Source organism: Strongylocentrotus purpuratus, unplaced genomic scaffold, assembly GCF_000002235.5.
Source record: "Strongylocentrotus purpuratus isolate Spur 01 unplaced genomic scaffold, Spur_5.0 spur5_scaffold_20, whole genome shotgun sequence".
In the NCBI taxonomy this organism is placed as follows: Eukaryota; Metazoa; Echinodermata; class Echinoidea; order Camarodonta; family Strongylocentrotidae; genus Strongylocentrotus; species Strongylocentrotus purpuratus.
Genome location: NW_022145606.1, coordinates 2,678,223 through 2,735,132, shown reverse-complemented (window position 1 = coordinate 2,735,132; position 56,910 = coordinate 2,678,223). Strand labels below are relative to the sequence as shown.

Genomic DNA, 56,910 nt, shown 5'->3' with positions numbered 1-56,910 from the left:
CTTTGTCTACCTAAGGTGATACACCATCATCCGGTTTAAAGCTCATACCTCTAGTATTGAGATATCCTGATAACAAAGCCAATACCTGCCATTTGTAAGTTCATAAATTGACCTCTATGACCTTTGACGTACTTACTGCAAAATCTAATCAGATCATCTCCAAATTCAGGATTGTTTTGAAAGTTATTTCAGATTTATATCACTGAGCCAATTCTTGCAGCTTTTATAATCGTTTTTCTTTTTTTCTCTACAATGTTGCCAAATAACCATGTACACTGTAAATGTGTAAAATGGTGATTGTCTTGCATAATTGATTGAGGTACATGAGAAAGATTGTTTTTAATGCTTCAATTATAGATTTCATTCATTTATCATTTTTATTATGTGCTCAAGTCATTACAAAAATAAAACTGCATTTCATCAATACTTTGTCAGCCTCGTAGAGAAGGCCTATAAAAATGTAATTATTTATTGAATGATGATTTAAAAATAAACATGCATTCATCTTCAATTGGCATTATCTTGTCTGCTTATTTATCAAGTTAACTCCAGTTTAATCTTTTTTCGATCCCCCGAGAGCTGGGTGCTTCAAGATGGGTTTAAACAATCATGTAATACCTCCGTCACACGGTCACACCGATGAAACCTACAGCAGATTATGGCAAGAAATGTCTTTTTTTTTTAAAGAATCATAAGCATAAAGTGGAGCTGGAATTCCCCTCAATTATTCTTGATATAAATAGTATTTCAATTGAAAGACCCTATCTAAAGGAAAGCTGCATGAACATAGAATAAAGATATAAAAGGAAAAATAATGTGTTCCCTTTCAGTATTGCACAAAGGCAAATTAAAACCTCATTTTCCACACCTCTCAAAATTACTGGTCAACAGGGGTCAAATTTGCCACAGTTACGGTTACAACATTACATGTGAACCTGATTGGCCGAGATGAGGCGATGAGCCGTGCAAAGTCACTATTTTTCACCTTTCCCAGGGCTCAATCTTCTCTTTATGTCCATGGTAAGAAATTACAATGTAAAGCAACACCTATGACACAATATCCTAAGAAATACCCCCTCAATAGTCGACCTTTCCAGTCTAAATGTTTTCTCCACATGATATCCAAAGGAATTAATTCTTGGACTGATCCATTGAGTTCAGGTGAGGGTGTGTCAACACCATTTGGTTTGAGGGACGACTGAATGATGTGTGATGCAATCCAAATGGGGACCGGAGAACTGGAGAAGAGAAATCTTGTGACGACCTGTGTGGAATGAGATGAGGAAGAAACGATGATGTGAAAGCGATAACTCATTAATCTATATTTGCCAGTCTTTGCCCAGGAGAAGTAAATGGGTACCCAGTAAGAAGACATTTCTTGAATGCTTTAGCGCCTTTTAATGGCAACTCGGCTACAGCTGGGGTAATAAGATGATGATTTGTAGAGTATATCATATTCATATAGTACCTTTGCTATAAAAAGTCCATACTATTATTAATTTATTGTTACTTTCAACTAATAAAAAAAAACACTCGTTTTCAGAAAATGGCCCTTTTTTATACTGACCTGCACATGCATACAACAGACTCCAAAGACGAGAAGCACAAGAAGGTGAACCAAATAAACAAATACACCAGAACTGTAGAAGCCCTCTGATTGGCTGATTGGGTCATCTGTTTTCTTAACGTCTTTTCTGATTGGCTGGAGTAACCCGAGCACTTTCACATGATCCCACTTCAAGCTGCAGTAATCCTGCACACCGTAGAGACAGAGGATGATTACGGGCAAGGCCAGAAAGAAATTTGGAAGTTGTTTGAACTCATAGTAGTTCAGCAATCCTACGTTCCAATGTTCTGCCTGCACCTCGGAGTAAGGGATCACAAACGACTTGCTACACCAGAGCGGGACATCATCTGTTGTTTGCAAGACACTTGTTCTATTATTAGCTCTTTTGAATAAGATCTCCATACCATGTTCTAAAATCTTTTGAAAGGAGATCACCTTTTCTTTGTTACAGATGCGCAAGTAGCAGTAGATCTGATACAAGGCGCAGGGAAAGAGAATGATGGCTGCCGAATAAAACGTTCTTGTCACACCAACGACGATGATTCTGCAGACTTTCTTCAAGGTGGAGAGGTTGATTGGTGAACGCATTTTAGCAAAGACAAAGATTGAAAGTTGGACAGTGTGGTATGCGACAAAGCCGATGGAAACTATCCCATTAGATCTTGCACATGTACCTAATCCAAATGCGATTGTGGATATCAGGTAGCGTCTTTTCTCCAAGAACAGCATCCCGCTTAAGCTAAGCAACAAAAATGAGGCTTCGGTGTACATTGCAGTCATGAAGATACTTGCAGGGTTGAAGCAGTAAAGGATCCAGGCTATATCTGCTATCCGTTGGTCCTTGCATACCCTCTTGGTTAACTCGTACAGCACAACCGCAGCCAGGGTGAACATGAGCACGTTCAGGAGCCATCCTGCGACCAGAAGGACGCTCCGGAGCTGCATCACCATCTGAAGAGGGGAGAAGAGCGTGTCTGCAAGCGCTCGGACGAGACCGGGGTAAAGCGGGAAGAACGCCATCATGCGGTCCGTGGTGTAGCCATGTTCAGCGATGTGAAGGAAGTGCGCCCCATCCCACTTGCAGAAGCCACCGAGGAGTAGGTCAATGCAGAGGTCACCAAACCCTGGGTTCTGCATAGGATCTTGATGGAAGGCATCGGCGTGGTGATCAGGTATCAGGTTATTCAACAGGATCTAAGTAGTGAAAAGGAAAAAAAACAATCAAGTATGGACTATTCTTATTCATTTCAACTGAATCAAAATTAAGAACATGTAGACTATGTCTAAATGTTTGAAAAACTGTAACACTCATTTTTCGATCATAAAACTAGTCATCCCTGACAGCTTCAGTCTAGATCGCTCAAGCAAAACATAGAGAGTCAATGCTAATGCGTATTGACATCTAGCACTGCATACTTGCTGTGAGACAGGTATTATTAGACCTATACACAAATATGCACACCACACAATATTGCATAGACTGCACACAATCATGCCGATGCGGCTGTAGTGTAAGCAAAGTTTGACAGTAGACTTGCAATTTGAATTTTTCAATTATTCTTTTTAACATCAGTAAGTTGAAAAATGTATTTTACTGCTATTTAGGTGTCATCAATTGTCACTAAAGTACCGATTTTGAGTTTTGTACAGTGGTGTTTGAAATGTTGAGAATCAAAAGCACAGCTTTTACTACACAGCCAGGATAGTGATGCTCCTATCTACAGGTATGCATGACACTCACCAGGAATAATCTTGTTGCACACCAATAGTTAAATTAAATTTCTTTGTAGACTTCTAGACCTTTTGGACTGCTGCAGATCCCTGCATTTTTCAGTGATGATTAGGTTATCATGGTAATATTAATAAGATAATAACATAAACTAATAAGAACTCCAAACATGACAATTTCAATCAAGAAATTGGGCCGTATGCATAAAAAGTAGCAATTGCTTGCAAGCAATTGCTTCAAGCACAAGCAATTGCTTGTCAAGCAAAAGATCAAGCTCAAGCAATTGCTTAAATCTGTATGCATAACATTTTGCTTGTGCTCAAACCTTTTGCTTGCCTCCAGCAAGCAATTGCTTACGATCTCAACAATAGCGACGTCACGCCGGTGCGAACATCATTCATGGGAGAACAAAGGCGGGTTTCGCATACTAGTAGTGTATTCAAATGTCATGCGTGTGGGGTAGCCTTTCCTGACACCGTTGTCAGACATCCTCCCCGTTTTTCATCATGTTCAGGTATGAACCTGTGTGCTAACCACTCAACGTTCTCCTTGTCGAAACGGAATAGTTTCCGATAGGTCTCGGGAGCAATTTCTTCTCGATTTATTCTACTCCTGTACAACTTTGGTTTTTCTCTAACGAGCATAAACATGATGCTTAACCGCGAACGTCCCGATTAAGCAAGAGCTCAAGCTGCTATGACGGAGCTTGAAAAAACGTAAGCAATTTAGATCTAAGTTATATATTAAGAACAAGCAAAAGGTTCGTTTTATGCATACGTTTTTAAGCAATTGCTTGATCTTTAAGCAATTGCTTGCGGACATCAAGCAATTGCTTGTGCTTGCTAGCAAAAGCATTTGCTTGCAAGCAATTGCTTATGTTTATGCATACGGATTCAAGTAAAAGGCTAGCACAAGCAATTGCTACTTTTTATGCATACGGCCCACTGTCTAGACTAGATCTAGGACAACACAAAAATGAACGAATGGGGCAACACATTATAATTATTGACAGTATATCGTACAATACAATAGCCAAAAAATATAAATTGCTGCATTTTTGTTTTAATGTAATAATAGAAAATGCATTACCTGCAAAAAAGTCACGACAAGTCTCGATATAATGGCATATTTTGCTATCATAGTTTTACGCGAATTTCCCATGGGCGTCGCCATCTTGAAAACATCTTTCCTCAGTCATAGTTTTATTATTTTAATGTTTAGAAATTTATTGTTCAAATTTTTTATACATATACATGCATTTTTGTCTTTTAAAAAAATTGAACAAAATTAAAAAATTGAAAATCATTAATTTATTGTTTCAAATTTGCTAAAAACATCTATATTAAATAATAAATTAGTGCATGAATTAGTCGCTCCTCAGATCGTTTGCTAAAGGGGTGAACATTGTCCTTGTTTAGTTCTCTTTCGAATAAATTGCCAATTTGAGGACCGTTTAGATTTGAATGACTTTGAACAGCTAGACGGTTCTATAAAATAATATTGAGGGTTAATAATTGGGCGTGCTATATGTGGAAGGTTTGTTAATTTTTAAATCCACTGTTATAGAGGGTCTTTGAAAAAAATGGGGGTCTATATATTTATATAGCAGAGCGCCCCCCCCCCATAAAGAATATATAACAAAATAAGTTAATAAATTAATTAATTAAGAAATACGCTACTTCGAAAGTCTTCTATTACACATATTTCGTATATACACCTGCGTATGTTATTGTCATTTAATTACTGTAAATACATGTGAGGGGGGCCGGGTGGACTTGAATGCATGCGATTAATTTAGACCCGTATTACTTGAAAATTGTAGGAGGGGTATTAAACACTTTTCTTTTTAAGTAACGGCTTAATGATAAAGATGAAGTATGAAATTGATCGGATATTACTTGATAAGGGACACTTTTATGGTAGGATCATGGCTGGGTATTTTTTCTTGATTTTCAGCCTTTCAAAAGTGAGGTATCTAATTGGTGAACCCCCAATTTCGTCTGGCGATGGATACAATGATGATGATGATGATGATGAAGATGATCTCTTCTTGTATAGCGCCTCTGATAGGCGCTCATGCCCTTACAAAAAAGTTGTATAGAATTCTATAGAACGCTTTATAGAGTTCTATAGAGTTCTATAGAACTCTATAGAACTCTATAACATTCCAGATTCTCTATAGAACTTTTAAGAATTCTCTATAGAAAGCGGTTTCCTCAATAGAATTCTATAGAATAAGTTTTCTATAGATTTAAATTTCTATAGAAAAGTTAATTCTCTATAGAATTTTTAAGGTTGTCTATAGAAATCAGTTTCCTCTATAGAATTCTATAGAATAAGTTTTCTATAGATTTAAATTTCTATAGAAAAGTTAATTCTCTATAGAATATTTTAGGTTGTCTATAGAAATCAGTTTCCTCTATAGAATTCTATAGAATAAGTTTTCTATAGATTGAAATTTCTATAGAAAAGTTAATTCTCTATAGAATTGTTAAGGTTGTCTATAGAAATGAGTTTTCTCTATAGAATTCTATAGAATAAGTTTTCTATAGATTGAAATTTCTATAGAAAAGTTAATTCTCTATAGAATTTTTAAGGATGTCTATAGAAATCAGTTTTCTCTATAGAATTCTATAGAATAAGTTTCCTATAGATCTAAATTTCTATAGAATTCTATAGAATTTTTTTTCTATATGAAGATATGTATCTCATGCATATTCATGATAATTTGCATGTTTTCACAGAAAATGTAATTATCATGATCTGTCAAGCAAATGTGACAATTAACATCAATTTTGTGATTTATATTTTCTTAGACAATTATTGACAAATATAATATATATGTACGATTTTTTTAAACATGTAACTTAAGACGTAAAATAGATATATTAATATATGTAATTTACTAACCAGTAAAAACATGTATAATTTTGTATATGTATGTAAGATCTCCGCACTACTTAATTAACAATATATACTCAACTGTATTTTGCTTCAAATGATCATTGTGATGGAGCAATTGCAGGAGTCTATATAAATATGGTTTAGTCGGTGGCCAGATGTCATGCAATATTGATTATTAATTATCAATTGATTGCTGGTCGCTACTGAATAATAAACTGGTTTTCAACTGGTAAATAATGGTCTACAGAATTATTTACAACAAAACTTCTATAGAATTCTATAAAAAATATCTATAGAATTTCTATAGGCCATTCTATAGAATGTTTTATAGAGATTCTATAGATGTCCGTTATAGATTTCTATAAAATTTGTATAGAAAAGTGGCCCACTTTTCTATAGAATCTCTATAAAACATTTCTTTAGAATTGCTATAGAATAAAATGGTCTATAGAATTCTTTATAAAAAAATTCTATAGAATTCTATAAAACAAATTCTATAGAATTTCTAAAGGCCATTCTATAGAATGTTTTATAGAGATTCTATAGAGGTCCGTTATAGATTTCTATAGAATTCTTATAGAAAAGTGGCCCACTTTTCTATAGAATTTCTATAAAACATTTCTATAGAATTGCGTATAGAAATTCTATAGAATTTTTTTTATAGAATTCTATAGAACTTTTTTGTAAGGGTGGTGTTGGCTTGAATCGAACATTTTGCCAGATGTAAGAAAGAAAACAATAAGTAAACAAAAAACAGAAAAGAAATGCCAAAAAAGTAAACAATTAAGTAGCAAAATAAAATAATTGAGATAAATCTTAGCTTATTAGAGTATACAGCTATAAAGCCGATTTGAAGGCGGTATAATTGAGTTTTAAGATATAATTGACGGAGATAGGTTAATCCAGTCCTTACTGCTCTGCAAATATACTACATCTACTTGGACAAAAACAATTTTACGCCCCTGAAAATAATCTAATTTGCTTCTTTCTTCTTTTTTGTTGTCGTGTGCGTGTGTGTGCAGGCCCCCCCCCCCCCCCCCGCAAAAAAAAGAGAGAGAGAGAGAGAGAGGAGGAGGAAAAGAAGGGAAAGGGAAAGGGAAAGAGGAGACGAGAAAGAAAGAAGAGGAAGAAGAAAAGAAAAGGGGGAAGAAGGAGATCGGCAGGCACGTAGTCACGGGGGGGGGGGGGGGGCACGTGCCCCCGAAAATTTCCAAGATCGGTTGAACTTTTTTAGACCCCTCCCCAGGACGTCGATCGATTACATGTGTGCCCCCCCCCCAAAAAAAACACACCAAACTCTGGCTACGGCCCTGGAAATCGATCGGGGGCTTGCCTTCCAGGCTGTTGCCCCCCCCCCCATCAACAAATAAGAGAGGATGAAGGGAAAGGGAAAGAGGGATCCGCCCCCTCGATCCAACCAGCGGTCCTAAGGTGGGCCCCTGAATGCTTATCTGACCGTCATGAAATGCCTAAGACTCCTGAGCTTTTGCCGCCCCTAGACCCCCACGCCTATTTATGCTACGCTCTACCTGATCTTAAATAATTTACCCTCACCCACTCACTTTTAAAATTATTCAGCGGAGCCTGCATGTAAGAGTTGGGTGATGCAGATTTTTTTCTTTCTGCCCCTCCCCCAAACATTTTTGCTCATTTCGCCACTGCTGGTCACCATTACGTAAGTTGGCTCGCATAATTTCAAATGTGCCCCCCTCCCCCTATCCTGGATCAGCGCGTGTGTGTGTGTGTGTGTGTTATTTTCTGCTTTGGGGGGGGGGGTCTTTTTTTAAATAAGAATAATATAAAAATAAGTATATTTGTGATTTTTAGTTTACTAATTCTATATGTTTATTTAATGCCTGTTAACAAAATCATCTCATGCAGCCACCCCCTTTTGCAAGCCTGAATCCTTCACAGATAATAATAAGTTTTGGCCAAGTCTATAATGAGTGGGGATTTTATACAACCATTAAAAAGTAATAATTGTAGCCTATATAAAGGAAAAAATGAGGTGAAATGAGGTAAGAATCCTGATGCGGGACTTTTTGGTGACCCAATGACTATGCGGAGCAAGCATCGTCCACGAGCCGCCTAGAGGCGAGACGTTTGTTTGTTTGTTTGTTTGTGGTTGCTTTTTTTTTTTGGGGGGGGGGCTATTTTGAACCCCCAGAAGTGATATTTTCTGGCAGCATCTACACTATATCTAGGGCCTAGTAATTGTGTGCGGGTCTGGCCACATGGCGTTTTTCTATGCACATTACATTTTCACTTGGCAGCCCTACGTAGATCCACCCCTGTGCCGTGGCGTAACGGAGCATAATTATGTTTGGAGGGCATAATAAAAATCCGCATCACCAACCCATGTTACATGCATGCCCCGCGGAACGTTTTTCAAAGTGTTGGGGGAGGGTGGGCTAAGGTATTTGCGATTAGGTAGAGCGAAGCAAGTGAAGCGTACATTGGCGTGGGGTCCAGGGGCGGGGCCTCGAAAATTTGAAAATTGCTCCTCCCCCTCCCCCCCCCCCTCCCCTTGAGCACCATGCAGGGGAGGGGGCCGGTACGTCTCTTTTTTTATACAAATAAAGGTAAAATTAACGTGTTGTTACCGTCCCCTCTTGCCTTGAGTGAGGTCCAGGAGGCGTAGCGCCCAGTAGCTCAGAGGTTTTAGACATTAAATTACGGTCAGATGAGCCTCCAGGGGCCCGTCTTAGGGGCCTTGGTGGGGTCCTACAGCAATTTTGTAAATCACTGGTATCGAATTAATTAGAAATAAACCACGTTTGAATTTTATTTGGGGGTCAACTGCCCCCTCCATCAGTACGCCAGTGCATGCATGTGTTTGATTAGTAAACACAACTTTTGTCTGAAGCATTTTATTTCAGTGCAATATGTTGATTAAGGGGGGGGGGGGGGTACGACGGTACGTGAACCCAATTTGTTATTGTTTTTTTAATTTCATTATAAAACGTATCTTTGCAAAGTAATAGGTTATAAGACCCCCGTTCATTATGCACAGTCTTTAGAACAGTTAAGTAGAATACTGGTTAAGTCTTTGACAGTGAATGCCAAAAATAGAAGGAAATAAAAGTCGTCCAAAAAAAAAAAAGAGTGATAAATATGAAACCGACATGTGGTGCAGCTGAAGAAGCGAAGTGTAGATGTATTTGTGAAAATAGTATAGTTAAGACCTTATGTAGGATTCAAACAAATGTATACAATGGTTGATTACTATTTTAGTTAGATGGGGTGACGTTCCACTTTCCCGCGTCTTAGTTCACCCCGAGTTTCCTCGTCTTTTTAGTTGAAATGAAGTCGTAAAAAAATAAAAGAGGCGATGAAATCATTAAATTGGCAACAGTGATCGGTCGACATGGGCTGAATTATATGTGTCTTACTTCAATCTTGCTCATTTCTTTATTATTGTTGTACTCGGAAGGATGCTGCATTTAGCGTCCTTATTGTTCCGGAAACTTGGCTCTTTCTTGGAAGAATTCACCCAGCAGCAAAGGATAATGGCTGAAATTAAAGACCTACCGTTTCAATTTCCAGAGCTAGCCCATATTGATCACAAGAAATCGTGTCCTAGATACAATGCAGGTCAGTATTTTCAGAGGACAAAACAAGAGAGAGCGAGAGTCGAGGCAAGCGAAAGCGTGTGACTGTGAGTCGAGGGAAGCTAGGGAGGAAAGCCCAACCTTGGCGGGCTGCGCCCAGCCTGCCACCGTGCACCGCTGGCATGGCACGGCGCGGCTCGGCCCTATCGCGTGACGCGATACGGGATATGCGGGGCCAGGGACAGGTCACTATTTAGGGTTAATCTAACGTTACTAGATGTAGTACGAGTTCCCAGTCTTGAAACTTGGCCCGGATGCATTTTTCATTGACTTTGTACAGAGACTTTTCACGTTATGAGTAGTGTAAATCACACAAAAATAAAATTTAGAAGAGTTAATGAAATACAACAAGAAATGTGTAGGTTAGTACATAATGAAGACACAAAGAGTGGTCAAATCGGCTGAATTTGCCGTTTTATACACCAAAAATGACATATTACTTACATTTTGCGTCCCAAGGTTTTCCCATTCCTCAGTGGCGCGCTGAACCGTCGCAAATATGCCTTTACTTATTACGCGCTGCGCTGGTGCAAGCCCAGCGGGCGGCAGTCCGCACACACGTACGCGGTACGTGCGTGAAGACTTAGCCTTCGCTACAGACACTTGCTAAATGTACGCGCACGGACGCACGGACAAGGCAGGGTGGATCACTGACCTCTATTATGTGGACGTACCGTACCATCGCCCATTCCCGCGCCCGTGTTAAAAAACTGAAGCGGGTGCGCACTCGCGGTGGCCATTGGAGTGCCGTATCACTTTTAGAAGTGAAACATGGCCGCGAGAGTACTTCTATACGCCGTGCGCTCATTCAGAAGTGCAACATGGCGGCCGCACAGCGTCACTTCTGTTAGCCAATGAAATGTCCGGTGTAACGTTAGAGGTCGGTGGGGTGGATTGATATTAGGCCCCAACTGTTATACCTACTGGTTTAGTGCTGTGGGTCTATTTGAAAATAAAAATAAAATAAAAGAATTTTTGGAATCTAGATCGAGATTTAAATGGGGTCTAGACTAAACAAATTGGAAGACAAAAAACTTGCCTTTGCCCAGAAGTATTTTTTCATTCTACTTTGTCATTTAATTGCCTGTAATTTAAATATTTTAACATTTTTCTTTATATCTCTCACTTTTCCTTCTTTTACCTTCTTCTTTTTTCTATCCTCAGGTGTCAGAGGTACGGTGTCAAAAAATAATTAAGCATCCCATAATGCAAGTTGTTTGTAAAGTCATGCCTAACTATAAATGAACTATACATATGATCAATTCTGAATGACTTTTACTTTTGAAAACACTGTAATCTCACTGATGAACACTAGTTCTATAGGCCTATATACAAGTAAAGACAATCATCCCAACTATCTCGCCCCCTGGTGGAGCATATCTGCATGCAAGAAACCAAAGGCTTTGACCTTGCAGGTAGAAGCTGCCTGCAGACACAAAACCCCATAGTGCTCCATTTGCCAAAAATATTTTTGGTGGACAGCAGTGTAATTATGGCATTGAATTTCAATCATAGCTACCCGACCCAAATGTATGCATGCATAAAGTTGCAGGTTTAATGTGTATGATTAATTCTTAAAGAATTTCATATTTGGAAGCATTGTAATATCTCACCAGTTTAATGATAATTAACTATATTTACAGTCTTTTTCTTCTTGTTTAGGCCTGTACACCAAGGGTTTTCACATTGCAGGTAGAAGCTACCTGCAAGAACTAACTGCAAACTGAGACTCACCAATATAGATATTGTTGGCTGTCAACTGCTTTAAAGTCTGCTGGACTCCACACATCTAGATGCCTGGGCAATGATAGGCTGCTCACAACTTCACAATGTTGCATACAAATTCTTTGAATTGTTTTCAAGAATAACTTTTTTTTCCAGACTCTTTCCACAATGCTTGTCATAACCAATTTGCGAATAATGCAAATTTCTAAGAATATAACACTAGCAATTACAGGTCTTTACATAGTTTTACCGTTATAATCGTTTTTACTTTTGGGCCTTTCAAGTTACACATAGCAGATATCACCGAGATGAATGTCAGTAAAGAATTCTGCAATCGTCATGTAGAACAATTCATTGTTGCCTTGATAGGAGACCTCAAACTCCCCATCCTTCAAGTTGATTACTGTTGCATTGTACCATTGCTCCTTTTCATCTTTCTCCCACTTCTGCGCGAATTCTCTATTAATAATTTGTCCTGGGTCTTTCACATCTGTCAGAAAGTTCTTGTCTGTAGGTTCCGGAATACTCAGGAGAATGTTCTTCAACTCATCAACAGAGCACTTACTTAGGGCATGTTTCCCAATATCTTGTCCAAGTATTTTGGTCCTAAATTGAATCTGTGCCTTCAGCATCCCTGTAGCTCTGGTCTTGGACATGCCATTGACTTTGGTTTCACATTCATCCCGATGTTCAATCACCCCGTCTTGCAAGATACTCTCAATAAGTTCTTCTACTTTGTTTCTGGCCTTCTCTGCTTTTTCAGTTAGCTTCTGCTGTTTTTCCCGGACTCGTCTTTTCACCTTCTCTCTGTATGTCACCTTATTCTCCATTTCTCTCTTGCGTTCTTTTGCACCTGCCTTAATGTTATTGCGAATTAGCTCCTTCCTACTTCCCTGTGGCTTGTTTTGGAGCCAGTGCCGTGTGGCATTGGCCTTGAACATTACTTTTGACTCTATTTTACCTATGCCAATATTGGGTGCATGATGTAGGTGCGAGTCCAATTGCGCAAAGTTACGCTCTCCACTTATATTACTGTTGCAGCATGATGCAGCTTGTTCCTTCAAGACCTCTGAAGACTCCCAAAACTGTCCACCGGCAGCTGGGACCCGAGTTGACGTCTGATCACATCTAAGATTGATGTCAGAATAGCCTTGAGTGGCCCGACCATATCGTCCTCAAATGGTTGAGACAAAAGTGCAGTTAGGACCTCATCTTTAACAGGTGGAGTACCAAATACGGTGCAGTTGTCCCGAAGCATGGACTGCGGCTCCTCCGACCATTTGGTGAGCATATTGGCAGCACTCTCATACAAATTATTCATCTCGAGGATGTTGCCTCCTTCACTGACCACCTCCATCCAGGGTCTGGCTACCAATGCACCAACAAGGCCAAGGCATCGAAGATGGCGGATGTTGTCAATGTTCCATGCATTTACAAATGCCCTGTGCAAGTCATTTGTCGGCTTGTTGACCAATCTGAAATAATCTACAATGGCCTCCCCAATTAGATGCAACCTCCCAGCCGAATAAAACAAAATGTTGAATCTGTTGCCCACCCATCTGGGGATCTGTTGAGGAAATCCTTTCTCTTTCAAAAAAGACCGCAACTCGGTGCTATCTCCACAGCTGTCACTCGTGAAAAGCTTGCTCGCAACTCGAATGAATGCTTGCGCATTACACTCGCCGCCTTTATTGAAAGGCATTTTGCAAGTGCGTTCTTTGTTGACATCTAGTCGTTTCAATGCCTTGTTGGCATCGCGTGCGAATGAATCCAGCGGATGCATGCTACATCGAAACTTGTTCACCTTGATATTTCTCTGCTCCTCCAGTTGTCTGTCGACGGCATCATTCGTTGAGCAACGATCCGTCATGGTATTAGTTACCTCATTTAGGACATGAGGGGACACAGCATCACAAACTCCCTTGATTGACTCAACATATTCCGCTGCTGTCCCTCCAACCTGTTGGGCGAACCCTATCATGAATGTATTGTATTGTATTGTAATGTATTGGGTTGCAATGCAGGTATTATATTTGAAATTTGAAACAGCCAGAAATTTGCTAATATTAACATACTTGGTTTTCAAAAGATAGGGGGGAGGGATGCACACCTGACCCGTCCCGCCCCTCCCACCCCCCTATATCCGCTACAGCAACATCATTTTTTATTTCAAACTTAAATTAATAATGTAAATAAATTGATAATTTGTAATGTGAAACAGAAACTAAAGTTCTGGGAGAGGTGAAAAATAAATTTGTAAGCTTCCAAATTCTTTTCAGTTCAGTTCACGCCGAATCAATTTACACTATATATACACTTGTTCTTGTAACTAATCTACCTTTCCCATTTGCTTGTAATTACATATTAAGAACTTGCATGTATCCTTAATAAAGCTCAGTAAAAAGGCTGTAATTGCGAAGAATTCAATCACCTTATCAAACCCAAATTACTATTGATAGCAAATTCTTAATATGCTGGTTGGCGCCAACTTAGTAATTGGACACAAAACAAACCTGCAGGTAAAATGAAGCCTCTCGTATGGCGGTATTAAATTGCTTTCCATCTTTGGTTGATACAGGAGCCTTCAATTCAGCGATTTCATTCTCTAGCACAGCTATCTTATCTATCATATAGATGGAGTCTTCATCCGGGCGAGTAGTACGAGGCTTTCGTGGAACACTTGACCGTTGCTTCCTCAATCTCAGGTATTTTTCCGGTACCTTTCAGCTTTCTTTTTAGCGCTGTCATTGGCCTTTGAAAGTTTTGTTACCTTAGAGCTTGCCATCTTGAATTCATTTTTGAAATGATCGCATCTTGCACTGGTCCTGAAAACTTTCCTGTTAAGGTCTTTAGTCCTTTTGTTGGTGTTGATGATGGCATGGAGATCTTTAACTCGCCGTCTCGCAGCGGTCAGTTTGTTCTGAAGATCTGCAATAGATCTTTCATGTCTCTCCTTGATTTGCTTGACCTTGGCATCATGGCTGACTGCTTCATTGTCAATTACCTGACGGAGGCGGTTGCAGTTTCCACATCCAGACTCGCGCTGACTTGGACTGCTTGCAGCCGTGCCAGGGATGGAAAATTTGTTTTCGAGGAACTGTTCAAGGTTCTCTCTTGCACCGGGTCTTTTGAAATGTTTCTTGAAAGTTGTGTATTTCGCATACAAACGTTCCAGTTTACGCAACAGAGTTCTCTCGTTGGCACCCCATATTCTTGCTATGGGTGAAATTAGACCACGCTCCTTAGTATAGATCTCGAGCATAAACCCATTTACGATATGGACGATGGATATGTTCTCGAGAATTGTGTCTGGGGCCAGACCTGCCCGTGCTATAAAGCCACTGGCAGCCATTTCCTGTGAAATAAAAAATACATTTTTTATTCATGCAAACCTATGTGTATTTGCATATTATTGTTAGTGAAATCATATTTCAAACCAAGAGACCCAGTTTAAAAAAAAAGGAAGATAAATAAAAAATAAAATTTGATCACAAATAAACACACAAGGACAAGAACTCATAACAAAGTACAGATTACAAACATTTAACACTCAAACCACGAGTTATATCTTTTGTATCTTTCTTGAGTTTTTATCTTGGTCTTGAGTTTTTATCTTGGACTTGAGGATCTTGAGAGTCACCCAGACACAGTGAAAAAAATACACGGGGGCTCAGGGCGAATTTGCCCCCGAAATGCCCAAAAGAGCCCCCAAAAATCAGAAAGAGCCCCCGTAAATTTGCATAGAGTTCAATGCAAAACAAATTTTAGAGTGTTATTTTTATGCAAGCAAGCTTGAAAAGTAGCCCCTGAAAAATAAATATTAATTTTTTCCTGCGCAGACAGGAGCACAAACCACCATGACACGGCCACAAAGGCAGCTGAGGTGTTCTACAGCCATGTGTCTGCCGGGTAATGCGACAAATGCTCTGATGAAATTATCTCTGTATTTAATTTTGTAAGAGCTATGAATAGGGAATCGATCATAGCTAATAGCTAAAGTAATTGTCACCAGAGCATTTGTCGTAAAACCGTCTGCAGGTAGTTCAGATCTTAGTTGTGCATCAAAAGGTCTTGGCATAAAAATTGTGTTGAAGTTCCTAGGAGGAAAATAAAAGAAACGTCATGAAAGTTTATTTGTGGGATATGTCATGTTGAACATCTCTCAAACTAATTAACCGAGTCTACCAGTCCATTTAAAAAAATTTTTTTTTTAGGGGGGTAGTCAACACTTTGAAATTTAAATTTTGAAATAGGCCTACTGATCTGAAATAAAATTCTAAGTTTCAAACATATTTTGGCCCATTGTAAAACGAGGAAGACAAAGTAGGGCCTATAGAAAATTGAGCTGGTTACCCAGGACGTAGGCCTATTGCAGGTTGACATTCATAAGGGGGAAAAATATAGGTACAAACAAAAGTATTCTAAAAAGGAAATGAAAATTGATTACAAGAGAAAAGAAAAATAAAAGACATGTATACGCCTACATGTCAAAATAAAAGTGTACAAAAAATAAAACTTTTACGGCAATCACTGGGATTTGAAAATCAAATAAGTCTTTAGACATTTATTTCAGAATAATTCAAGTACCCATACATGTACAGTTGTTTGACACCGTAGAACAAATAGAACATTCATACATGGGGGGGGGGGGGGGGGGGACACACCCTGAAATCTCAAGAGTTTAATACTTGTCCTTCATCCATTCACTTTTTTTTTTCAGTCATTATTAGGCGTAACTTTAAGTTAGATCTCCTCATGCATGGAATTTGTTATTTTCATGACGAAATGAAATAGGTTTACAACCAACTCCATTATTATGCTAGCACTAGAATATGCTCTGCGCGAGCGTATGTGTGTGCATTGAAATTTATTTAATCAGGTTGATTAAAAAAAAAGGGGGGGGGGGAAAGGCAGGGACAATTTATTTTGATAAGCAGATATTAACAGAAAAATATTGTTAGGGGTGACATGACTGGCGTATAAATGAGCCAATATTTTGGGGGGACTGCGCTATATCTACAGAAATTTGTAAGATTTATTTATTTGAATTTTTTTTAGGGGGGCAGCTGTCCACCCCCCACCAGACAAGTTGTACGCCAATTTTGTCTTTGTGTCAAGAGAGGCGTGACCTGAAGCCGAGAGTCAATAAAAATGATCATGAAACTTGAATAAAAGATGGGCTGAAACCTGAGCTAATTCCTGTAATAAAGAGAAAAGGATGTGATTGTGGATACACCCCCCCCCCCCCCCACACCGATATATATTTCACTGTACTCACTCAGGTCTCTCTCAGTCACTGACTCACACTCACACACAGCCCAGGCCAAAATTGACTTTTTTAATTTATTTTCTTAATCAGTATGCATATATAAAAATTAACAACAAACCTCTGATAATAATAAAAAATAATGTTCCTCGTCACATTCAAACGCCCACCAGATTAATAAAATTAAGTATTGAAGACCAACGAGTATGAAAAGACTAGTATCCATATACACGCACTGTGCAATTGCAATGGCGGTCGTACAACACATAAACTCAATAGCGTCTCCGCGGCAGCAACCGCAGAAATCTTTCGCGCGAAACTGCCGGGGATCACATTTTGGCTGAAATTTGCCCTACTTGGTGCACTCATACTGATATGTGGGCGTACCTGGGCTCGGTAAAACTTTCTTCCAAAAAATCCGAAAACAGTTCAATTTTGAAAAAAACAAACTTTGGAGACTGCCAAATTCTGCGCAATATGGATCTAGGATACATACTGACAAAGTTCACTCCGAAAATAGCGAAAACATCGACTTACCGAGGTGAAAAGTCTACAAACTAACGGCGTTATGGAGGTAGGTAGCAGACACCATCGCAATGATCAGAATCCGTAACTACTTTCATATAATTTATGTTAATTTATTTCTACAGGACCCGTTCACTTCAGGAAAGAATAATATCAATCCACCCCTTGTCGAAAGCATATGCAACGGGCGAGCTGCCAAAGCTTGAGCACACCGTATGTACAAAACGATGTACGTGCGCAAGGGCCCCCTCTAGTGCCGAATGACGTCCTCTATTATGAGCGATAAATCCTTGGGAAGGCGGACAACTTACAAAAGCTGACAGTGGACTTTATTTTGCGGAATCTGTTTTTTGGCATTGCCAGGGCGCGCTAGGTGGCGCTAGGGGAACCCGAAACCCGCAGAGCGCGGATGAAAAAACAGAAGATCCTTATTTTCTTGGGACACAATTCGTCCGCGTTTACGAGGATATGCTCGATTGTGCGAACGATCTCTGTACAATGTCAATGTAAAAATCCGTTTTTCGCATCGCCAACCCGCGGATCGGAAACAAGAATCGCCCACAAATATGTGGACGATCCTTAGTTATATTGGCGGACGCTTCTGTCCGCGTTCACGAAAAGGGATCCTCGTTTATGCGGATGATCCTTATCTCTTCAAACAGCGTCCCTTGGTACTTGGTTGTTTACCATTCATTTATTTATTTCCTAATTGTTAATATATAATTTTTACTTATTTATTTATTTATTTGACAGTGGTTGACAGAGAGGAGGAGAATGGCTCCATTAGTATGGAGGAGCTAGACTGTCTCCAGCTGGAGCTAGAGACGATGCTAGCGGCCGTCACGAGGAGGATCCGTCAGATCCAGCAGGAGGTGCAGAGCATGGCAGATCTTCAGGAGATCAAGAAAGAAAAAAAGGAGCCAAACCTGTAAGAAAAGAAAATTAATGTTTTGTTTATCCAGAGTAGGCAGTCTAGGCACATTTATAGTATCCTCCCTGAAGGCCCTGCACACCGCTTTACAAAGTCATATTATTGCCCAGTGATCATCTTGAAACGGCACTCTGCTCCAAGATGAGGTTTTTAAAGGGCATAGCATACATTGTGGAAATATTGACTGATTTAGGTTAAAACAATTGCCCTGAGGTGATCTTGAAACTGTCCTTTGCCCACAGACCATAGTCAAAAGTCATTATACAATTTCAAGATCATTGAGTGCGGTAGTTTTAAAAGTCACATGTGCCTGAGAGGCAAAACCAGAACTGAACCACTCTAACCCTCTTGTCTCTCCTCTTGGAATGCCAAGTGATTTTTTTTTCTTCAATTTTTTGTATTTTTCCAAAAAGGATTCAGTTTGATTTGAATGAATTTTTACTTGCCTCATAGGAGAAAAAAGAGGAGACTTCAACCACAAGTGCGCCCCCATCTGGCAAGCGAGGGAGAATCGATGAGAAGCCAGAGAAACCAGAGAAGCCTCCGAAGAAGATGAAGGAATCGAGCGGGAAGGGGGGCAACACCAGCACCCCGGGGGTCGGATCTAACAGACCTAAAGCCAAGAGTATGAGTATACATGTGAGTATACAGCTAAGCAGGGGAGGGAAATGGAAAGGGGGAGGGGGGGTTCTTGCACCCCTTTTGGAGGATCTCATATCTACTTACAGTTGATACTCTAAGCAAATAAATGCCCCTTAATTCGTTACCTACGGCAAGTATATGTTATTTTTAAGTTTTTCAATTACTTAGAATATCACAAAAAATTCTGTCTACTCGAAATCCTCATTTGAAATGTCGAAAATATCCGCCTCTCTTTGCATAGAAAATCAGTCACGGCGCTGGTCTACTATTTATGATCTCACGTCCGGGAAAGAGTATATTCACGTACCCGGATGTTCCATAGCAAACATGTGCAGAGTGACACGATTTTCTGCTTATTTTTGTTTCAAAGGCTGAAAAGTCTAATAAATCATAATTCTATGTACAATTCTTTACCTTCCCCTAGTACTTCATAGTATTAATATCGATTCCCCTTTTAAAAATTATGACATACATGTATACATGCTAACGATGTGCTATTAGTCGATATTTTCACCATGTAATTTTTGTTTTGGTGTTGAAATCGGCCCAGGCACGGAGTGAACAGTACGTAGCTGTCTACCCATGCACAGTTCATTACCATACACTACGGCGATCTCCCGATGGTTTCTTCTTCCTTTTTCCCATGTCTTTCGCCTTCCTTGGCCCTGAAGATCCTTCATCTACCAATTCTGACACCGGTAGTCAGGAGCAAGTCTTTGTTAGTTGTTTTTCTTAGCTGGCAACGTCGCTTTCATTATCTTGCAATTGCTGATAAACATATAACTAGCGCACGTACGTTCCATCACAAGCAAGCAGCGCCTAGAGCAGCGGCTTGGTCTTACCTCCCGATTCTGCTCGCTTCACGAATGTTCATGCAAGAGCCGCATCACTCGCCAAAATATTATAGAGCAAGCGCGCTTGCATGATCTCGTTCAAGTTTTATATTTTACAACATAAAATGTTTAACTGGTACTGTATCCTTTTTTGAGGCAGTCACACAGATCTATGATAAGTACTATCATAGTTCTAGACCTATTCGTTTTACAAAACTGCTCCTGTACCTTATCTGATGACAATATAATGCATCCGCCTATTCATACGTGCACGATTTAACTTTAATTCCTAAGCAGTAAACTCGTCTTAAATCTCTACCAAATAGGTGAATATGAGGATATAAAAAGAAATCAGCGACTGGAAAATGTTGCTTCGTTATTCTTCATTCAAATGAAAACAGAAAATCCATCAAATAAACTCCTTAACAAAAACAAATCTAAGCCCTGACAGGATAGCATTTACGTAGGGATATCACTGCCATTCACTCTCACTGAGCCCATGAGTCCCGTTCGTGACGTCACGGATAGAGGCCCGACTCTACGTGCACTAGCTTCCGGGTTTCAGACTTAGATATTTTGGTAGAGTTACTCGAATAAATTCATTATTCTAAACTTGTTATGTCGGGTGGACACCATTTGGTGTTATTATGGGGGTTAAAAGTAAATTATCTCAGTATTTGGGATTGTCTTAGAGTATCAACTTTAAGGCCCAGGTAGGCAGGTAGGGTAAGAATGGGTTTTTATAGACCTTGAGCAAGGAGTAAGCAATGATACTTACTGTAGAATATTTATTTTCTGCCAACCCCACCAATGTGCTATTTCCCCCCTCTTTCTCTTGGAACCAGCAAAAAATACAGGAATACGAATTCACTGATGATCCGCTCTCTGACGTAGCACCCCCTCGCTTGCCCCGCAACGACACCATCGATCGTTTCTGGGCGTCGGTGGAGCCCTACTGCGCTGACATCACCAATGAAGATCTGAAGATGCTCGATGAGCTCATCAAAAGTGGCGAAGAGGAGACAGAATTCTTCAAGGTGCCGTCTCTAGGGAAGCACTACTCGGTCCGATGGGCGCATGAGGACTTACTGGAGGAGCAGAGAGAAGGTACTTATCATGAACAATATTAAAGCCCCACTGTACTACTTGTAGCTACTTGATCCCTCTATATAGAAAACAATGCCTAATCGGTCACCATTGGTCCCCCATGATCCTCTTTTCTTATGTTAATTGAGAGCTGAGTTGATGAGGTAACCACCTGTCATTGACCACCCTGGGTGGTCTAATTTCTTCTAGCCAAACTAGAACAGACGGCCTTTAAAGGAAAATCCAACCTTGATAGCCATCTACTCTAGAAGAAAGCAGAAAAATCAGAGAAGCAGACTGGTGAAAGTTTGAATGAAATCGGACAAAAATTAGAACTAGTCATTCAAGAATGACATAAATATCAATTAACACAATAAAAACAAATATTCTACAGTGTATGTATACAGTTCATACAACCTGAGTCTCTAAACATCATTGGGTACGCTTGATATACATCATTTGGAGCCTATTATGGAGACTTAAATCTTGAAATGTCCTAAAGAGTTCAATGCATGTAAATGTAGACTGGTGATCAAATCTCTGTTGTTTTTACTGTGTAGGTGGAAGGATAACAGACAAGAAGAAGGGACCTTCACCAAACACCAAAGAAGCTAAAGCCATGCTGAAGAAAGCAGACAGGTTTGTAACAATTAAGTCTCATTTAGATATGACACGGTTATCCTTCCTCCCCCCCCCCCCCCCCCAAAAAAAAAAATGGAGATTGTACAGTTATTCCTGTGTTGTAACCCATTAGTGGTATTTCCACCAAGTCTGGTGTCAGCGAATTATGAGCTTCTGTACCTGGAAACCGAGGACCCTCTCCCTTTAAGGAAATACAGTAAAACCTGTCTTAGTGGCCATCTCTCTAGGAAGGCAACCTGTCAATCATTGCCATGCATTTTGTCTCCCTCTAACCCTACAGTCTACAGTGGTCACTTTTATGTTTCATTTTGGTTGCCTTAAAGGCAGTATTTAAAAATGTTTCCAGTTTTACAAATGAAAGATGCATGGCCCTACATGTTATCAGTGTCTGTGATTTGGTATTATTTAGAAGCCCTATAAAAATTGCGCCTGATCATGAAGTGCCTCAAAAAATAAAAATCTTTGAGTGACCGGTCTTACAAAGCTCATTTTCCCCAATAGACTCATATGTTATGAAAACGCTGGGAAAACGATTTGTGAAATTTTGAATTCCAATCTTAGATATCTTGATAATCAGACAGGCGATCTGCTTGTAAACGCCATGAGATTCCTGACTGCAGCATGAGCTAAATCCAGCGTTTTGTTTAGAATCTAAGGCAAAGATCCCAAATACCTTTAATAGACAGGTTTGACTGTGATATGTTAATTGTTTGTATTATCTATGTGGTTACAGACCTGATGACGACTGCTGTCCGTTTGGAACCCTGACCCAACGTCTCATCTCAGCGCTGGTAGAAGAGAATATCATGTGCCCTCTGGAAGAAGAGTTCCTCATGGATTCATCTAAGGTCAGTTATATCCCTCTCATTATCTAGAGGTGCCAAGGTTAAGTCGCCAGACTGTCGATCACGAGGTCCGCGGTTCGAGACCCGCTGCGGCACTAATGTCCTTTGGCAAGACATTGATCTACATTTGCCACACTCAACCCAGGTGATGTAAATGGGTACCTGGCAGGAATTAATTCTTTGAAATGCTAGAGTGCCGTAATGGAAGCACAGCTAAAGCCGGGGTAATAATCTCCAAGTTTGGAAGCGCTTAGTGATTGTAATAAGCGCTATATCAAAACTGAGTATTATTGTTATTATTGTTATTATTATTATTTGCCACACCACCCAGGTGAGGTAAATGGTACATACCTGGTAGGAATTAATTCCTAGAAATGCTAGAGTGCCATAACAGTTCTATCCCTTTCATTAAAATGTCCAGACATGAAAGAATTGATTTATTCTGTAAGGCTTGGGAGTTATCAAAATGATTTTCCCTCTCATAATCACTCCACTATAATTTCTTTCTCTCTCCCATACTCTCTTTCTCACATTCTCTCTCTCTCTCTCTCTCTCTCTCTCTCTCTCTTTCTCTCTTTGTCTCTCTCTCTCTCTCACTCACCTCTTCATCATTATCTACATTTGCCACACTCGACCCAGGTGAGGTAAAATGGTTACCTGGTAGGAACTAATTCCCTGAAATGCTAGAGTACCATAAAAGAAATGCCCACCTCCCTGATTTTGTTTCTTTGATATGTCACTCCACACAAATTTTAATGTCTCCCTGATTTTTTGAAAGATTATTTCGATTTTGCTGTCTGCAATTGATATAAACCTCTCTGATTTCTGAATGAATCCTCCCTGAAAACTGGTTGACATATCTGCCATAATGGCAGCCACGCTCAAGCTGGGGTAATAGTTGTGGAGCACCAGGAGTGTCAAGTTTGACAGACATGAGCGCTATACAAAATCCCACTTTTGTTATTATCATTAAAATGTCCAGACATAAAAGGAACAGGGAACGTTACGGGCCAAGTTCAGAATCTGAAGGAGAAAAACGGGATGTGAAAATAAAAAAAATCTAGGAGTAAAACAAATAATGGAGCACCAGAGTTTTGACTGATCCAAATCAATCGCAAGTACTTCAATCAATCACAATTTTCCAGTCTCCTATCTCTTATGTACATAGTTGCGATTGATATTAATTTCAAATAAGTTGCGACTGACATCAACTCTTTGTAAGACGGGGCCCTGGAGTGTACCGGACATGAGCACTTCACAAGATTTATCTCTTAATATTTCATTTCTTTTCCCTCTTTTTTCAGGAAGAGAACGGAACAATAACCGATGGAAACACAGCAACCTCTCCTAAGAATGGAAACAGACCCTTCACAGTACCACACACCAAGGCACTAGAGGCAAGGATCAAGGAGGAACTACTTGCACAAGGTACGGAAGAAAAATAATGGCATTGTCTTATGTAATTTCGAGCTGGAGTCGAGAAATTTCGTTTTGGGGACACCTTAGCCGTATACAGTTGACAAGTAAATCATTACCAGGTTTTGAAGGTTTTTAATATAATAATAATAATAATAATAACTTTTACTTATAAAGCGCTTTTCATAAGACACTTATATCAAAGCGCTTTACAATATTGATACAATTAAAACTAGACAGAGTAATGACAAGAGAACAAATATGAAGTGAAATTATGAAACATAAGATAACAACGTAAGGTAACAATTTAAGAACTAGGTTGGATATGCATATTAAGTTTGTGATTTGTCCCAATTTGTTGTTGTTGTTGAGAATGTGTATATGAAAGCTCACATCTAAAAGTATTCAACAAAGGCACTAATATATCCAGTCCACCTGTCATTCTTGAGTTACGAAAAACACTCAAAACATCAAAATGTACAAAGGGTTATGATCAATTTAGCTGTAAACTGTAGGTGGTGTGCAGGTTTAAACCCATGACCTACTCATCGCCAGTCAAGTGTTAACAAATTTTGTAATTATTTCCGTTTACAGAAGGGAGTTGTGTAATTATTTTGTTTAAAGGCCCACTGTACTACTTGCACCTACTTGCTCCTTTTATATAGAAAACAATGCCTAAGTGGTAACCATTGGTCCCCCATGATCCTCTTTTTCTAATGTTAATTGAGAGCTGATTTGATGAGATGTCCACCTTTCAGTGACCTTCCTGGGTGGTCTAATCCCCCTGGCCAAACTAGTACAGACGGGTTTAAAAGATTGTGTAATTATTTTGGTTTACAGAATGAGCTGTGTAATTATATTTTGGTTTACATCCTATCCACAGGACTGCTGGACGTGGACGACCCCATGATCATGGGTGAGGAGGACGAGGTCTTGCTGGAGCTTCAGAAGCGACAGGAGGAACTGAAGGCCCTCTATGCTCACAACCGCACCCAGAAACAGCGCCTGGTCAAGCTCGCCAAGGAGGAGATCAAACGACAGGAACTGAGACAGAAACTACGGGCAGCTGATAATGAGGTAAGCTGGGCTTTTCATGTATACAGTCTAACCAGGGGGTGTTTCACAGAGACTAAGATCGACTTTAAGTTGGACTTAACTATGACAGACTACTCATGCCACTGGTAGCTCTCATTATTGGTTTCACAATTATGATCGTTTAGATAATATTTTTTCCTTCAATGATGAACTATCAAAAAGGTGAATTCTGTAGATTTGTGACCACGATTTGTACGTTTCTTGAGAAACCAATGCCAATAAATGGTGAGAGTAAACAGTGGCATGAACGGCCTGCCATAGTTTAGTCCGAATTAAGTTGATCTTAGTCTTTGTGAAACAATCCCCTGTCTTAGCTGATTTTTCTCGTACAGTCAAAAGGTGTCTTAGAGGTCACTTCTAATGATATTAATGACCACTATATAGCCTTCATATCCCTTACACAGTAATGCTCTTGTCACTTGGACATTATTACCCTGGTTATAGCTGAGCTGCCAAAGTAACTAGCCCTCAAGCATATCAGATACCCATTAACACCTGGGTGGAGAGTGGCAAATAATGTCTTGCCAAGGGACGTTAGTGTCCAGGTTGGATTTGAACCCTGTACCTTGTGATCTATACTAGACCACAGCACCTCTACCTGTCTATAAAGACCAGCCGTATAATAGTGGCCATGTATTTTGTCTCTATCAGAAAAAAATGTGCGTTGTGTAACTTGTCTAGAAAGGCTACCTACCTAAAGTGGCCATTTTCTCTGTTTTCCTTGAATGTCTTCAATACAAAGGTTTAACTGTATCTGGCTTTACGCCCCCTCCAGAGCACTGCTATATATTGATGTTGTATAAACATGTTGACGTCAAGAAAAAAGAAATAACCAACTATGAAGCAAACAAGTGATATATCAGGACCTGAGAGAAACAAACAAGCATCTGATAATGTCTATAGTACTTTAGCACATCCATTGGATAAGGGAGCTCCATTTGTCCCTAATTGAAAGGCAAAAAAAAGATTAACAAAGGAGAGATGAAAGGGAGTATATTCCCTCTCCCAATATTTGGCTTTATTAATTTGCATTCCCGCCAACAGTCATTACCATCCCTCACCGCCGAGACCTACACTACACCGCCAAATTTGTACGATAACATATTTTCCCCCATTCTTCCCGCAGTGCATAGACTACTACCGTCGCATCATGGCCGCCAAGCAGAAGAAAAGATCACCGACCAAGAAAGAGCGAGACGCGGCTGCCAAAGCCCTACGAGACCGGGAAACCATCATCAAACAACTGGATACCCTTTGAACTCTTCGTTGTTGGAGCCAGGGCTTGACAATAACAGAAACCTGGGTCACCTGACCCCTCAAATCCTTAAAGCTTATCTGTACTAGTTGACAGGAAGGATTAGACTGCCCTGCAAGGTCACTGGACAGGTGGTTATCTCATCAACTCAGCTCTCAATTAACATAAGAAAAAGAGAATCATGGGGGACCATTGGTCACTGATTAGGCATTGTTTGTTATTTAGAAGGCGCAAGTAGGTACAAGTAGTACAGCGAGGCTTTAAGTTGGTGCTGCGGTATACTGCGTTGCGTCCGAATGAGAACCTTAGCAGATGTAACTGAAAGTGGACGAAGGGGACATACTCACCTGGCAGATTGCCTAATGTAAACATTGTGATTTTAGGCATACATGAATGTGTATTATGTTCAAATATTGCCACTATAGATGTGGATTTGTACAGGGTAGAAAATACTGTTAAAGATATAAAAATGCTGAGTTTGTGGTGTGAAGAAAGAAAACATGTGTGTAGGAAGAAGCACTGGCTCTAGACATAAAAGGAGAGGCTCGTCAGGTTTCATGAGCTGAAGCCCGCTGACACCAGACGTGGTGGAAAACTGGAAAAACCATTAATGGGTGTACAAGTCTGAACACAGCAGACCTGTGGTCTTACCAAGAAATACCTCCTGGTCTCTCAGAGAGTCTTTGGGTGGGGAAAATGTAGTGACTTTAACATATTGGTATAACTTGTATGTAGGGCATTCAAAACATTATTTGTGAGTGACCAGCATTTGTTTTAATGGCATGCCTGCATGCTAACGCCCTTCTGCACGCCAAACAACAAAGGTGATTTTGTATGGGCTGTGACAAGATTTGTTTGATATGAAGCTCTCAGATCGAGTATGTTAGGTGCATGAAATCATGAAATACTTTGGAAAAACATTTATGCGCCCTAAATGTACACATGCTTAACATGCTGACATGAACTTGTATGACCTTAAATTATTTATGTACTAGCTGGCTGTCTTGAGTCAGGGTATTGGTAGCATCCGCATTGTACTTCATTCTAATATTCAGAAGTGTAATGAAAATAAAGATTTTTGTCAATGTATATTCAACTCGGTAACAAACAATGCAGTAAATTAACTGCATACATATTTGTATTCAATGGACAGTAATACATGACATGCATGTACAGTGTAATTTGAAACCGCAATCAAGATGTATTGGTGTTTTGTACAAAATTTTCATAAAATGGAAGAAAAAATGAAAAATACAGTACAGCCGAGAAGTGTAGAGAATGGTAATAAATCATTGCTTGCTTCAGAGATATTGTGTCAATGTATTTTGTTCTTGTCTTATGTTTTACTTTTCTTGATTCTTTGTTTTTGCCGATTGTGACTGCCGATTGTGACTGGTTTCCTCTTGATAATAGGGATTTTTAGATTTGCGTGGACTGATACATGTGATGTCCATTCAAGGCAGTGCATTAAAAGGACGTCGACCGTAGCAATCCACATTGTCTTCGTGCAAATCTAAAAGTCCTTAATGTCTGAATAGTGGACATCCCAGAAGAAGCTCTTGGGAGGGTCCCTGTAAAATACTTCCTCTCCATATTGGTATTCCTTTATCCCTCTTGCTCTCTCCCCCCTCTCTGTCTCTCTCACTTCCTCTTGCTCTCCCTTTCCCTCCCTCGGTCTGTCTCTCTCACTCCCTCTTGCTCTCTCTTTCCCTCCCTCGGTCTGTCTCTCTCTATCACCTTCCCCGTTTCCCTCTCTCTTTCTCTCCCCTCCCTCAGTCTCCCTCTATCCTCCCTCTCTCACTTCCTCTCTTCCCCTCCCTCAGTCTGTGTCTCCCTCTCAGTCTCTCTCTCCCCCTCCCTCAGTCTCTCTCACACCCTCTTGCTACCCCCCCCCCCCCCCCCCTCCATCTCTTTCCCCCTCTCCCACTCCATCTTTTTCTGTCTTTCTCTTGACTTCATTATTCTTTGTCATCTCAATTTTCCTGTGTCTGCCCTGCCAATCAGTCGCTTTCTATCCCCCTCCCCCTCCCCCTCCCCCCTCCCACACTCCATTGTCATTCACTGCATACCTACTAACTCGCCTCTCGTTCCTTTCCTAGTTTTGTTGAAAACATGTTTTTAACTTTACCAGCCGTCATTCATTCGGCAGATATTATTGATAACATGCTTAATAAAACAGGGCCCTGGCTCCAGAGTCCAAACATGATTTAAACCTGCTTTAGCGACCACCTGTATAGAAAGACCACATTTGTTGTTTCTCATTGAAACCTATAGTAAAGGAACCTGTACAATATAAAGACCACCTGCCTATAAAGACCACTTTTTAATGTAAAATACATTAGAGACAGATGAGCAATAACATACAAATTACTTCATTTTATTTACATTTTTACAAGAAGTAATGACATTCATTACAAATAAAGACTTGGCAGATACATGTACTAGTACAGTTAGCAATTGAGATATTTATACCCCTTGTAAAATTGATGGTATGTGTTTTTTCATAACTCAAGAATGAACAGTGGACTGGTTGAATGAGTGCCTTTGTTGAATGGACCGTGGAAATTACCTTGTTATATCAGGATAAAACACAACAGAATATAAAGAGCTGGGACCAGCAAAATCACCTTGTTATATCAGATACCTCATTACATCAAAGCTATTTATAATGAGGTTCCATTGTACAATTAGATGTAAACTTTAAGGCCAGACTGCACTAGTTTGGCCAGGAGGGATTAGACCTCTCTGCAAGGTCACTGACAGGTGGTTATTTTTTATCAAATCAGCTCTCATTTAACAATAAGAAATGGGGGACCAATGGTCACCGATTAGGCATTGATTGCTATATAGAGGGCGCAATTAGCTAGTGAAGTGGGGCTTTAACATGTCACATTCTCAATTGACATTAATCGTGACAAAGACATTTTCATATACTTACAAAACAAATTTATAAAACCTGGTAGGCCTAAGGGTGTGAATAATTTCATAACTGTAGTGTATGTCCATAATAGAATAATAAACCTGGCACATGTATGTAAGTCAAATTTCTTCATGAATTTATTTTGAAATTATGACAACTAGCTAGAAATTTAGAGTAGGAAATGGGTAATTTGGGGAAATGTTTAGGAATTTGGAAAAGGGTTATGCTCTTCAGTTTTGGATTTGAAACCAGGGTTTTTAGTTTTTGGAAAGAGCAAGAAAACAAATTTTGTATTTTCAAGACAAATGCAAACATGTAATGTGTAGGAACAAATTTTCCTAAAATAAAATACTCTTTGTGAATGTTTATTCATGAGGTGAACAAATGGATTTGTATTTAAACTTAAAGCATGTTTGGTAACTGCTTTTAAAAGGGTCACAGTTAGTGCAACTGTGCAAAACGTTCTTGAATTACCTTGTTTTATCAAGTAAAAAAAAAAAGAATACACAAATTTGTTATTACAATGTTCTTCATAAAGAGGCTTCACCGACAGAAAAGGCAAAATATTCACTTTACGTTAAAGGGAGTGGATCGCCAGTTTCCATGTGCAGAAGGCCATAATTCGCTGACACCAGACTTGGTGGAAATACCATTAATGGGGGTATAATTTTGCACACAGCAAACCCATAGTCCAGTCAAGAATTACCCCCAATCTCTGGGAGAGCTCGAGAGTCTTCGGCAAATCAAAGCATTACATAAGGTCCAATGGTCATAAAACTCAAGGCTAACCCTGGTGATTGACAACACCTGTTATTGGGTAAACACCCGAACGGTGTCGATTTCCCCATGAGAGCCGACTACTCAGTGACTTTAACAAAATCTCCTCAATTACTACATACAACTCGGATCAGCAGCTATATGATACAACATTTCACATCAAAGAAGGCGGTGTGGCTCTCATAACTTTCTTCAAGCGTGAGAGTTCAAGTCCCGCACTAAGCAGACAAAAATGGAAAAATGATTGTTGCCACATTGTGTGTAACAGCACCCCTCCTCTATGCAGGCTTGGGTTCAGGGGAAAACACTCTGTTCTTCACACTAGAACGTTGACTGTAGGCCCTGTGTGTAGGAGACTCAAAGGAGAGTCGCACCCTATGTTCTTCAATAAGCTACACTTCTCGCAAAGAGTAGGGTGAACACCCGGTGTTTATTGCACCTGCGTACAAAACTGGTAATCATTCTACAGATCATCGTGATATGCTGCATATATCCCCCCTTTGAGGAATAACAGAAGAAGTTCTCTCTAGGTACAAAGGTCTTGAGTTCACCTCACTTCCCAGTCTTTGCTTTCTTAGCTGGTTTCCCCTGTTCGATAATGTCAACATCGACGTTAGCGACGACCAAGTACGTCTGCTCGCCTCCAACGTTGCGTAGCTTGAACGATGATCCCTCGGGGAGGGGTTTGTTCTGATCTGAATGCTGGAAGATCACCATCAGTGAGTTCTTCTTGCCTTCCAACATTCCAAGCGGAACGTTTCGTTTCCTCGTTATGACGCAGTCCTTCTCTGGATGATTGAGGACCGGACCCGACGGCTTCGGCTTTGCAGCTGTTTTGCTCCCTTCGACGTAGACAATGTCCGATGCGTCTTCGCTCTTCTCCTTCGAGCCCTTTTTTGAAGAGATTTCTTTCTGCTCTTGAGAAACATCTTTCATTTTACTACGAGTTCTCTGACTTCTCCGTTGCTCTGAGGGACTCGACTCATCTGTCTCTGCCTTATCATGGCTCGCGTCCGCCTCAGGGTCTTTGGACACGATGCGTCCGTTGGCTATCTCTTCCTTGTGCACTGTGCGGTAATGAGTGTGAAGCTGAGGAACCGTTCGTGATCTTGAGCCGCAGCGGGTGCAAGCAAAGAAGACCTCGCAAGGCACAGAAGAGGGCGCTTTCTTCTCCTTCTGGGTACGGGTGGTTGGAGCCATTCTGCTATGGTATCTGTAACGAGTCTGGTGATGGTTGAGGTGCGGTAGATTTTCCTGCCCTTGGCTTTGCTTGTCATCAGTCCCTGAAAAATACAGATAATGGAAAACAAGTTCATCATCATCATCATTTATCTGTTCATGATACGAGGAGAAACTAGAGGTACATGTATGATGTAGATCTAATCTTCGCGGTCACTAGCTTCTTGAGTTCATCTCACTTCACCATCAAATGAATAGTTCTACACAATATCTTTGAAAACTTTGACATCTTTGATACAAAATGAATAAGGAAAATTTATTTGCATGCTGTAGCCTTTACTTGCCAGTTACTTAAACAAGATTGTAAGAGCTAGATCTAGGCTACAGCTACATTATAGATCTAGATCTAGACCTATAGATCTAGGCCTATAATATACAAAAGTCAAAACAAAACCAGTAAAAGTGCCAGTAATTTTTAACTTAGTTTAACAATAATTGGTTCATCGAATCTACCACATGTTGTTAATGATGTTATTGTTAGTGTTGTGTACCTTAAATCCTCAGATTTTGGTTCTCTAATCATAATATCTGTAGACAAGCAAGAGAGAGTAATTGCAACGATAAAATTAGAAGTCCAGCATCATTGCAGCATGAATACACACTGCACTTTCACATTGAAAATTGTTGTGTTATTAGTACAGCAGCTCAGAGGCTAACAATTAAAGTTAGACTTCTCACAGTCATATTGTTATCAAAATTGATCAATTTTTGTTCAAAATAATTCTTTTTATATCAAATATTTAGAAAATCTGATATTTAAAATTGTTTCTATATAATTCACATCAGCTCTATTGTCTTTTTAAAATTAAAATTCTTTAAAATTGTCAAAGTTTCATAATTAATACCGACTCACGACTGTATCAAGAAACTACATTTCAAGATGGCAGCTTCCATGGTGAATGAAGTTTTAGCTTCAGGACGTTACCACGATGTTTTATCCATTCTTAAAGGCCTTCGTAATGGTGCAGTGTGAGTAATGCGATTTCAACACATTCTTGTTAATTTTTTATCGTGTTATTGGGCTCCGTATTAAGCATATATTACCCAAAATAACGTGTTCTTTTGAAAGGTGCATTAATTGTAGTCCCATATGACAGGATTCACGTAAGTCATTTTTGAAAGACGAACACCGAATTTGGCAGACTTCCGATTTCGGTAGTCTTTGTGTCATTGATCTCGAAATTCGAATTAGGAGGTCGTTGATATCAAAGTCTTATTTTGGGGCGTTTGTCCAGCTATGAGTATGAGGCTATTGTTTGTGTTAAGGATGAACCTAAAATTACATGGTTGTACTTGTCGACGTGTTTGTGCATTGTGATCGACACAATCGCAACTTTTTTCTTATAGACTCTAGACTAGTTATAGATCTATAGGATTCTGAAACTTTCATTAATCTGTTTCTGTTATTCGTATTTTTTCTTCCATTTTAAAAACTAACCTGATGTTACTGTATAGCTGCATGTAATTCCTTTTTACTTCTTTGTATACCGGTATTTTCTTTTCTCTTAACTTTTGATTAATTGTTTTATTTGTTTCCTGATGTGCTTTACAGATTGTACGCATGTGAGGAGATTTGTAAGAATTTTTTTTTTCTTCTTTTTTTCCCCACAGATATGGAGTCAAGATCCGTGCCCCCCATGCGCTGGTGATGACCTTTTTGTTCGGTTCTGGAAGGTAATGAGTTAAAACATCAAACAATAATTCATGAAAACAAAACCTTTTAGACTTGCTTCTTCAAATCAAAGAGATTGAGTTGAAATTTGTAGTGTCTAGAGACTTGACCAACTCTGAAAAGGTTACTGGCCGGCAGCTTGGCAGTAGGACCATGCATGCTGGCGGTGACCCTAATCCGTTTATGGTCATAATGGGCAATAAATGTTATGCTAGGCTTGGACAATGTTTACATGTGTCTACACCTGTCATGTATATATCACTCTCAATGTTATATGTAGAGAGCAGCCTGTTTGTAAGGCAGTCTGGATTGAACATCAATAACGTGAAGACATACCTTTCTCTCTCTAAAACTAGCATTACTTTGTGTGACTTGAATGCGTGAATGCTACAAAATTAAAATGAAAAGTTTTTGAATTGTCAATGTTATGTATTTCATAGCTCAATCATGGGTATTTTATCTCATATATTATGGTATACTGTTTATCCTAAATTACTGTTAGTACCTTCGTTTTATTTTTAAACAAAACAATTAATATAAGTAGTAGAATTAGTAGTAGGATTAGTAGTACAGTAGTAGTAGTAGTAGTAGTAGTAGTAGTAGTAGTATTATCAGTACAACATCAACATCATCATAATCATCATAACAAGTTGTGACTATTATTTATTATAATTTTCATTATTTCATTGTGTTACTACAAGGTCAGATTAAAATTGAAACTTATCCTTGATCTTCTTTTATTCTCCAAATGATTCTACTCCTAGTTTACGTAACAAGCTACGTGTCATCTTCAAAGCCACCTACACTCATTCCAAGAACCTTGCATCGTTTGTCTTCCTCTATAAAACAATACTCGTCATCATGAGATGGTTAGAAGGGAAACAAGAGGGAGCGCACTCACTTCTAGCGGGGTTCATCGGAGGGTATATCGTATTTGGAGAGAACAACAAAGTCAATAGCCAGGTACTTTGTCTTTGTCTGTCTGTGTATCTATCTGTCCATCTGTTTGTCTTTTTTCTGTCTCTTTCTTCCCCCTCTCTCTCTCTTTCTCTCTCTCTCTCTCTCTCTTCTTCTTTATGTCTCTTTCCCTCTTTCTTTCTCTCAATAGCCAGGTACTTTGTATTTCTGTCTGTCCATCTGTTTGTCCTTTTTTCTGTCTCTTTTTTCCCCCCTCTCTCTCTCTTTCTCTCTCTCTCTCTCTCTTCTTCTTTATGTCTCTTTCCCTCTTTCTTTCTCTCAATAGCCAGGTACTTTGTATTTCTGTCTGTCCATCTGTTTGTCCTTTTTTCTGTCTCTTTCTCACCCCCCCCCCCAAATGCTCTCTCTCTGTCCCTCTATCTCTCTCTTTCCCTCTTTCTTTCTCTCAATAGCAAGGTACTTTATATGTATGTGTATCTGTCTGTCCATGTGTTCTCCTCTTTTCTGTCTGTCTGTCTGTCTCTCTCTCTCTCTCTCTCTCTTATCTATCTGTCTGTCTGTCTCTTTTCTATCTCTCTCTCTCTTTATGTCACTCTTGTGTTCATTTTTTAAGGTCTGCAATAGCCACTTCTCTCTACCACCTCTCTCGCTCTTTATGCTTTCTCCCTCTATCCCCCTCTCCTACTTCCCCTCTCTCTCCCTTTCCCTCTCCATCTATCAATCTCCTTATCATCTTATCTCCTTCTCTATTTATCCTTTGACCCCATCTAGATCAACATGTACCTGCTCTCCAGGATACTGTTTGGTGCTGCCCGGATGGCTCGTGACAAGGGCCTCATCCCTGACCCCAAGGTCGACGTCTTCCCCCTGTTTGCTGCCCTCGTGTGGGCGATCGTCATGTGGCAGTTCGAGACCAACCAGTCCGTCCTACAGCAGTCGCTTCAGAACTCCATGACTTACCTTTATCATGATTCCAATGTCTGGCATGGTATATCAGACTTCCTGTGGAGAAACAAACCCGGACAGATCTGAACAAATTATGATAATCGTTAGAAGCTACCCTGAACTCCTTGCCTTTGATTGGCTATGGGCAGATTTGTCATTGATAATACATTTTATGAAGCAGGGCCCTGGGGGGTGTTTCACAAAGATTTCAAGTTGAACTTAACTCTAAGTTGGACTTAAATATTATGGAGAGCCATTTGTAGCCTTATAATGAAATATATTCAAAAGCAAAAATTTAAGTATTTTAGACTTTTCATAAATTCCACATCATGAACATGAAATCTCCCATGATAATAGAAAATATGAATGATTTGAATCAACATGTTATGCCTTTTAAAATAACTTCTACAAAATATTTGTATGAATGCTAATGGCTTTCCATAATTGTTAAGTCTAACTTAAAGATAAGTTCAACTTAGGATCTTTGTGAAACACCCCACAGATCTTGCAGGTGGCAAATATGGACAGTGCTTTTAATGACGGATGCTCAAAAAAGGAAACAGTAATATATAATAATGGTAATAATAGTTTTATGTAATCATTTTGTTTACCAAGGAAGCCCTATCAGCTTCTGCATTTATTATTAAACCAACAATTGTCAGGTGCCCATTTACACCTGGGTAGAGGGTGGCAAAAGTAGATTAATGTCTTGTCAAAGGATGGTAGTCCTGGGCTAGGCTGGGATTTGAACCCTCAATCCCGGATTGGGTGTCCACTATGACTGGTGATGATTTAACAAGTTGAGTGGGAAACATTTTCATTTGCCTGTATTTAATATAATGAACTTGTCACTTAAGATAAAGTTGAGTTCTGGTCATGTAATTGCATTGTGAAAGAAACATTGTGGAATCGAGCAAAAAACATTGATCATCTAGCATATAAGTACTGCAAGGTTCTGGAATCATCAAAATGATAAGAAATTTGACCCAGTCTTGGCAAAGCTACAAGCACTGTACACAGAAAGATGTGTATGGGACTACACAAACATGTGGCATAAAAATCTGTCCCAATTTTTATAATGTAACATGCCATATTTAGAATATTAAGGCCATGTTTTCAGCTATATCTCTGATTTTCTTCCACACTTGCATAATAACAATGATAATGTTCACAAATTATTGTTTACCTCTTCCCAGAACTCAACTTTCTCTTTAACTCTTCATATCCACACAAGTAGTCTTCCTGTGACACATTGAATTTGTCATGAGATAGATATACCAAAGATTATATAACTGCGATGTATTTCCAGTGGAAGATTAATCGCTTCTGGTGTTAAAAGGGTTTTCATGGAGCTAATCAAAACTGGACATGGGTCATTTTGCAAAGCCACTGTGATTGTGCACAAAGTAATCAGTCCATCAACTGTTGCCTATTGTTGTGTGCATAGATGCACATATGGCAAACAAGCAACTATGCAGAGAGACGAAGAAAGCAAACATAGAGTTAAACTCAATCATTGCAGATTAATAAATTAATTAATTAATGAGCTTGCCTGGGAGTGTCTGTAAGATCACTGCCTGATGTCAAGTTTGATCCAACTTTGATAGTTTGATTGATTGTTACACTTTAATAAAGTAGTTCAATCTAACATTATGCCTTGTGATTAGGATTTAGTTTAGCTGACTGCTAACAAAACCAAGTATATGCTTTTAAAATGATTTAATTAATTTTTAGTTATTTACACCTCAGGAAGCAATTATTTTTTACTTTTTTACTTTTTTACTTGTATGAAATATAATTGTCCCCCTTTTCTATTATAAATAATCTTTAAGTTGACCAGGGTTTAGTAACAATTATTAGAACAGGGTAAAGGTGTATTTAAATTAGTATAAGTACTTGGACAAAAAAAGAATGTTAATCAGACATGTACATACCAATTATACCTTAAATTTCCATTCAAATGTTTTCAATTTGGATTACAACAAAATAATGTTTTTTAGACTGAAAAATTAGTCTATGTCTGGTCCACATGATTGATCAACTCACTTGCCCTCTTCTCTTTTTCCCTCTCTCTCTCTCCCTTTCTCCCATTTAGCAGTACCATTTCTCCTTTGTATGTCCTTTTTTATTCTCCTTTCATGTTTTCTTTCTTCTCTCTTTCTCTCTCTTTCGTAATTTCTCACTTGCGCTTTTTCCTTATCTCCCCTTCTCTCTCTCACTCTTGTGTGGTACCCTTTTCTCTTTCTTTATTATGTATGTCATTTTTTTCTCAGTTTCCCCCTCCAAATTTTCTTCCTTTTCTCTTCCACAAGAAAAACAAAATCTGTTTTGACTTTGTACATAATCAACTTTGATTCGATATTTAATTATGAAAAGGAAATGTGTATCATAGATTATAAATATATTTCTATCACTGAATACTTATTGAATAAAACATAACAAAAACAAAATAAATATAATTTGTGTTTATTACATTCCTGTTACTCTGACAAGATGTTTGTCTCATTGGAAAGTTTTCCTTTTTAAAATATTTTCTTTGAAAATGTTGATGCTGTGACAATGGTATAAACAGAATAACATCATTCTTACTGCGACACAGGTAATGGTCCAATAAACAGAATGAACAACAAAAATCCTCCTCAAAAAAAGTTCTGCAATTCAATTTTGATAATAATAATAATAATAATAACATTTATAGGGCGCTTTATACAGATGTTTCTAAGCGCACAGGTGGTACTGTCTAACTTATCATTGATCATTGATATCTCTCATGTTACTATACAGTGCTAGTCCAAAAAAAGTTTACACCTAGAAAATTGCTAATTATTTTAAAAATCATCTATGAGCAGTAAATTATTGTACGTCTTTTGAAAGAGTGTTTTTTCCAGAATCAATTAGTATCATTTTGTGTGGAATGTGTTCATGCTTGGATGAACAGGAGGCATTATTGCCTATGTGATGTTTGAATAAAACAATTGGGACTGGGTATTAATTCGGTCTTTACAGATCTAAATAATATCCCTAACAAAATTAATCATGCCACACATATCAAATATCGAATATAAAATATCAACAAACATTTGTGGGTGTGTGTGTGACTTTGCTTCTGCAAAAAGCATATGCAATTTTTATTTGATCCATTCAATTCATTCTCTCAATCCGCCAATCCCAACATAAAACATACTGTAGGCATCACTTTGGCGCAAGTCTATTTTTGCACCCTCGCAAACAATGCCTCCTGTTTATCCAAGCGTGATCACATACCACACAAAAATTATACCAATTGATTTGGGATAAAATCTCTTTCATAAGATGTATAATAATTTACTGTTCATAAATGATTTTTTTAATAATTAGCAATTTTCTGGGTGTAAACTTTTGTTTGACTCACACAGTATTATCATATTTCATTGAAAAGCCTGTGTATTTCCCTTTCCAAGGATGCCTCATTTGTAACAATTATGTAATCATGGAATGTGAATACACCTGAATACGGGGCCAAGTCAAAAGTAAAATGCTGCATGCATTATTATTGTCAACAGTTATTTGTTTGGATGATGGTTATGTTTTGAAAGATGTTGAGGCGGTCACTGGTATCAAGAATACTCAAAAATGAATTGCAGAACTTTGCTTGAGGAGTTTACATAACACATAAACTTTCAGCCTGAAGCGTTAACATGAATATTTGTTCCAATCTGACTTCATAATCATATTTAATATACCTCTATTCCCCCCCCCCCCCCAAGCCAAACATTCATGCTTGTATTAAAGTGGGAGAGGGTTTTTATGAAGGAAGAATAAAGAACATTTAACTCTGCATAAGTCAGAAGTCGCGCAATACTAGACATAACATAACACTACATACATGTATACATGAACATAACAATGTATTTGAACATATAGTGTACGAGCATAAATTTCTTGTTTTCTAAGTTGGTTGAAAATGTACAAGTAGAACCTCCATCTATTGGTATGGGCCACCTCCCAACATAATATGTACACACAACAGTCTTCAAACGATCACTTGCGCAATTACGTTTTGGGTACTCTCGTAGATAAAAGCTACCGTATCTAATCTACAAAGTGTAGGTGTTGACGATGTAGGATAGTAGTTCTAGCGTAGGGTTGATAATACCGTCCAGTACAGGCCAGTAAATCACGAATACTCGCGCGTTTGCAAGTACGTGACGTGACGTGACGTGACTGTGACTCTTTGTCATACTTCACCCTACATTGCACCACTTTAAATTATTCTACAAGTGCTTGTTATTGAGACTAGCTGAGACCTGTTACATACATGTACATGTATTTACCCTTATTTCAGTTTACATGACATGATTGTACTCTTGGTTATCGTCAGTTCGTTGGTGGGTGGGGGAGGATCTATTGCCGGATGCTAACCACCCCTCCCCCCCCCCCCACACACACACACACTTTATGATACATGTACAGTCAAACCTGCTTTAGTGACCACCTGTATACAAAGACCACCTGTCTACAAGGACCACATTTTTTGCTTCCCTTGAAAATGGTTTCTCATTGAAACATGTACTTAAGGAACCTGTCTACAAAGACCACCTGTCTTCAAAGGCCACTTTTTGTGTTTCCCTTGGGCGGTCGCTATAGACAGGTTTGACTGTAGTTCTAAATTTAGTTGCTCTAATTGAATTATAGCGAATTGTACTGCATTGGAAATAGAATCAATCTGTCTTGATTCGTCTGTTATTATGGCTCTTTATGCTCATAGTTGATTCCTAGCAAATCTGGATTTAACAGATAATGCAAAAACATCACTAAAAAGTAGACACTGCACAGCTACAGGTTAACAAGAGAATTGTTTACACAAATACACAGAAAAAAATCTGAATTTCATCAACATTTACATGTATAATATGAATATGAATATGAATTGTATATGAAAATATACAAATTTATGATATGTACATGTACATTATCTGTTTTAGAAGAAAAAAAAGGGAACTTCGAATTACTTTATACACTATATTCAGCACAGAGAATATAGCTTTCACTCTGGCATTTTAGGCAGGGTACATTACCAACATCGCTACAACTTCTGTATTAAATGTATTCCTAATACCGCCATCTTTTGGTGAAGGCGTACGTAGGGCGATTTCCGGTTCCTATACCCAAGCATCAGACACATGCTTCATGCAGTTGGTGATGCATTGTGGGACCGGGCTGTCAACACATTGGGACATTGTGAGCAGCAGATGGCAAGATACGTAAATTTGAAGTAGTGTCCGTAGAAAAACCTGTCTTTAAATTACACATTATATGTTGAGCTACATCTTGGATTTAAATCACTTAATCTGCTTGTATTAGTTGGATAATCACTTTATTGCACAAAAATAACTTAAAATAAACTACTAACATTAATAATACTGAAAATAAAGAATGCTGCTCTCCCAATATATTGTTTAATTGTAAATGCTAGTGTCTTCTTTGTTAGCAATGATATGTAACTCTCACTTCATCCCCCCCCCCCCCCTCTTTCTTTCCCATTCCCTAGTAGTTTAAAAACCAGGAAGTTTCAGAAATTGTTAAGGACGGCCCTTTTCAATTTTCACGGCAAGAAACTGTCGCAACTGACCCCCCCCCCCCCCTCTCTCTTTCCCATTCCCTAGTAGTTTAAAAACCAGGAAGTTTCAGAAATTGTTAAGGACGGCCCTTTTCAATTTTCACGGCAAGAAACTGTCGCAACTGACCCTATTGCAAATACGATGTTCGACAGTAGATGGCGAGCTTTCTCCCACACTGCGCAGGTCAGCACATGCGCAGATACCATACTGGGGGAAGACGATGAGACAAGGTTTCTTTAAGCTTCCAAAGAGAAGGATACAAGTTCGAAGAGATGAGTCTTTAACCAAAAAATATATAAACTACAGAAAATACACACACTCCTAATATGGCACAGAATTAAATGGGGTAAGGTACCAACATAAATGTACAACATACATGTACATGTAAAGTACAAGTACACTATTAGCTAGATGTTTTGGCATCACCTTACAGCAGGTGTGACCTATCAAGTGCTGTATATACATGTATATCCATGGTTAGAATGTTCTTGCATGGTTGTCCTGTACATGTGAAAGATCACCTTACAGCAGGTGTGACCTATCAAGTGTTGTACACATGTATATCCATGGTTAGAATGTTCTTGCATGGTTGTCCTGTACATGTGTAAGATCACCTGACATCATTGTCCCATGTATCCATGATTCGAAGGCTGATCTTGCCATGGATAATGCAGAAAGATAGCACATAGAAGAATGTACACTATACATGTATACTCTCTTTGAGATCTCTAGAAAACATCCATATCCATTGTGTTGTATATCTATGGTTAGAAGATTGTTCTCACATACACATCATACTTGACCTATTTCGGTATCTTCAGCAAGTGTACCTATCCATTGTCTTATATATCTATGGTTACATCACGAACCATGTGGTATGATGTCCCGTACATGTGAGAGATCGTATTTGACCTGTTTCAGGATCTTCAGCAAGTGTACCTATCCATTGTCTTTTATATCCATGGTCACATCACGAACCATGTGGTATGATGTCCCGTACATGTGAGAGATCGTACATGACCTGTTTCAGGATCTTCAGCAAGTGTACCTATCCATTGTCTTTTGTATCCATGGTCACATCACGGAGCATTTGGAATGATATCCCGTACATGTGAGAGATCGTACATGACCTGTTTAAGGATCTTCAGCAAGTGTACCTATCCATTGTCTTTTATATCCATGGTCACATCACGAACCATGTGGTATGATGTCCCGTACATGTGAGAGATCGTATTTGACCTGTTTCAGGATCTTCAGCAAGTGTACCTATCCATTGTCTTTTATATCCATGGTCACATCACGAACCATGTGGTATGATGTCCCGTACATGTGAGAGATCGTACATGACCTGTTTCAGGATCTTCAGCAAGTGTACCTATCCATTGTCTTTTGTATCCATGGTCACATCACGGGGCATGCGGTATGATGTCCCATACATGTGAGAGATCGTACTTGATCTATATCAGGATCTTCAGCAAGTGTACCTATCCATTGTCTTATATATCCATGGTTACATCACGCAGCGTGTGGTATGATATCCCGTACATGTGAGAGATCGTTCTTGACCTATTTCAGGATCTTCAGCAAGTGTACCTATCCATTGTCTTATATATCCATGGTTACATCACGGAGCGTGTGGAATGATGTCCCGTACATGTGAGAGATCGTACTTGACCTGTTTTGGAATCTCAAGTTCATCCACGTCGTCCTTGTTTTGGAGAAGCTGCCGGACGACCTGCAATGACCTCTCATACAAGCTGAACACTGCGAAAGAGAGAGAGAGAGAGAGAGGAAATATGGAAATGGAGTTTGTGTGTTAGACAGAAAAAAAATATATATCAGGTGTGCCAATAGTACGAAATTCTACCAATTTCCACTAAGAACATACTCAACAAACTCAAATTCCTGTGAATTCAGTTGATCATGACTACCAGTATGGGAAGATACATACATGTAGTTCAAGTTGTTCCCAATCATTCTTTGTTTAAAGTAAACTAGTTTAAAGAGGTAAAAAGAGATCAGTCGTAAAGGAGTTTCATTGTTTTTTTAATCCCTTGGCATAGACATTTACAATGAATAATGCAGTTGCTCTTAACATTATCAAAATAAAGTTTTATCCCAAAAAGTCTGAAAAAAACGAAATATGACTCGGGTCGATGCACAAAGATCAGGGCCCTGTTGCATAATACTTACCACTGATGGTAACTTCACCGTCAATGCCAACTACCATGGTAACAGGACCTAACAGCCAATCAAAATCAAGGTTTCCATGGTACAGTTAGTTACCATTGATGGCAAATTTACCATCGATGGTAAGTTTTGTGCAATGGGGCCCAGATGTCAGATAGTCTTCATCCCAGCATATTGAGAGAGATAGTTGTGACACACGCATCTACATGCACACGAGATGGTTCATAGGTTAAAACATGGAGCTCAAAATAGTTCCCTCCCATTGAGTCCCATGTACATTCCCTATGGAAAGGAACCAACAAGGAGCATCATGAAATGACTGACCAATCAGACGCAACTTCCAGTGACGCAACTACCTCTCTCCAATGGCTACGGTACTTACTTGGTACTCGTATCTTGACGATGGGAGCCCTGTAGCCTCTCCTACCGTCCCAGGGCTCAGGCATGTAGACTAGCTTCCCGACGCCGTGATCAACGAACTCCAGCATGTCAGCGGTTAACTTGTCACGGGCTATCCAAGGGTGGCCCTCATACGTATGCATGTTCAGCTGCTGGCCCTGGGCCAGGCCATTCTGGGAAAGAAAAAAATTAGGTAGGAGAGTCGGAGTCTATTGGTTTAAAGACCCACTGCACTACTTGTAGCTACTTGCTCCCGCTATATACAAAACAATGCCTAAGCTGTGCCCGTTGGTCCCCTATGATCCTCTTTTTCTTAAGTTAATTGAGAGCTGAATTGATGAGACAACCACCTGTCAGTGACCAAGCTGGGTTGTCTAATCCCTCCTGGCTTAACTAGTGCAGACGGGCTTTAAGTACTTGACTTGAAATTCAAAGGTTGTGGTTCGATCCCCGACATGGCACGAATGTCCTTTGGCAAGGTATTAATCTACATTTGCCACTCACTGCCCAAGAGAGAAATTGGGACCTAGGATGACGAAAGCATTTGTGATAGTAATTGCCATATGCCCTCACGGTGACCATATGGTAGGAAACTAGGAATACTCCACAAGAAGTAGAGATGGTGCACATTGTGCGTGAATGAATCCCATGAACAGGGTCATAATATCTGTGAAGCGCTTAAAGGCGATACTCCGTATTAAGTGCTAATTAATTCCAGATTATTATTATTATCATTAAGATCGACCTGTGAGTGTGAGCATGCGTTAGATTCGACAGAAATAACCGTCTGATATGGGTCATTTCTTTAATAAAACTGACATTTGTTGACATTCCCTATGTATAGAGGCGGTCAGATGCAATCTCAGCGGAACAACCGTCGATATCAGAGACTGAAGCTTTCGGTCTAGCGTTAGATACACAATTAAGGGTTATCAGACAGTTGAGGCCTGAGGGAGACGTTTTGTGCCATACAATGTAGATATACATGTTCAGTTGCTTGCCCAGGGCTAAACCATTTAGGAAAGGACAACTAATATCTACATTCTAGTGATCGAGCATACAATTACGTTATTCGTGTTGCATTTACGTTACAAACCTCGTAATTGCTGGTACCGGTACTTTGTAAAATGTTGCCACTTTCTGTTTGTGATTGTTAATACTTATATATATTCTTTTACAATGTATCTATTATTGTACCTTTTAAGATTGTAAATGAATCTGTTATTGGGCCCTCTAGCCAGTAATGATTTGTTTTCATCAATAGACTGCTTGAAATAATGTTTTTATTTTTGTTGCATTTACATTAAAACCTCGTAAATGCTGGTACTTTGTAAAATGTTGCCACTGTTGTTGTAATCCCTAATCTCTCGATCCTGCTGTTCTTACCTCAGTGAACGACTGTCTCTGCCCGTTGAAGTTCATCCATACCACATCAACCACTCGATCCGTGCTGTTCTTGAAAGACACAAAAGCTTTTATGTTTGATGCTCCTGATTTCAAAGGATTGGGAATCCTGTTCCTATCGTCTATGTTATGGTCCCCCATCGTCCTATCGTCAGATCTCTGCTCGATTTTAGAATCAGTCACACATCACTCTTGATCAGCATATTGGAAAGAAAGAAAAATTTTGCAAGCTTTCAAGATACTCGTGAATTGATATTAATATGTTGTATTCAAGAAAGTATCGACACAGGCTGCCATGCAACTTTGGGGAACTGCTTCAAGAGGGAACTGCTTCGAGGGAGATCGTACATGTATACAATTCTTTGGGGCTCAACGGGGGGAGAGGTGTTGAGAAAAAAAATTGCCCTCTCCCCCAACCCCGTTGAGCAAAATGATTGCATACAATAAGGAACGCTGGTTACATTTTACACGTTTGGCGGGAGGTTTTTTCATAAGTCTCCCGCTACGAGCTGGCGGGACGGCGGGGGAATGGGCGTGGTGGCATGAGACTCCCTCCAAATGCGGGAGGGTTGACAGCCCTGTAGACATGATAGAATGCACCAAATTTGTATGGACATTTTCATTCACAAATGTATGTAGACCTCTATTTCCATTTTCTGAATACATTTCATAAATCATGCTCTTGACTGGAGTGTGGGGATCTAGATCTAGAAAAAGTCTAGACTAGACACTAGATCTAGAAGTCTATTGTCAGTATTTTTTCAGTAGCCTACTGCCTAGATCTATAATATAAAGTTCAGCTCAATATTTTATGTATTTCTACAAATGCTAGTTCCCTCCTCCTCTCCTCCCCCTCCTCCTATTTCTTATTAACCTTCTCTTGAGTCATAACTCTTCTTGTTCCCCTCCTCCTTCTTTTATTCTCCTCCTCCTCCTTTCCCACTTTCAGCCCATCTCATTCTCAAATCAGATGGCATCTGTTTGTTTCTCAGTAAAATCGAATTTAATTCGCTGAGATAATTCCTCCAAGAGTCCAAGCATGCTGAGCAGACATACTGCTGTATTTTGTTAAGAGAAAAAAAATTAAGTTTTGAAATAAAGAGTTAAACTAAGCCAGTAAGCGCGGCCAAGACTCACTCAGCTCAGCTCACTGTTACCCTGGCGTGGCGTGACTGTGTGACTCTGTAAGCTGCTAGCTGTGCAGACATACATGTAGCCATAGGCTGATGTTGGATCCATTTTTAGCCTCTTTTCCGACTAATATATAGAATCTATGACCACTGTCTGGTGTAAATCTCTATCTAAATTTTCTTGACGATGTCGACCATGCTAACCCTCATAATATTCAGGCAAATTCAGATCTGTACTCGAGTCTCGAATGATCATATATTCTAGAATCTACATAGAGTTGACCGGATCGTATGCAATTTAATCAGTGCACGTAGGGCTAGCTTTATCATGCACGCACTGTACTGCACTGCTGCACTGCAGCGTGCACTGAGCTAGCTAGCTACAGACGGCCAAATGAACTTGAAAACAACAACAATGTGTTGCAAATGATCAATAGAGGGCGCATGATCAAAACGCGTGAGCTAAAATATATTGAGAGCCGCAAAAGAATAATCCGCATAATGTAGTACGGAGCTCCAAAGGGGACATAAAACGATGTGAGAAATTAATTTTTATCTCGAAGCTACGACTTAGTATCTCGAAGCTACGACTTAATATCTCGTGGCCACGACTTAGTATCTCGAAGCTACGACTTAGTATCTCGAAGCTACGACTTAGTATCTCGAAGCTACGACTTAGTATCTCGTGGCCACGAATTAGTATCTCGAAGCTACGACTTAGTATCTCGTGGTCACGACTTAGTATCTCGAAGCTACGACTTAGTATCTCGTGGCCACGACTTAGTATCTCGTGGCCACGACTTACTATCTCGTGGCCACGAGATAATTAAGTTGACACATGTGCGCATCATCAGGCGCGTACACAGGGGGGGTGTTTGGGGGGTTAAACCCCCCCTTTGGTAATTTTTTGTGTGTAGACCCCCCCCCTAAATTTCTCTAACCCCCCCCCCCCCCCCCCCCCCCCCTTTTGGATTTTTTTATTTATTTTTTTTAATTTTTTTTATTTAAAAAAAAAAAAAAAAAAAAAAAAAATTCCCATGGTTGACTTAAAAAAGCTGACCTTACCCCCCCCCCCCCCAACGGAGCAAAATGTCAAATTTTCAAATTTCGAGACCAAAAAAAAAAAAAAATGTGTCCTCTTAGCGCCCCCCCCCCCCCCCCCCCCCCCGCAAAAAGAGAGAGAGAAAGAAGGAAAGAAGGGAAAGGGGAAAAGGAGAGAAAGGGAAAGAAAGAAGAGGAAGAAGAAATGAAAATGGGGAAAAGAAGGTCGGGGAACCGAAAGGGCCTTGCCTCGATCCCCCATCAAAAAAATAAGAGAGAAGTCAAATAATGAGGTGTCAAAATTTGCTCATCTGATCGTAATAAAATTGCCTAAAACCCCGGAGCTCCTGGGGGCTCCGCCCCCTGGACCCCAAACCAATTTGGGATCTGCCAGTGTCGCAAATATCAAAATATGCTCATCTGACGGTAATTAAATGCCTATACCCTCTGAGATTCCAACCCTTGACCCGGCCCCGCCGTCCCCCCCCCCTAGATCCACGCCAATTTATGCTACGCTCTACCTTTTCGTAAATACCACCCCCAGGCGGAGATCCAGGATTTCTTATGGGGGCCTAAATTTTAAATAATGCGAGCCAAATATTGGTACGTAATGGTGACCAGCTAGCTAGCATTGGCGTAATGAGCAAACAAGTTTTTTTTTTTTTTTTGGGGGGGGGGGGGCAGACAAAAAAAAAATCTGCATCACCTCCCCCTCCCCCCCCCCCCCCCACTTCTTACATCCATGCCCCGCTGAACGTTTTTCAAAGTGGGTGGGGTGAGGCTAAAGTATTTACAATCAGGTAGAGCGTAGCGAAATGGGCGTGGGGTCAAGGGGCAGAGCCACCCAAAGCTCAGGGGGTATGGGCATATTATGGTCAAATGAGCATATTTTGATACATTATTCATGACACTGGCAGGTCACTAATGGGCGTGGCGTCCAGAGGGGCTGAGCCCCCAGAAGCTCAGGGGTTTTACAGGCGCGGATCCAGGATTTTCCAAAAGGGGGGGGGGGGCCGGAATTTTTTTCTTCAACTCAACATACCAATACTGACAAGGTCATATTAGAAGCACCATACCAGTACCTACAAGCAGGGGCGTCGCTAGACCTTTTTCAGTGGAGGGGGGGGGGGGGGGTGTAGAGGCCACCGATTACCGAAAAAAAGAAGCCACCAATTACCAACAAAATATATTAATGCCAAAGTCCAAATGTCTACAAATTTAACCCTATAAACCCGTGGCCAGGAGTTTAATTATTTTTCAGTTCCCCCTCCCGCGCTTTGACAATTCATTACATTATTAAAGAAAGAAGACGATTCGTTGTACCGTTCTGGACTCTTAATCCTTGTCTGAATTAATTTTCCCCCTCCCTCTTAATCCTTGTCTGCATTCAGGTCCCCCTCCTGCGCGAAGCGCGTAAGCTTTGACGTTTCTTCACATGTACCGTGTTTACACAGTGATCCGTCTCGAGGGTTGAAGCCTCCTTTTTTCTGCTGTGTAAACACGATCACATTTGCGCGCTTTAGAGGCTTCAACCCCCTCGCGGCTTCAACCCGGCTTCAATCCTCGAGGCGGATCACTGTGTAAACACGGTAATAATTACTCTTAATCCTTGTCTGAATTCAGTCTCCCCCCCCCCCCCGCCCGCGCGAAGCGCAGAAGATTTGACCTTTCATTAATAATTATTAGAGACAGAAGGCGATTTGTTGTACCATTCTCGACTCTAATTACTTGACCGAATTCAGTTTTCACCCTTCCGTGCCACCTCCCGCGTTTTGACATTTCATAGTTAAATTAAATTATTAGAGAAAGAAGATGATTCGTTGTTCCATTCTCGGCTCTTAATCCTTGTCTGAATTCAGTCCTCCCCCCCCCCCTCCCGCGGAAGCTTAACGTTTCATTAAATTATTAGAGTAAGTAGACGAATTGTTGCATCGTTCTCGACTCTTATAAGCTTAATCCTTGTCTGAATTGAGTTCCCCCCCCCCGTCCATGCGAAGCGCGGAAGCTTTGACGGTTCATTAAATTATTAGAGAAAGAAGACGATTCGTTGTACCGTTCTCGACTTGTCAGAATTTAAAAAAATGTTTCTTTGTCTGCTCCATTTTCTTCCTATGTCCTCTTACTGCCCCTACCGCCCCTGGCTACGCGCCTGCTTTAAAGGGAAAATGAAACAATCATGATTGTGATAGCACACAATTAGGTTAGTAGAATGAAAAGGAAAAAAAAGAGATTTATTACTGTACACCAACCATGGATAAATCACGGCCTGGAGCGTCATATCATAGTTTTGTGTGATTGGGCGAGGGGGCGTAGCGACCAAGCGAGATTTTGCAATGTTGAATGCTGAAATTATGCATTCTAGAAAATCCCTAAGCCCCATATGTACGTTCTTTCTGCTATATTTCTTTCTAGCTATATGTTTAAATTTACCGGGGGACGTGTCCCCCTAACGGGCCCCCTCGCCGCCCCTGTCCATGATTACTACCAACATGAGTTCAAATACAAGCACAAGCGAGTTGGTATGAGCTGAAGCCAAATGAAGGGCAAAATAAGAGTTGTGAAGCGGCTCCTTTACCGTTAATTTAAAATTTGTCTGTTTAGTATAATTATAGCTTCTATTTAAAAGACATCCAACATTTTGTGCCCTTTTCAAATTTCTCACTAAAGAGTGATGACCTTTGTAGCGCAGGGGATGTTTTTAACGTTTAACTTTAAATCCACGGCTCGAGATTTTATGCGACCGGCCCCCTTTTTTCAATAACGTTTCCCAAACCCTCTGGAATGACCCCAAATCTCCCGATTACAGTTTTTTTTCCCTTATTTGTCGTTACTGTCACTTTCTATTTCCTTGTCTTCCCCCTTTCTCACCCGACTTTTCTCTCCCCCACCCACTCAGTGTTATCTATAGGGTACGCACAGGGGTGGATATAGGGGGGGGGTTCGGCGGTTTAACCCCCCCCCCTTGGGTGGCCAAGTGGAAAAAAAGAAGGGGAAACAAGAAGAAGAAAAAGAAGAAAAAAAAGGGAAAAAAGTAAAACAGTAAAACGGCGCGATTTTTGGAAAATCCTGGGTCCGCCACTGGATCAACCCCGCCCCTCTCCCCTTGGCAAAAAGCTAGGTCTGCCCCTGACGCGCATGCACGTCCCCTCTCTTTGAAAGCACCCCTCTATCTCCGGTGTGTCAGTACGGGCCGGATTTTTGTGTATTACGGGCCGGACTTCATTGCGTGAGTGGAAGGGAGGGGGTTTCTTCTTTTTCTTTTCTCCTTTTTCTCTTTGTTTCTTTTCTCTTCTCTTTTCTCTTCTCCTTTTTTTCCTCTTCTCCTTTCTTTTTTTCTCTTTTTTTTCTCTTCTTTCCTTCCCTTGTTTTTGCGCCGCCAATAGGGCGGGCCGCGGCCGTTTCGGCCCCTTTCTGGATCCGCTACTGGTTTTAGGCATTAAATTGCCGTCAGATGAGCATATTTTGATACCTTATTTGTGCCACTGGCAGGACACTAATTGGCGTGAGGTCCAGTGGCCGCAGCCTCCGGAAGCTCAGGGGTTTTAGGCATTAAATTACGGTCAGATGAGCATATTTTTATGCTCGAGGCCCTCGAGTCCCGCCGTTCCGCGGGCCCTGACATGTAGGCCTCTAAATAAGCATATTTCTTGCCTGACTGTAAGTTTAGGAATCTGTCATTTTCCAACAAACTCATAAACAAGTATAATTTACTAAAAAGTGAGGAAAAAGTGAGGAAAATTATGTAATTTCAGCAACATTTGTAAATCACCGGTATTTAGCGGTAATTGGGGTGGGGGCAACTGCCCCCTTGTTGGCAATAAAAATCGCAACTGATCTCCCCTCTTTCCCTTTCCCCTTCAATTCCTTCCCTCTCTTTTAGGCTTGATAGGAGAGGGAAGGCAAAGGCCTTTCGCCCCCCCCCCGATCCACACGTTAATCGCAACAGATCTCCCCTTCTTTTCTTCTTCCTCTTTTTAGTTCCCTTTTAGCTCTCCTCTTTCCCTTTCCCTTCCTTCTCTCTTTTTTGGGGGCGGAGGCGGGGGAGGGGGAGAGACAAGGGCCTTTTGCTCCCCCCCTCCCCCCGATTCACAACTTGTTGGCGGGGAAATTGCAACTGATATCCCCCTTCTTTTCTTTTCTATTTCCTCTTAATTTCCTTCCCTTTATCTCTTCGTTTCCTGTTTTCTTTTCCTTCCTTCTGTCTTATTTGTTTTGATGGGGGAGACAAGGCCCTTTCGCCCCCCCCCCCATCTCCTTCTTTCCCCCCTTTTCTTTTCTTCTTCCTCTTCTTTCTTTCCCTTTCTCTCCTTTTTCCCTTTCACTTCTTTCCTTCTTTCTCTCTCTCTCTCTCTCTCTCTCTCTTTTGTTGTTGGGGGGGGGGGGGGGGTCGCTCGGCCCCCTGGATCCGCGCCTGCCCACCCCCCCCCCCCCACCTACTTATAGAAACGTTCATCAGGGCCTGCATGTGCACTACCTCCAGCTAGCTAGCTAGCTCCAAACAAGAATGTACGTACTAGCCGCTGATTATGATGCGCACATGTGTCAACTTATCTCGTGGCTGCACGAGATAATAAGTCGTGGCCTCGAGATAATAATTCGTAGCTTCGAGATACTAAGTCGTAGCTTCGAGATACTAAGTCGTAGCTTCGAGATACAAAGTCGTAGCTTCGAGATACTAAGTCGTAGCTTCGAGATACTAAGTCGTGGCCACGAGATACTAAGTCGTGGCCACGAGATACTAAGTCGTAGCTTCGAGATACTAAGTCGTAGCTTCGAGATAAAAAATAATTTCTCACATCGTTTTATGTCCCCTTAGGGGCTCCGTAATATTGTATACCATTATACTTGTTATTTTATTATTTTATATATATATATATATATATTGTAACATAACTAGCCCAGTATAGTAAGACGTAGAGGGCGTTATAGTTAATTGTGAAATATATATGTGTACATCGTGAGATGTCAGTCAGTTAGCGTTTAGCTGTCGTAGGGACAGGTTCTATATAGTTGTGATCTGTGAGTCAATGTTGAGCTGTCGTTGCGACAGGTACAAGAAACTATATAAAGTTACCCAAACTGCCAACACTCTGTAAGTGTTATTTCTTTAGTCCTGTCAGATATTCAGTGATTTCGGGAGTAAGTGGATGACAGCTAATCCACGTTTTTCTTACGCGATATACTTTTGTGAGAGCCCACTGAGAGAGATAATTGATTGTCAAGAGCGTGCATGGACCGGGTTTTGACAGACTGCAAGGCAGAACGCTACCCCGACAGAGCCCGGTTACGCCACAATATATCTGGGCAGAGGCGGTGGAGCCGGGAGTGCAGGGGGGGGGGGGTGGGGGGCACAGTGCCCCTCCATTTTTACAAGTATCCCTAAAGTGCCCTTTTTTACACTGTTAGAACAAGTATTACAATTTTTTAATCAAGTTGGTTAAAATTTTAATCAACCACGGATTACCAGGTGAATCACACAATTGTTGGTTAAACTTTAACCAACAGCCTGTTGATTAAAATTTAACCTGTGGTTGATTAACATTTTTAATCAATTATTGGTTAAAAAAATTGCTCAATGTTGGTTAAAATGGTGTTGATTAAACTTTAACCATTTGTTGATTAAAACTTTAATCTTTTGTTGGTTATTTATGATTTGTTCGGGGCTGATTCACATGTTGTTGGTTAAATTTACATGGGTCGTTGGTTAAAATTGTAACCATTGTAGGTTAATTCTTTTTTGATTCACACGATGTTGGTTAAACTTTAGTGGGTTGTTGGTTACAGTTATAACCACTGTTGGTTAAACTTACGGGGGTTTGGAGGTCTTATCCTCGTGTTTGCAGGTAAGAAATTGTTTAATATGATTATCATCAATGCTAAGATTGGAAGGAAGAAGTGAAATAAGGTTCTTGCTCAAATTAAAAACGCTTTGTGTCCCGGCCCGTATGTAAGTGTATAGGATGACCTACCCAAATTGCATGCATGAAGACGTTTCACTTTATGATGACATCTTATTATATATAAAATTGTTTTAAAAAATTAGATACAATTAGATTTAGAAAATGAGATTATTATTCATGCATGCAATTTGGGTAGGTGATCCGTAATAGGCCTACACTTCTCCTTCTTTAATTGGGTCTGCCTCCTTCACGGTTGAAGATTCTTGCAGATTGATGAGTGTGTGTGTGTGTGTGTGTGCTTACGTTAGCCAGGTGCAGTGCAAGTAAAATGTTACTTATTGGTTGAGCTACGTACAGCCTAGGGGACACAAATCGTTTTTGATTTGAGCAAGAACCTTATTTCACTTACAATCTTAGAATTGATGATGATAATATTAAAATAATTTCTTACCTGAAAACACGGAGATAAGACCGTCCAAACCCCTATTTCTCAGGTCCTCGCGACAACCTCCATTGTTAATTTTGTCGCACGCGTAAACTGCATGTACTTTGCATGTACTTTATTTGTATGTCGAGCGATCGCTAGCTACGCGCTTCGATATCGTTCCGTTGGGTCACGTGACCAGTACTTTAATCAACATTGATTAAACTTTAACCGGAAGGGGGCTATCATTACTGTCGGAATTTTGTTTTTAATCCATGATGGGTTACAATTTTTGCAAACGACTTGGACTTAACCAACATAGGTTAAAAGGAATAATTTTGATCAACACTGTTTTTAACCAACGCAAGATTAAAAGTAAATTTTAATCAACACTACATTTTTAACCATGGTTGAGCGTTTTTTAATCAACAATTTTTTAACCCGCAGGTTTTTAATACTTGTTTTAACAGTGTACATAGAAAAACGTGCCTCCTTTTACTTCAGATAAATGCCCCTAATTGGGTGCCCACATTCTTTCATAAGTGCTAGCTCTTACCACCTTCACTAAGTGCCCCCTTCACGAATGATAATTGCCGCTATCCAAATCTGAAAGGTGCCCGTTTTTACTTTAAAAAGTGTCATTTTCTTTTGTTTTAATTAAGTGCCCCTTCCCCTTCTGATAATGCCTCTTTTCATTTGACACGTGCCCCTTATCTTATAAAAGGTGCACTTTTTGCTTATGATAAATGCTCATTTTCTTTTTTTTAATAAGTGCCCCTTTCCATCCTCAAACGTGCCCTTATTCATTTCAGGTGATAATTGTCCCTTTTTCATGCCACTTACCACCTCTGATAATGCCTCTTCACCTGTTATATTTGCCTATTAATTTAATCAGGTGTTTTCAGACACCTAAGAATGACTAATTTTTCACGCCTGGAAATCACGGATGCCCAGCTTATATCAAGAATCCGTTTGAGTCACGAGATCATCACCGCGGAACTTATTGCAACTTTGATTACCATTTAAACAGATGTTTTAAGACTCCTAATAATTACTAATTGTTCACACCTAAATATCACGGATTCACAGTTTATAGATTAGTAATCAGTTTTAGCCACGTGATCATCACCAAGAAAGTTATGGTAACTTTGACTACCATTTAAATAGGTGTTTTAAGACACCTAAGAATTACTAATTTTTCACACCTGAAAATCACGGATGCCCAGCTTATATCAAGAATCCGTTTGAGTCACGAGATCATCACCGCGGAACTTATTGCAACTTTGATTACCATTTAAACAGATGTTTTAAGACTCCTAATAATTACTAATTGTTCACACCTAAATAACGGATTCACAGCTTAGATTAGTAATCAGTTTTAGCCACGTGATCATCACCAAGAAAATTATGGTAACTTTGACTACCATTTAAATAGGTGTTTTAAGACACCTAAGAATTACTAATTTTTCACACCTGAAAATCACGGATGCCCAGCTTATATCAAGAATCCGTTTGAGTCACGAGATCATCACCGCGGAACTTATGGCAACTTTGACTACCATTTAAAAAGGTGTTTTAAGACACCTAATACTAACTAATTTTTCACACCTAAATAACGGATTCACAGCTTAGATTAGTAATCAGTTTTAGCCACGTGTGTGTGTGTGTAGGGGAAAGTGGGGCATAATGGAACACTTAATTTCAAACTTGCAATATGACGTCATCAACGACACAAAACAGTAAAAATAACAGTTTCAGATAGATGTTGTATGCACTTTATTATGTCAACGAAAAACCGACAACAACCACGGTAAAATTGCAGAGAAACTCGAAACGAATTTTACAAAAGAAAAATCCAACTTGCCCCATCCCTGGGGCATAATGGCACTCCCCCCTGGGGCAAAATGGATCTACGGATCCGTATTGCCCCATCAGAACCCTAACGTTCTATATTGAGTAATGTACCTAAAGTAACTTTAAGCAAACTTGGTGGGCAGAGCTGCATAATGAAAGCCTATAGTAGTTTCAAACATTTATAGGGCAAAACTGGAAAGGTAATCGTAATAAAGCCTGGTTTAAAAGTAGAAAATGTAGACTTGTAAAATGTGCACTACACTCTCAATTTCTTAGACTGGAATCTGGGTCACATTTTCGTTCTGATACAACCACTAGTCACGTAAACCAATTGCTAGGCACATACTTTGAATTCAGCTAACTTATACATCTAAAACTGACTGGGAAACTAGAACAACTATCGATTCGTTTTATGAACCAACTACTTTCAGAATGGAACATGAAACATTGGTAAACAGGCCCCTATAAAAAGGGCGAAAACAGTATTTTTTTAATTTTTGTGAATTATTTTACAAGACAAAACAAAATTAGTAATGTTGATTTTTATTCCCTTTATGCATTTGTTGTCTCTGTGCTATAATGTCAGGCGCGGATCCAGGATTTCTTAGGGGAGGGGGCCCAACTTTTTTTTTTTTTGCTCCCGAAAATTTGAAAATCGCGCCGGCCGAAAAGTCGCTCAGTGGGGGGGGGGGGGGGGGGGTTACAGAGCACAATTTTTTTTTTTTTTTTTTTTTTTTTTTTTTTGCTCCCGAAAATTTGAAAAACGCGCCGGCCAAAAATTCGCTCAGTGGGGGGGGGGGGGGGGGGGGGGGGGGGGGGGGGGGGGGGGGGGGGGGGGGGGGGTAGTGAGCACATTTTTTTTTTTTTTATCCTCAAAAAAATTTCAATTTGCACCCCCCCCCCCTTGAGCGCCAGGGGGGGGGGGGGGCCCAACCCCCAAAAAAGGTAAAAATCATGTGATTTTACATGAATTTTTTCTCAAGGGGGGGGGGGAGGGGCCAGGGCCCCCCGGGCCCCCCAATGGATCCGCCACTGTATAATGTCACCATAATTAAAGCACCTACTGGCTCAACAATGAATGCTATTTGGAAATAAAGAGTGGAGAACGTTTAACTTATACAAATACAACAAGAAAATCCAAATATAATGATAAAAATACATATATGCATACAAACAAGTGCACACGCACATTCACTCAACCATTCAGTCTTTAGGACCAACAGGGACACCATAACATGTGAGTGGTTTACTTTTTTACATTTTTATTTGAAGCCGTAAACCCTTCATTTGCTTAAGTCAAGCTTTCACAAGATATGTTATTTTCAATTGGGGCAAAACGGAACCCTGTTCCATTTTGTCCCGTACCTATATGGTCTATTTTGCCCCAATGACATATTTTTTAATAAAAGTTTGCGTAGAAAATACCTGAAGCATAGTTGGCAAGCAAACAGGCGAGTCTAATGTTGATATCTTTATGATTAATATATACAAATATTTGATTAGAATCGATACCAAAATTACCAAATTTCAGCCATATGAACATCCCCTTACTTTAGATCATGAGGCTGTAATTTTTTGGATGGGATCTTACTCCGATGTGCCTCGCTGTAACCGGATGAAAATTCAGTGCTGAAATTATTTTGGCATCTTCTCTTCTTCAAAGAATTTGCACAGAGGGCGACCTTTTTTAACATATGCTAATTTCAAAGTTCCATTTTGCCCCCCGGGTCCGTTATGCCCCACATTCCCCTATTGGGTTTTTACAGACGTGTATCAATCAGATATAATTATTTACGTCTAGGGACCAACCTTTAAACGTCACCATGCGAAAGACGTGACTCAGTTTCGAACCTGCGTCCTCGCCTAAATCAGTTTGTAACATCCACTGTTAGCTGGGTTACAGGCGCACGCCACAACGCCTAGTTATCATCACCAAGAAAGTTAAGGTAACTTTGAAACCATTTAAAAAGGTGTTATAAGACACCTAATAATGCCAAATTTTTCACACCTAAAAATCACGGATGCCCAGCTTAGATTAATAATCCGTTTGAGTCACGCGATCATTACCACGGAACTTATGGCAACCTTGACTACCATTTAAAAAGGTGTTTTAAGACACCTAAAAATTACTAATTTTTCACACCTAAATATCACGGAGTCACAGCCTAGATTAGTAATCAGTTTTAGCCACGTGATCATCACCAAGAAAGTTATGGTAACTTTGAAACCATTTAAAAAGATGTTTTAAGACATCTAATAATTACTAATTTTTCACACCTAAAAATCACGGATGTCGAGCTTAGATTAATGATCCGTTTGTGTCACGAAATAATCACCCCGGAACTTATGGCAACTTTGCCTATCATTTAAAAAGGTGTTTTAAGACACCTACGAATTACAAATGAAATGGGCCAGTTAATGGGTT

The 56,910-nt window shown here is 39.8% G+C and overlaps 5 protein-coding genes across 8 annotated transcripts; 2 read left to right on the top strand and 3 right to left on the bottom strand.

The window, feature by feature from the left end:
• Positions 1 to 636: 636 nt before the first annotated feature.
• LOC100890088 (GPI mannosyltransferase 2) lies at positions 637 to 4,496 on the bottom strand. The gene is made up of 3 exons (XM_030992628.1): positions 4,386 to 4,496; positions 1,568 to 2,761; positions 637 to 1,264 (listed from the first exon to the last, which is right to left on the bottom strand). The coding sequence occupies exons 1-3, from the start codon at positions 4,467 to 4,469 to the stop codon at positions 1,010 to 1,012; spliced, it is 1,533 nt and encodes a 510-aa protein (XP_030848488.1). The 5' UTR covers positions 4,470 to 4,496; the 3' UTR covers positions 637 to 1,009.
• A 5,105-nt stretch (positions 4,497 to 9,601) lies between these two features.
• On the top strand, positions 9,602 to 26,344 carry LOC594653 (transcriptional adapter 3). Its single transcript, XM_030993162.1, has 9 exons — positions 9,602 to 9,794; positions 18,081 to 18,256; positions 18,712 to 18,897; positions 20,579 to 20,840; positions 21,380 to 21,458; positions 22,195 to 22,309; positions 23,611 to 23,734; positions 24,606 to 24,799; positions 25,944 to 26,344. Exons 1-9 carry the CDS (start codon positions 9,635 to 9,637, stop codon positions 26,073 to 26,075), a joined length of 1,428 nt encoding a protein of 475 aa, XP_030849022.1. The 5' UTR covers positions 9,602 to 9,634; the 3' UTR covers positions 26,076 to 26,344.
• Positions 26,345 to 30,288: 3,944 nt separating this feature from the next.
• LOC100890397 lies at positions 30,289 to 31,681 on the bottom strand. The gene is made up of 2 exons (XM_003730830.3): positions 31,500 to 31,681; positions 30,289 to 31,052 (listed from the first exon to the last, which is right to left on the bottom strand). The coding sequence occupies exon 2, from the start codon at positions 30,967 to 30,969 to the stop codon at positions 30,322 to 30,324; it is 648 nt and encodes a 215-aa protein (XP_003730878.1). The 5' UTR covers positions 30,970 to 31,052; positions 31,500 to 31,681; the 3' UTR covers positions 30,289 to 30,321.
• Positions 31,682 to 31,852: 171 nt separating this feature from the next.
• On the top strand, positions 31,853 to 34,785 carry LOC594649 (peroxisomal membrane protein 4). Its single transcript, XM_794083.4, has 4 exons — positions 31,853 to 31,977; positions 32,620 to 32,682; positions 33,445 to 33,643; positions 34,370 to 34,785. Exons 1-4 carry the CDS (start codon positions 31,889 to 31,891, stop codon positions 34,628 to 34,630), a joined length of 612 nt encoding a protein of 203 aa, XP_799176.1. The 5' UTR covers positions 31,853 to 31,888; the 3' UTR covers positions 34,631 to 34,785.
• A 5,376-nt stretch (positions 34,786 to 40,161) lies between these two features.
• Positions 40,162 to 45,346, bottom strand: LOC594647 (von Hippel-Lindau tumor suppressor homolog). 4 transcript variants are annotated; one of them, XR_004065464.1, is made up of 5 exons: positions 45,279 to 45,345; positions 44,119 to 44,327; positions 42,716 to 42,905; positions 40,758 to 41,907; positions 40,162 to 40,664 (listed from the first exon to the last, which is right to left on the bottom strand). XR_004065464.1 is itself a non-coding variant. In XM_030992627.1 (4 exons), exons 2-4 carry the CDS (start codon positions 44,275 to 44,277, stop codon positions 41,768 to 41,770), a joined length of 489 nt encoding a protein of 162 aa, XP_030848487.1. In that variant the 5' UTR covers positions 44,278 to 44,327; positions 45,294 to 45,346; the 3' UTR covers positions 40,610 to 41,767. The 4 variants fall into 4 exon arrangements, 2 of the variants coding, with proteins under 2 accessions (XP_030848487.1, XP_011669127.1); XR_004065463.1 differs by having other exon boundaries at positions 40,610 to 41,518; positions 41,628 to 41,907; XM_030992627.1 differs by having other exon boundaries at positions 40,610 to 41,907; positions 45,294 to 45,346.
• Positions 45,347 to 56,910: the final 11,564 nt, after the last annotated feature.

Coding starts and splice junctions, on each gene's coding strand:
- LOC594653 (XM_030993162.1), top strand. CDS start 9,635: ATGCTGCATTTAGCGTCCTTATTGTTCCGGAAACTTGGCTCTTTCTTG. Junction 18,257..18,711: donor AAAAAAAGGAGCCAAACCTG/TAAGAAAAGAAA, acceptor CTTGCCTCATAG/GAGAAAAAAGAGGAGACTTC. Junction 22,310..23,610: donor TCCTCATGGATTCATCTAAG/GTCAGTTATATC, acceptor CTCTTTTTTCAG/GAAGAGAACGGAACAATAAC.
- LOC594649 (XM_794083.4), top strand. CDS start 31,889: ATGGCAGCTTCCATGGTGAATGAAGTTTTAGCTTCAGGACGTTACCAC. Junction 31,978..32,619: donor GGCCTTCGTAATGGTGCAGT/GTGAGTAATGCG, acceptor TTTTCCCCACAG/ATATGGAGTCAAGATCCGTG. Junction 33,644..34,369: donor ACAACAAAGTCAATAGCCAG/GTACTTTGTCTT, acceptor GACCCCATCTAG/ATCAACATGTACCTGCTCTC.
- LOC100890397 (XM_003730830.3), bottom strand. CDS start 30,969: ATGGCTCCAACCACCCGTACCCAGAAGGAGAAGAAAGCGCCCTCTTCT.
- LOC100890088 (XM_030992628.1), bottom strand. CDS start 4,469: ATGGCGACGCCCATGGGAAATTCGCGTAAAACTATGATAGCAAAATAT. Junction 2,762..4,385: donor TTGTCGTGACTTTTTTGCAG/GTAATGCATTTT, acceptor TTCACTACTTAG/ATCCTGTTGAATAACCTGAT. Junction 1,265..1,567: donor TCTGTTGTATGCATGTGCAG/GTCAGTATAAAA, acceptor CATTCCACACAG/GTCGTCACAAGATTTCTCTT.
- LOC594647 (XM_030992627.1), bottom strand. CDS start 44,277: ATGGGGGACCATAACATAGACGATAGGAACAGGATTCCCAATCCTTTG. Junction 42,906..44,118: donor AGAGACAGTCGTTCACTGAG/GTAAGAACAGCA, acceptor TTTCTTTCCCAG/AATGGCCTGGCCCAGGGCCA. Junction 41,908..42,715: donor CGTCAAGATACGAGTACCAA/GTAAGTACCGTA, acceptor TCTCTTTCGCAG/TGTTCAGCTTGTATGAGAGG.